This window comes from Hippoglossus hippoglossus, chromosome 11 (genome assembly GCF_009819705.1).
Source record: "Hippoglossus hippoglossus isolate fHipHip1 chromosome 11, fHipHip1.pri, whole genome shotgun sequence".
Taxonomy (NCBI): Eukaryota; Metazoa; Chordata; class Actinopteri; order Pleuronectiformes; family Pleuronectidae; genus Hippoglossus; species Hippoglossus hippoglossus.
In genome coordinates, this window is record NC_047161.1 from 17,130,373 (window position 1) to 17,201,741 (window position 71,369).

General features: G+C 40.5%; 4 protein-coding genes across 6 annotated transcripts in view; 1 reads left to right on the forward strand and 3 right to left on the reverse strand.

The window, feature by feature from the left end:
* The first annotated feature begins 637 nt into the window (after positions 1–637).
* adck5 (aarF domain containing kinase 5) lies at positions 638–7,872 on the forward strand. 2 transcript variants are annotated; one of them, XM_034599332.1, is made up of 15 exons: positions 638–754; positions 2,759–2,850; positions 2,923–3,072; positions 3,255–3,330; positions 4,148–4,348; positions 4,431–4,571; positions 4,776–4,889; positions 4,998–5,129; positions 5,217–5,300; positions 5,398–5,479; positions 5,921–5,999; positions 6,088–6,179; positions 6,321–6,573; positions 7,013–7,129; positions 7,217–7,872. In XM_034599332.1, exons 1-15 carry the CDS (start codon positions 731–733, stop codon positions 7,317–7,319), a joined length of 1,740 nt encoding a protein of 579 aa, XP_034455223.1. In that variant the 5' UTR covers positions 638–730; the 3' UTR covers positions 7,320–7,872. The 2 variants fall into 2 exon arrangements, with proteins under 2 accessions (XP_034455223.1, XP_034455222.1); XM_034599331.1 differs by lacking the exon at positions 638–754 and adding an exon at positions 1,759–2,356 and having other exon boundaries at positions 2,686–2,850; positions 7,217–7,870.
* A 1,148-nt stretch (positions 7,873–9,020) lies between these two features.
* Positions 9,021–24,690, reverse strand: cpsf1 (cleavage and polyadenylation specific factor 1). Of its 2 annotated transcripts, none has more exons than XM_034599327.1 (38): positions 24,544–24,690; positions 23,097–23,260; positions 22,975–23,002; positions 22,736–22,869; positions 22,565–22,645; positions 22,297–22,448; positions 21,992–22,138; positions 21,727–21,866; positions 21,479–21,589; positions 21,282–21,375; positions 21,110–21,197; positions 20,131–20,280; positions 19,867–19,918; positions 19,695–19,768; positions 19,539–19,613; positions 19,363–19,443; positions 18,977–19,072; positions 18,685–18,867; positions 18,350–18,491; positions 18,078–18,256; positions 17,728–17,867; positions 16,422–16,602; positions 16,103–16,309; positions 15,882–15,971; positions 15,643–15,789; positions 15,385–15,537; positions 14,261–14,377; positions 13,887–13,977; positions 12,913–12,997; positions 12,163–12,304; positions 11,888–12,040; positions 11,029–11,205; positions 10,625–10,691; positions 10,485–10,532; positions 10,238–10,393; positions 9,484–9,613; positions 9,246–9,384; positions 9,021–9,169 (listed from the first exon to the last, which is right to left on the reverse strand). In XM_034599327.1, the coding sequence occupies exons 2-38, from the start codon at positions 23,238–23,240 to the stop codon at positions 9,122–9,124; spliced, it is 4,422 nt and encodes a 1,473-aa protein (XP_034455218.1). In that variant the 5' UTR covers positions 23,241–23,260; positions 24,544–24,690; the 3' UTR covers positions 9,021–9,121. The 2 variants fall into 2 exon arrangements, with proteins under 2 accessions (XP_034455218.1, XP_034455219.1); XM_034599328.1 differs by having other exon boundaries at positions 23,097–23,262; positions 24,189–24,680.
* A 1,528-nt stretch (positions 24,691–26,218) lies between these two features.
* Positions 26,219–39,098, reverse strand: parp10 (poly(ADP-ribose) polymerase family member 10). Its single transcript, XM_034599329.1, has 11 exons — positions 38,954–39,098; positions 36,344–36,519; positions 35,137–35,379; positions 34,800–35,030; positions 33,728–34,719; positions 31,959–32,171; positions 30,059–30,179; positions 28,992–29,984; positions 27,899–28,032; positions 27,644–27,818; positions 26,219–27,552 (listed from the first exon to the last, which is right to left on the reverse strand). Exons 2-11 carry the CDS (start codon positions 36,516–36,518, stop codon positions 27,254–27,256), a joined length of 3,576 nt encoding a protein of 1,191 aa, XP_034455220.1. The 5' UTR covers position 36,519; positions 38,954–39,098; the 3' UTR covers positions 26,219–27,253.
* A 7,818-nt stretch (positions 39,099–46,916) lies between these two features.
* The window catches only part of LOC117770782 (CMP-N-acetylneuraminate-beta-galactosamide-alpha-2,3-sialyltransferase 1-like), a 25,407-nt gene continuing 954 nt past the window's right edge, over positions 46,917–71,369 (reverse strand). The window contains exons 2-6 of the mRNA XM_034600490.1: positions 67,865–68,058; positions 52,534–52,713; positions 50,338–50,383; positions 48,096–48,215; positions 46,917–47,808 (exon numbers count right to left, since the gene is read on the reverse strand). Of these exons, the coding sequence (XP_034456381.1) occupies positions 47,653–47,808; positions 48,096–48,215; positions 50,338–50,383; positions 52,534–52,713; positions 67,865–68,058 (696 nt within the window). The 3' untranslated portion in view covers positions 46,917–47,652. The remainder of the gene's footprint in view (positions 47,809–48,095; positions 48,216–50,337; positions 50,384–52,533; positions 52,714–67,864; positions 68,059–71,369) is intronic.

Below are 71,369 nucleotides of genomic sequence, written 5' to 3' on the forward strand. Positions count from 1 at the left end.
TTACACTGCCTCCCATGTTTTAGAATTGATTTTAAGATTTTACTGATTACTTTAAAGCTCTATGTAGCCTTTCTCCCAGCTACATATCAGACCTTTTAGTGTTTTCCAAGTCGTCACATACATTGACATCCTCGGGCAGAGGTCTTCTGTGTGTTCCAAATACCAGATAAAACACACAAGGGCACAGAGGGATTGCTGTGAGGGCCCCAAAACTCTGGAATGATCTGCCTGGTGAAAATCAGGTCAGCTGAGTGATTGATCTCTTTTAAATCCCTTGTTAAAACATACTCTTATCGGAGAGTAAATCATTTAAATGAAGATTAGATTTTAGATTTCTTTTCCCTAACCCTGTTCTCAGGATTTCATGACCTGTCTGTTTTATTTTTGCTGCCCTTGTAAAGCACTTTGGAACTTAGATTTTGATAAATGCTCCAAAAATACAGTTATTACTATCACTGTTATCAATTATTATAACGGCACACTCCAGGCTTAATATCTGCATAAAGTGTATGGGCAGATAAAATGAACATATGTACAAAGATAAAGTTCTAAAAAAAAAACATAAACAAGTTTTCAAGCGAACACGGAAGTCCCACACTGGCTTGATCTTTGCCTGCTACTCTTCGGCTAGCCAATAGCGGACATGCTAGCAGGAGGAGGCGGCGCTACTTCCTGCAGCGCTGGACCTTCACCGCTGAGTGAGAGGAGCTTCTGTTATTGACTCGGCGACATGACAGCGGAGGCTTCCAGAGTGGTGACTATATAACAACCAGATCTCTAACTCGTTTTGTAACTCGGTCTGACCGTAGCATCACCTAATGTCAGCTAGTTGACCGAGAGCGAACTGCTTTTTAGCTTAGCACTGCTAGCCGGTCTTGTTAGCAACACATAGTAAAAGGCTGCTGCTGAGGAGCTAAAGGTTTTTTTTTTTTTTATAGAAACTGTTACACACGAGTGAAGTTATTTAAACTTTTAACGCTACGTGTCATATTTCCCATCCCAGTCGGCAGCTGTAGCTCAGAGATGACTGTGACATGTGTCTGTAAATACAACTTTAAGGTCCAGTGTGGAAGTTTTAGGTGAAAGGGATCTATTGGCAGAAATTGAATATACAATTATTTTCGTGATGTTTTCAGTCGTGTGTTTCCTCTACACGGAGGCCGCCATGTTTTTCACAGTTGTCCAAACTGGACAAACTAAACACCTTTTTGAGGTTTTATGACAACTGAAGGCTACCACAGGTTCTCTTTCATGTTTGGAAAGGGAGGGTGAGGTGAGGGGTGTTCAGCTGCAACACGCAACTTTACCACTAGATGTCATTAAATTCTACACACTGAACCTTTAACTATTCGTCAGAGTCATACAGTTACCAGTGCAGCGAACTGCCCCTCCCGTCAGTCTGTGCTCTGATGGTTCTGCTCGCGGTGTTTTAGGGACACAGTGTTTGTTTGATACGTCAGTGCTCAGGTCCCTGACATCGCTGCTATCTGTGCATCAATTTGTCAACTGTGGAGACATTTTGTCCCTCAGATGCTGACGGGCAACAACAACAACAACAAAGTGGTATCCTGGCTGGACATGTTGGCCTTGATCTAAATTCATCCTCGTCTCTCACACACACCGGACAAAACACACAAATCTCTCTCTCTCTCTCTGGCTCTCTCTCTCGCGCGCTGTCTCTGTCTCTCTCGCGGGCTGGCGCTCTCTCTCTCTCTCTCTCTCTCGTGTCTCCACTTCAGAGGACACTCGGTTAAACGAAACTTTAACCGAAACCAAACCTGAAAACGTATCTTCACCTAAAAATATATTGATTTACATATGGCGACTTGCTTTTTGTCCCCAAGTCTTCTTAATGTGACTATGTACACAGATGTAGATCCCCACAGCATGAGTAATACCTGGACCACACACACCCATATTGGATGGTATTGGTTGGACCTTGGGTGATCTCGGGCTCTCCAGTCAGTCATCAGTTATTCAATCACCAACTATTGTAACTAACAATATGTTGGTGAATGTTTTATTGCAGCTTGCTCATTATAGCACAGCTTGCATGCTTTCCATTAATACAAATATGCTTCAACTTTATCACCCCTGTCTGTTTGTTTGTCTGTTTACGCAAAAGCTACTGGACGGATTACCACAAAACTTGGTGGAAGGATGTGGTATGATCAGGGAAGAATCAAATATGTGCAATAGATAATGGATCAGTAATACATTGATTTAGGATTGTAGATCCAAATACATTTTAGTGATTCAAATATTTGTCAAAGTTGTAGGGAAGCTCTGGTGAAACAAAGTCCTTTATTTTAGTGATCATCATCATGATCAAAATCTTTCTAGCTCCACCAAGGAGGTTATGTTTTCATTCCTATCCAGGCGTTTGTTGGTTTGTTTGGTTGTTTTTTGTTTGTTTGTTTGTTTTCTAGAGTGGTGCAGTATAAACCAAAGAGGAACCAATTACATATTGAGTGTCTGGACCTAGTAAATTTAAATGTGGTTTAGTAAGGGAACTGTTGGAACTATGCACTCAGCTGAGTGCCAATCTACGTTGTAAAAATGTTTAGTATCTTGTCCCAGAGCTGCACTGACACCATCTGTTTATCTAGTGTTAATTTAACATTAGTGTTTCTGCTCTAATTGTTGTGTGACAAGAGTCTTTCAAAGCCAGAGTGGTCTTATGAGTGTTAATGCAACAGTTACTGATAACTGCAAGTTTTTTAAAGTTGGTTCTCATGCAGTGCTTTGTTCTCTTCAGTTCAAGTTGTGTCTGCATCACACGGCTCTGCTCCGACGATACTCACATCCAGGCTCATCGCTCCAAGCAACCAGATTCTTCAGTTCCCACAGGTACCGATCTGCCAACTTCCATCCATGATCGTGTTGCTGTCTTGGTGACATGTGATGGTTTTGTCCCTTTAGGGAAGGGAAGCGCAGAGGGCTGCTATGGAAGACACTTGTTGGGGTCTCTGTGGGCGTACCTGTGGCCCTGGGGGTCCAGTACGCTCTGTCAGAGCCCAGAGAGAGGAGGAAGATGAGGATTGTGATTGAAGGACTTGGTCGCTTCTGCAGGTTTGTCTTTTTTTTTTTACTATATATGTAACACAGGACTATAAGTACCGCCTACTTAGCATCTTACATCAAATGTTGCCAAACTGCCAGACTGCTTATATCGACTGACGCAGTCTGTTCGTGTCACGTAACAAGTCAAATCCAAACCTCCCACTGTGCTTCTTGTGTGTGTGTCTCTCCAGATCTCTTTCTGTGGGACTGCTTATCTCTGTGGATTACTGGTGGACCTCCAACGTGGCTCTGCGTGGCCTGGACGAGGTAAGTTCCATGGAATGAGAAACAGTCACAGTAAGTTTGGTCAGTTTGTCCGTGGTGGTAAAACGTCTGTATGCGACTGCCGATCTGATTTAGAATAAAATGAGGACTCTCTTTACTGTTAGGCCTTACATGTATTTCAATATCTTTTGATAATTACATTGGATATTTAAGTCACTTATGAAGCCAAATAAACAAACAGTTTCTGGCTCCTTGCTGCTTGTCCCTGTTTTATAAAGTTGTGGAATTAATCTTTTTGATTTGTTTCGTTGATAAAAAGACAATTTAATGGCTCATAAAAGACAATTTATCAAAACATGGACAATATTTAGTAGCAATTTTCAAATTGCCACCAAAGTTTTTTTGGTCACACATCATATTAGTTACCTACTACATAAATTGAGTGTAAATTACATAACACAAAAGAAAGTTTTAATAATTAACACAGGTAGTGATGGCGTGTCCCAGTATCTTTAGGGTCTAAAGCTGCTTTCAGACATGTACTAAACTCTGGAGATCCTCCGCAGTTTCTCCGGAGGAAGTGTATATGTGAACGCAAATGTCCGAGTGAAAGTTTCTGCAGACTTTCTCCTCCTGGCCCCCTAGGATGAAGTCTGCAGAAAGAGGGACCCGTGGTACTTATCGTGCCCCTCTCTCATCTCACATTTCCTTTCCGCCCCCCTTGTAGCCTCAGAAAAAGAGTAAAAAGAAATGTCTAAAAAATGGTTTCATCATGAATTGGTGGTCAATGGCTTGTTGTTGCTTTAAATTTTTTGCGACTGCTGGACAATCACGTCTTCCGTCTGTCCTCCCCTGCTAGAGCAGCCCATCTTACTTGGCTGAGATGTCCGCCTGCCACCAGAGGGCGGCAGACAACATGGTGGAAGGCGCCGTCAGGAACGGAGGAATATACATCAAGCTCGGCCAAGGTCTGTGTTCCTTCAACCACCTCCTGCCCCCCGAGTACATCCGCACCCTGCAAATACTGGAAGACAAGGCCTTGAACAGGAGGTACAAAGAGGTGAGAGCAGCACCACAAACAAAGGCTCACAGTTCAGTGGACGAGGACGGCGTGCAGTTTCTCAGAATTGTGTCTGTTACAGGTCGACGCTCTCTTCCAAGAAGACTTCAACAAAACCCCAGAGCAGCTGTTTAAAACGTTTGACCCTGAACCTATGGCTGCTGCCAGCCTGGCACAGGTTCATAAAGCAGAACTGTTTGATGGGACTCGGGTCGCTGTGAAGGTGAGCACTGATTCCTCATCTTTTGAAAATCAAGCCACTTCTTAAGTGTCAAGAAAACCGGATTTTTCATTCTCAGTACGGAGATAGATAAAGAGGTTGTAGTCATGATTCATTCAAGGTTTTTTTTTGGGGGGGGGGGTCAGTGAAAAATGTGCTGCATTATCCTTCCAAATGTAATTAAATTAAAATTCTGCTCCTCCACAGGTACAATACATTGACCTCAGGGACCGATTTGATGGTGACATCAGAGCGCTGGAGATCCTGCTGGATATTATTAAACTCATGCACCCGACATTTGGGTTCAGCTGGGTTCTTAAGGTCAGGATGCATCTATTTTTTATTTATTTATTTTTTTACTGCGTATAACTAGGAGAACGATGTTTGGCCTTTTATTGATATCGTCGATATAATTCTAAACACTCACAGGACTTGAAGGGCACATTGGCCCAAGAGCTGGACTTTGAGAACGAGGCCAGGAACTCCGAGAGGTGTGCGAAAGAGCTGACACACTTCAAATTTGTCTATGTGCCCAAAGTCTTCTGGGAGCAAACTAGTAAGGTGAGGTCTCAAGTTATGGTTCTGAAACAACTGGATGATTCTGTGATGCTTCTTTTCAACATTTGTCTTTCTGTCTCTGATTCGAAGAGGGTGCTGACAGCAGAGTTTTGCAACGGTTGCAAAATTAACAACGTGGAGGATATTAAGAGACAAGGGTTGAGTTTGAAAGATGTGAGTTTATGGTCTCTGGACAAAAGGATGATATTAAAGAGACAAGTATCATCACCGAGTCACTGGCTGAAATATTTTATAATTGAATATCTTTCAGACTGCAGATAAACTGATTCGAACGTTTGCTGAGCAAATATTCTATACTGGTTTCATCCACGCTGACCCTCACCCTGGAAATGGTGGGTACATCCCCTTTAGCTTCCCACTGTTAAATTCTACTTATGTTTTTTCTTTATTTGGTAAATAACAATTTCCGTGTAAGAACTTCACTAGAAATGGATTATTTTTTAGCAGGGTGATCTTACTACTAAATATCACGAGTATCCACCAGGGGGAACTCACAAGTAGATTTATCTGAAAACAGAATCAAATAACAGATTTTTTTGATTTATGTGAATGTTGTACTTGTATGTTAAAAAATTCATATTGGCCGATATACCAGGAAACCATATATATCGAGGATATATCAGAAACTGCAGAAGAAGTTATGCCTCTATCAAAAATACTGAAATAAACCCGATTTGTCATTTGAATTATTTTTATTTATTTAATATTATTTGTTAAAAATGTGTTTTTTCCTTGTTTTAATTATCACACTGTTTTCTTGTCTGTGTCGGCAGTTCTAGTGAGACGAGGGCCCGATAACAAGGCAGAGTTGGTGCTGTTGGACCACGGACTGTATGAATTCCTCAGTCAACAGTAAGAGTTGGATAATTCAGTTAAAAAACATATATATACATATGTATATACACACGTTTGCTGGTCTAACTGTGACCTTTGACCTCAGTGATAGAGTGGCCCTTTGTAAACTGTGGAGATCCGTTGTCCTGCGAGATGAGGCGGCAATGGAGAAGTACTCGAATGCACTTGGGGTCAAAGGTGAGGAAACTTAAAGTCATGTATGTTGCGTGTAAACATAGTGCTAAAATCCAGTATCAAAGAATTTGCTTAATGTAGAAGATTTGTGTGGAAATCTACTTAGAATCAGTGATTTGTTCCCTCCTCTCATCTGCTCTGCAGAGTACCTCCTCTTCTGTGAGATGCTGCTGCAGCGACCCATCAACATGCGGGAGTTCGGACTGTCCAACATCCTGAGCCGAGAGGAGACGACCTACATGCGCGACATGGCCGTGAACCGCTTCGGGAGCATCATGCAGGTGCTGAAGTCGATGCCGAGGCCCATGCTGCTGGTGTTCAGGAACATCAACACAGTGCGAAGCATCAACATCACGCTGGGAGCGCCGGTGGACCGCTACTGTGTCATGGCAAAGAGGTATCACATGGAACTCTTTAAACGAGAAATGCAGTTAGATTACAACATACCTGACTCACAATTGGTCGAGCCTGTGTAGAAGGTAGGACCTCGTTACCACGGCTCCATCCCTCGATCGCCACTATGGAAAGACAGTTGCTCCAAATTATGTCTTCGGCACAAGAGGGCAGCGTTCATACCCGGCATATTTTTTGGCTTCATTTCTGGATAGTGGGGGAAGTGGAGACGCATCATCCGTTAGTATACAGTCGATGATCGTCACTCATGTATAGTGTGGCACATTTGTATACTTTATGTTCAAAAGTAAGGAGCAGAATACAATGTGTACCATATGTAATTACCATTAATATAATTATGTAAATTTCCAGTGATAACAAATAAATCTCATCTCACCCTTTTGCCTTAAGAATGTTGCTTCATACACGTAACGTTGTTTCAGTGCGGTCCGAGGCTGGGGGAAGATCCAGGCAGAGAAGGCAGGGATCCTGCCCCGGCTCTGGGTGTTCCGCTGGGTCAGGACAACGTGGGAGAGCCTCAGGTTTGAGCTGGCGTTGAGGTAAGAGCTCAGTTGAGTCACAATTGCAGTAAATATTTTAATTTTTGTGACTGAGCATCAGGAATTAATGATACGACTCCCGTACAGGTCAGAGATGGCGATGATGAGTCTGACGCGCTCGCTCCTCAGCGTGCTGTCATACTTTGGTCTTGTATCTCTGGAGGCCGACGTGTACGAGTACCTGAGGTAGTGCACGGCTACGCCACTTTGAGGCCACAGAGGACAAGGACCGTTTTCCAAGCACAACTTAATGCAATCCAACAAGGAGCCTTTTCTCACTTTCTCACTGAGTGCCGCCAGTGACGGTGCTGCTCGAGTGTTCCTCACAACAAATCACATTTGGACCTGATGTCTTCACAACAGGGGGGGAACATATTGAACTTCAGTGTGACAGTGAAGCGTCAAACCTCTCTCCAGAGTTCCACATTATGAAAAAGCCTATTTTAATGATTTTTTTAATTAAAGAAATTAAACTTTTAATATTCAGCTTGTTTTTTAGCGTAATCATAGTAACATTCAATTTAAAGGTCAAATATCTTTAAGTACATTTCATGTTGTTTTTTAGCAGCATTCTGGCTATGCAACACATCAACCAGTATTCCCTCAGTAATGACAGAGTATACTTATCCCCATTGGAGTAAGACACTTTGATTTCAAAAAGGTTAAATATTTAATGTAATGTTCAACTATTACTATACTGTGCAGGTTTAACATTTTTTAAATAATGACAGCCTCGATTGTGTGACTGCTTTTGAGTTCATCGTGTGAGTCTATAGCCGTTTTCAGACCTTCCGGTAAAATCCTGTGAGTTGGCTACGGAGTTAACCCAGAGTTTGCTTTTCACACATTCACAACACAGCGGGAGGTTTTCGGCACAGACGCGTTCACAACAGCAACAAAACCGTTTGCATTATTCAGGCAAGAGGTGGAGCAGCCAAGTGAAGCAGGCAGAGACAGGAAGTGACGTATCTACTCCGCTGCTGAGATCATGTGATTTTGTTTACAGCACCCAGACACTTTGTATGTGTCTTCTACGTGTATGACTTCGCCTTTTCACCAGGAGATATTTGTTTTTCTTTTTTGCGTCTGTAGCGCGTTTGAAACGTCATCAACCCCCTCCCAGAGTCTGGTGCATGTCTGAAAGCAGCTTAAGTGAGTGTGTTGCATCATCGATGGGTGTGGGCCGAACCCATGAGTGCTGATGTAACTAGAAGTGAACTCAGAGAGCATGTACCTCCGCCAAAGCAAACGCCCTGTTTTGCTATGTTAAAGGCAGGGTTGGTGGTCCCCTGGAGGTGGGTTGATGACATTTTTAACACACGACATGAAACTGAAAAAAATCAAAAATACAAATTCATTCCTATCAAATTAATTGATTCGCTGGTGTACCTTTCTGTCACTAACCCTTGCTCTCACTGTGTACGACTACTGTCTTAAGTCAGAGAGACATACATCGCTGAAGCAGAGACGATGACCAGAAGTTAGCGAGTCACAGAAAAGTCGTCTTCTAGCAGTTGTCAATGCACGTACGTGTTTTGGAGCGAAGCTTTGACGAAGGGGGCCGATGGGGCTTCAAAAGATTTCATAGAAATCAGTTCAGTTCTTTAGTTCTTGAGTGATCCTGCTGACAGACGAACAAACCATCTCCTTGGCAGAGGCAATAATGTTGTAATGCATACTGACTGCTCATTGGTTGCAATGTCAACATGTGACCTCACCAAATGATCTGTTTTAACCTTTAATAAAATCTTCTACCTCCTGTTTGAGAAGTACTTGTGTCTTAAATCGCTCGACGTGAACACATTACAAACAACCAGCCTTGTGTCATGATTTCACCGATTTTTTTTTTTATACAAAATATTCTAAGAAAACACAACTGCCATCTGTTTTTGTTCAACAAGTAAGAAAAACAAACAAGGATTTCACAGAGATGATCATAACAAAACATGGTTTCCACTTGACATGAGGGTGGACGAGACGTGGGAATGTGGCTCAGAAATGAGCTGTTACTCTGTCGATCTCCAGAAGGTCGTCCAGGATCTGGAGAGAGAAGATGAAATGAGGAAACAAGCCTGAATGCATTCTCTGTTGTGTTAGCAGTGAGTGTGGTTCGTACTATGTCCTGAGTGGTTCCGATCTTTTTGGCCAGCTCACTGCGCTCCATGGTGCTGAGGTACAGGTACTTGTTGAGGAGTTCTCCGTCCAGGATGTTCCTCACAGTGTTCTGCAGGCACCGTCTGTCACTGTGCAGCATTCTAAACCAAAAAATACACAAGTCGATTAAAAGATCAAACTTACACGTGTGTGTTAATCTAAATATGTGACCAGTAGAACACTGATGAGCAGATGTGAACCTGAAGGCCTTTGGGTTTAGACCAGCGTGATGAGGCAGCATTGTGTTGAGAGCATTCTGTAACATCAGCAGTCGTCTGTACGTCTTCTCCTGCATGGGCAGCAGCAAACCAACTCCTCCGTCTAAGGTTGCTGTGGGAACACACATGATAAACATGAGTATATGAAGAGGATTTCAGTGCCACAATTTCATGTGATGTACAAAAGTTGAATGAAACAGTTTTTCTCAACTTATATATATATATAATTTTTTTTTTATTAGATCGAACAATGCCCAACAAATGTCTGACAAAAACAGTTTCATAAAAAAATGATCATGTGCAGCGCGCTTTGCCTCACTGTTGCTGTCACTCCCTCCTACAGCATCGGTGGTCCCTCAAAACATGCATGAGGTTCTACCGTCCTGGACAGACAGGTAGAATTTGACCTAACATGGGTATGTACGGTACTGTACTGTGTGTGAGGTCACAAAGCAATCAGAGGAATCAACCCTGCGTTCAGACCTCTAATGGAAGGCGTCCTAATCAGATGCCCGAACCACATCTACAGGCTCCTTTCGTTGCGAAAGCAGCAGACCCATTCTGAGCTCCATCCAAATGTCTGAACTCCCAATCACCCAATCTCTAAGAGTGAACCCAGACACCTTATGGAAAGCATATTTTGGCCACTTGTGTCCGCAATCCAACCCGACCCTGCTAACCTCACTGGACAGGGGCTACCCCTCCTCACATACCCTACCCGGCAGACATTTCTTACCAAACCATGTGATGTGCTTGTTGTCCCAGGTCAGAGACTTCTTGCTGCCGGCGTCTAGCGCTCCTCTGCACGGCATCCGCCAGAAAGTGTTAATGTTAGCTCCAGCGTTGAAGTCCGCTCGCCTCAGCAAACGCATTCCTCCGAAGCTCTCTTTAGCTGCAAACACATTCAGCAAATTGCATGACTGGATGTGTATTTGTTACTGGGTTACATGAGGTGTAAGTATGTAGCCCCATCCTCTCGTTACCTTCTGGTAAATACATATATACATAGAGGTTCTGGTAGCGATCAGACACTGAAAGAATAAGAGAAGAAAAATGAATTAGAAAGGGAGGATTTGATATGATGTTTGAACTGAATTCTCTTCCAAAGGGCATCACAAATTACCCAGGAATCCGAGCTGGTTGTTATCCACAATGAATTCAATGCTGTAAACCTCCAGGGGCTTTGCATCCTGGTGCCGGAACAAGAAGAAAACAGTGAAATTTAAACGAGGGCAGCTCCAGTCCCAGAATTGTCTCCTGCTGCCAGAACTGCTCTCGTCAAGATGAACTCCACTGGAGATTAACACCCACAGGAGACACGCCGTCAATACCCACTTGTACAGCTTAATCAATGAACACTCCACTGCTTGTACAACAGCCCACAGGGTAGTTGATCTGCCTCTGCTCCTGAATGGAACACTTAGACCTGCTTGTTTGTAAACTCACCCAACGTCAATCCTGTGGCTCTGAATTCAATCGACAGGGTGTTTTATCAGTTTGTCTGCATCAACAGTGTAAGTCACTCACCCTGCTGACGAGCGACAGTGTCTTGCTCTCCTCCTGGTAGCGCAGCAGCGAGATGCTCTTCATCAGGTCGGCGGCCAGGATGAAGTTCTTGATGCTGAACATCTGGTGGATGTGGAGCTGAGTGTCGATGAAGGCCATGCCTGTCAGGTCGTTGTCCTTCAGGACCCATAGGAAGATCTGCAGGGACACAGAGGCCATTGACCTCGGAGTCATTTTTGATTCTGACCGGTCTTTTGATGCTCAAGTGAGCAAAGTGATGCGGCAAAATTAAATTCGGCAGAAAATCAGCAAAAAAAAAAAACATACAAAGATTACACAACTTATACAAATCACTGCTGGCAGGATTTTAACACAGACTTAAAACTAGTGACCATGTTACACGAATCCTTGCTGCACTTCACTGGTTACCAGCATGTTGTAGAACTGAACGATCAGGCTTCTGCCTACATCTGAGATCTGCTAACCCCTAATTAGCCTGATTTCCTATAAGAACTGGTCTGAAATCATGACCGGGCTCCTCAGCTGCCTGGAGATCTCAGGCAGGTAAACTCAGAACTTTCTTTTAAATCTCTTCTTTTATTGTATAGTTGAAACTATGATTGATATTTTTGGACTTAAAGCGCTATGTAACTTTAAAACATTAAAATGAAGCTATATAAAGAAAGTTATTAACACTTTTTTTTCAATATTATGTTAGGTCATCACAAGTTCTGGCCAAACATCTACACACCTATTTGTAGGTATACTTTTAGCATTTCAATTCCAGTTTTAGTATTGGTCTGTAGTTGGACACAATGTGAGACAGCAGTGTTTTTATGGTTTCCAGATAAGTGAAGTGCAGATGCTGTGATGGTGAGACCTTCTGTCCGATGGCTGAGACCAGGTATCCGTTGCAGTGACACAGAGCCGTCACCGGCCCCTTCTGTTCCTTCTCATACAGCACTTTGAACTTGTTCTTGGTGAGGGGCTGGCCTGGCTCCGGCACAACTTCAATCACGTCCATGATAAAAATCTGAACACAAGAAACAAAAGAGAATTTGAGTCAGTATAGCTTAAAAAAGCACTTCAATGTCGTATTTTCGTCAGATGTGGCCTCTGTGAATCCCTTTTACAGAAACCCTATGTGCTGCTCACCCGGCCCCTGCAGGTGACCTCCTCCCCCTGCATCAGGCAGGTCCCTGCGGCCACGTAGCCCTTCAGGCCAGACACTGTCTCCTGACTCCTCAGGGCCACCGTCTTCATACAGGTCACATGCTCCCACTCCTCCAGGTCGATCCTAATGTAGACACAGAGGAGTAGTCACTCATACACCGGCTTCCATCGAACAGTTTACGTGTTCCTGTGTTGGTTCTTCTGACATGTTGCCATTATTTGATAGGAGGCAGATACAGGGAAAGACACCATTGAGAAAACAGCATGTGATCAGTTACATTTCAGTTCTCAAAGTCCAATACACACACCTGAGGTCATTTGTATATGCTTGAAGAAAACCATCTACATTTGTTTTCATTTTAAAATACTAGAATATCTGTAATTGGATCCAGACAGTGACAATTATGAGCCCAGTAGTTTAGTTGGGAAAAATTCAGCTTGCAGTGTTAAAAACTGTTTGTCACAAACCACAACCACTTGATGATAGTTAGCAAAAATCTAAATACTCAACATATTCATATAACAATAAAGAAACATAAAATATGAATCCATTTGTCAGTAATCTTCTAACCATATGAAAAACTCCCAGCTCAAAGTGTGCAGGACAACCTGCTCCAGAGAACCTGCTCCTCTTTATCAATAGGTCCCTAATGTCTATTAAAACCAGGCAACACTGTAGATTTTCTCTTGTTTTTCAAAAGGGTAACGATGTATAAAGAAAACAGCTTTTACCGTGTGTTGGGAATGGTCTCCCAGCTGACTGGAGAGATGAGCTGGATGGAGAACCTCTCCTGCTGAGGATTAATGTAACGTTCATCTGCAGGACGACAGTACAGAAGTGTCAGTAAGATATTGCAGATAAAAGGGAAATAACAGTTTCAGAAATTCATGCAATGCTGATCTTCAGTGAATGTATTGTCACATCAGCAGTCATATCAGTAATCTACAGATGGTTAGACGTGATCACAAAAGTCTAAACATGGGGTTGAAAATGGTTGATGGTTGAACTAGTTAACAGAAACTAATTTAAAAGTTGGGATAGAAAAGCATTAATGTTTGAAACAGTAGCTAAATCTCAATAAATATGTTTTACAAACAACTGAAATTGTTTACTGAAAAGCTTTAAAGAAATGTACAAGTTGAAATAGTTAGCTAATAATAGTTTACATATTTTTCAAATAGCTAAATGGATAAATACCTGAAATAATTATTGATACATTTTTTCAAATAGCTTACAGTGAATAGTTAATGTAGTTAATATTAATAGTTAGCTAAAAGTAATTAACAAACTTGTCAAAGAGCGAAATAGTTGAAATAGCTAAAAAATATGAATTAACTTCAAAATCATTGAAATGGTTAGGTAAAAGTAATGTACAAACTTTTCAAATGGTTAGCTAATACAAATAGTTCGCTAAAAGTAATTTACTAACTATTGAACTTCTTTGCTAAAATAAACACCAGACAAAGACACTATAATTATCTAAAAGTACCTTAAAATGTTGAAACAGTTTGCTGATATCAAATCAAGTAGTAGCAGTATCAATCCATATTTTGCATGATGAAAAAATAATAATTATAAACAATGAACATCAATCCATTCAGATCACTGCATCGGTAACATGGAGGGTGGTGTTGACGAAGTACTTAAATTCATCTGATAGGATTGTGGGGACATGTCAGACCAACAGGGTGTGTGAACGTCTGACCTCGATCTATGGTTTCGAACTCCTTTTCCTCTCCAGTCATCCTGGGGATGCGAGTGCAGGGCTCTTTTATGCTGGTACACACAGCATACACCTAAGAGGGGGGAAAATCCACAGTCACATACAAAAACTTCAGATCAAAGACTAATCCTTTCAAAGTCACCCTCACTGGGTTTTTTCTCTCTCTCTCTCCCTCGCAGTAAGAAAAGTTTGAGGCCAGAGGGATTTCTCTTTCAACTTTTCAAAGAAGTCCGATCGATGCGCTTTTATTTTGCATCAGGTTATGCAAGTGGAGGTGTGTGAATCCAGGGAGTGTGTTTCAGCTTGAATTTGTGTCACGTCGCTGCTTTGAAGCCACTGAGTGAGCGGAGCCTTGCCTTAGATTCGACGTGGTAGGAGACGTAGTGGACGGTGCACCTCAGTGGGATTTTTCTGACTGGCCACGGGGCATCGTAGGACAGATATGTGGGCAGCACGCTGATCCTCAGTTCCCCCTGTGGGAAGACACACACACACACACACAATGAAAACTGTTTGAGGAAGTAGAAACTAGATGAAAAAATGTACGATTTCAGAAGGTTTAAATGATTATGATGAGCACCAAGGACATTTATGGAGACAATTAAGAGCTGGAAAAAATGCCAAATGTGCCAAATGGTGGTCAAATACAATGCATATTCCAAAAATATACAAAAGGAAAAAACAACACATCATCCAGATAAACTAACAGATCCAAAACAAACCCGCTGAAAAAGGCATTTGTGTTGAAGTTCCCCTCGTGACCCAAAAATATCTGAGTCGATTGTAACTTTCATATCCAAAAATAAATGCCTGTACAGTATTGTTGACACTAGACACAAGCTACATTTTACTGAAACACAATTATTTCAGGGAAGTGCATGCAGATGTGAAACAAAGCATCAAACACACCTTTGGTTGTTTCTCTCCTGATACATACTTTCTTTTTGAACTCTGTATTCAAACCAATGCAAAAAAACTTTGTTTGACAATAACAGCAGAGCATTTGTTTACCTTAGGTATGTCTTATTTACAATAATGCAATTCTGCTTCACGAAACCAGATTTTACTACCATATGGCAGCTCCTGGAAGTAGGCATCATGGCTCTTTTTGTACCATTGTGATTAAATCTCTTTCAATGTTTTAATGGTTAAATAATACGTGCATTTATCAACTGAGGGAGGGAGTGGAAAGAAACATTTAGTATTTTGAGACGCGTTGTGTTTCAGAATCTGTTTAACAGTTAACAGCCTCTGAAGACAAAAATATTAAGTCCAAGATAATAATGATGACATCACAACTACTGAAATCATTCATAGTTCTCATCATTCATACCTGTGTGGAACCTTTATGAATTAATGTTTAATGTGTTTTTGTTTTATGTCTGAGTGTTTAATATCAGGTTTTCCAGACCTGATAAAGAAGAGAAGGCTCTGACAGCAACACATTAACATGACAAAGTGAGAAGGTGTGTCTGTGTACCTGCTTGTTGAAATACAGGAAGCCTTTGGGGCAGTTAATGTTGTGGAAGGGGGAGAAAGACTCGATGGCGCCATCAATGGTCATGGGGTGCAGCCTCATTGCTCCCCGAGACGTGACCAGCATCCAATGTGGAGATGGACCACAGATGAACACCTGTGTCAACAAGGAAAATAATTCACTAATCCAACATACGACATGGACCCTGGAAGCTTGTGATGGAATCCTGAAATAAGTGTTCTTAAAAAATGCCCTCCTTACCCCTGAGTATCCGGAAATGTCCTCAAAGTATCTGAACCTTGCAATGCGACTTTTCACGGCTGAACTCTCCTCGGCGGCGCCGCTCTCGGCCTTCTTATCTTTCTTCAGCTTTGTTTTCTTTTCTCTAAAGTTAATATTGTGGGGCACCTGTGCGGAGTAGAGTGACATTGTTAAGATTTGCTTCATCCAAAGCTCAGTTGATTTCCTCCACCTGTATCACCTCATACTGTATCTTGTACCTTTTTAAAGCGGACCTTCAGGTTGTTTTGTGGCTGCTGTTGATCGTATGGGAAAGCTTCATAGATCAGAAGCTCCTGTTCCACATGAACCTAGACAACAAGAAATAGTTTTGTAATGCTCTCTTTTTTTTTTTAATCTAATTAAGTTTTTTCTTTTTATGAAGCACTTAAATCAACTGAAACACAAACAAACATAGGGGAAAATGAAAGTAGAAACTCACCAGTAAATACGGTCTGCTGTGGTTGTTGCCAAGGGAAATCAAAGACACCTCTTTGACTAACGGGATCTCTCCCTGTCGTGTTACTTCTTCCTTTTTGCCCTCCCCCTGTGCTGCTGATTGGCCAGAGGAACTGTCAACCAGCACCCTCTGACCAACTGGGAAGTTCTTCACCAGGAAGACCAAGCTCCAGTCCGGCAGCTGGTAAATCTGAAAGCACAAAGAAAGGATCATGAAAAAAATGTGTGTTTTTAGCAAAGATGTTATCGTGTCACTAATAATACTTTATATACTCTTAAGATATTACATATATACACCATACCTCCATGACACCATTCTCTCTGATGATTATGCACCAGTGTGTGGGCTCTGCTTTCATCGATCCCCCCTCACTTCCAAAATGTGTGTGTGCCATGTAGCTGCGGCCCATTTCATCCTTTGTATTCTCTGCGTTGGCATTGGAGTCTCCATACAGCATTTCCTCCTCGTCATCCACCACGTTACTGCAACGACAACCAGTCCTCACATGAATACAACATCTAACAACTAGTCGTGAGATTGATCAACCTATGTAGACTGGATGAGACCTGTGTGTATATAACTTAAAGACTGGGTGCAAGGTCCCTTTCGGGCCAGATGAGACGTGTTCAACTCATCCACAATGTCATCATTTTTAATACATGTGACTGATGAAAAGCATTGTGATTCGCTGACATGTGGGAAATGTGAATTGCATTATGGGAAATGTAGTTTGTTTGTTAGCCCTCTTAGCCTGCAAAAATGTTTTGATAGTAGACGAGGGCAGGCGATCCAAGTGAAAGTAACAATATTGAAGCAGTGTTTCATTGACGAAAAACAACAATGAAAATAATGAAGAAGATTAAGACACGCACAACGCAGCCGCAAGATTTTCTGACGCGTTCACAATAGCAACAAATTCTCTGCAGAATTCAGGTGAGCGGTGGCGCAGCAGGCAAAGACTGAATGTAACGTATTAATTCCGCTGCAGAGATCACGTGATTTTGTATAGAGCACATCGACACAAGCGTCTGCTTTTATCACTAAAAACTCTTTGTCTTTTACGTGTATGGCCATGCTTTTTCATCCTTTGTTTCCTTTTCTTTTTTGCGTGTTAGAAGCGCCATCAACCCCCTTCCTCGCTCGCTGTGAATTCTGCAGTGGTTCTCCTGCTGTGTTCTCAGATTGTCTACTCCGGACTTTCTACTAGGAGGCCAGGCGGAGAAACCCCAGAGGCTCTCACTCGGACATTTGTGTTCACACATACACCTCCCCTGAGTTCAGTGCATGTCTGAAAACATCTTTAGAGACACGAGGAGGAAGAAAAGGTGGGGTCTCGGCAGGTTTTGCTGGCTTTATTGATTTTTCCAAGTTTAGAAAAATGACTATGACTAACAATGAAAGCCAACTCTTTAAGTTAATGTTTTTTATTTCATGTCTCTAATCTGCTTCAGATGCAGAGGAGAAATTTAAGTTTTTGTAAACAGTGGCCATTCTGTTAGCTGGTCAGCAAATCCTCAGATTTTAGATGGTTGTTTTCAAACAGTGTTTTAGAGTTTGTTTTTTGTTTTTAGGTCTTAATTGGTTAAGGAGGTGATGCAAATTCTTACCTGAGGTCCTGGATGATGGTCTCTGTCTCAGACTGACTCCTGATGACGGTGTCTTCTTTGACGGAGCAGTTCACTTTGTTTTCCGTGGTGAACATGCCGCTTATGTCTCGGTAGGCACACAGTGTGATCACACGTGATTGCTGAGGAACGAGAAGCAGTTTTAGACAAGTTAAAAAAAAGCATTTTAGAAGACCAGTTTCCAGATATGTGAGTTTACTACTGTGCTTCATTTGGATATTGATACTGCAGAAATCTAATTAGTGACAATATTGAAACTACTTTTGCCAGCCGGGGGGCGTGTTTGGTCAATAAAACCCTGTTGTAAAGACTGATGAGCATGATCTACTCACAGTGGGGATATGTGGTTTCTGCAGAGCCAGCCGATGTGTCTTCCCCATGTACGAGTCGATCTTCAGCACGAACATGGTGACTACTCCATCTGCTGTCATGATTACCACAAAAGGGTCGGCCACAGAGCAGTGCACTATGGGAGAGCCCAGGTCCACTGGGATAAAGTGGAGCTGTGTGACTGAAATCAGATTGGAAAAGAAGCATGAGAGTGAAACACATATGTAAAATCCAATTATTTCTGACTTATGCCAATTGTTTTTCCTCATTTTACCTCCTTCCAGCAGTCTAATACCCATGGGTGACACTTGGATGATGTACTTGTTGTCACCTATGTTTCCAGCGAACACGGTGGGTCCCTGGGTGGCAAAACCGCTGGTGTCCAGCTCCATGATCTCCTGACCAGTTTGTAGGATCTGCACAAAAACGCAGCCAAGATACATTAGACACTGTCCAGAGTATGAAAAAGACAGGTTTTAGTTTCCCGACAATTCAGCATAAAACTTCTTTTCAAAACTTTATTTTTTCTATTTCATATTAAAATGTATTCATTTAAATTCTCGTTCTAATATAGATTATAATCGGTTGTGTCATGATGGAAGTTTTTACCATAGTCGAATCTTCTCTGCTTAGAATGAGGAAGCCGTGCTTCTTCTTATCGTCCTCCATGGGGGGCTCCGTCTTCTCCTCCTCGTCTTTCTCCTTCTCCTCCTTCTCTTTTTCTCCCTCTTCACCATCCTCACTGTTCTCCGTCTCTCCTCCCTCCTCTGACTCATCAGCTGACTTTACAGCCTGGGAAAGGACCAGGAAACATCTTACAGCAAAACAAAAGTGCCACTACACATTTTTGAACATTGTGATCATTGATTAGTGAAAACCTTAAACTATTAATACTCAGTACTTTTTTGTCTTCCTTGACCTCACTTGAGATGACCGTCCACATGTCATGGCAACCTGGCAGCTCGAATGTAGTGACGACCTGGGGTCGGATGCTTCTCTGAAAACAGAATGGAAACACATTAAACGCATTGGAAAGAAAGAGAAATAATGATAAAACACAAACAAGACTGTGTGCTGTGTTTTATTGAAGTGTCTCAACTTGTATCTGCGTTTTTTACAGGCTACTCCGTCGATCTCTGAGGCAGCCCTGGTAGACCCAGACTTTCTATAGCACCGCGGTCCTCACGACTGCAGGTTTTAGGACGGTGCAGAAACAACAATCATGCATACACTAATCTAAGCGCACATGCATAAAAACAACAGCCCGGCTAAATGGGGAGGGTTTACCTGAAGTACAGACAGTGCACCATTCTTGCCGTTACCAGAGCAAACTACAACCTCCAGGTCAGGCTCAGGGTTGTTCTGGAACTGTGGGTAGGAGAGAATCAAAGTCAGTGATATCCAGTACAATTCTCTGCTGGCACATCAGCAGCACCACAGAGAACTTTTACAAATGTCTGTACCTCTTCTGACAAGAAAGCAGGTTCCCCCATGGAGGCATTCGAACAAGGTCCAATGTTGAGTATGCTGTCACAAACCTGTAACCACAGACAAACCCATCACATTCCACACAGATCTGCAATTACATACAAAGCAGTAAAAAGCTTTGGATTTACTACCTCAAAGGAGTAGGTGGCCAGCTGAGTGCCTGACTGGGCCTCGCTTCCATACACTTCAATCTCATCCACCTCATCTGTCAAAACAAAGATATTATCAAACAATATACAAACATGGAGAGATTGGCAGATCACACACATATTTCTGGCACATATAAATCAAACTTGAACGTACCTGTCCAGTTGGTGGAAGATTCGACTCGCTTCTTTTTGCTCGGTGGCTCCTCCTGGAATTCATTAGCAATAATTTAGAACAAAGAATGTGTCGATGAAAAGCTGTCAAACAAAACAGGAATCCTTCAAAGTACAAAGTGTTAATTGGAAAACTGACACATGCCTTAACCAAACTAACTGCTGTGATAGAAAAGCATAAAGCAAATGAAAATAAAGTGAACCCCAAAATGTATAAAAGGTCACATTTTCCATATCACTGAGTTACCTGTTTGTCTTTATCCATCTCTGTTTCCTGGTCCTGATTTTCGCTGCCCTCCTCTGGTGGCGTCTCCTGAAGTTTCTCTGTGTATTTCAGGAGCAGAGAGTTTCCGAGGCGGGAACCGAGGAAAAGGTAGCCTGGCTCCATGGTCACCATCTAGAGGAGTCAAGCCCACAGCATGAGGCATCAGTTCTACAGACTGTCTACGTACAGTATCTTAATCCTCTAGAGGCGGATTACTATAGTATACAGTATATTCAATTTTGATTTTATATCCTCAAATGTCACACATAATAACCTATCTATTGGGTTTGGGTAAAGCCTGAAGAGTTTTTATTCAACTTTCTTTGTTTATCTCACTGCTCTGCTAACTCTTTGGTGTATAAGTGGTAAATTCTATAATATTAAAGTACCGGTACCTTCAAACCAGCTGTCACTAAACTCCAATGGCTAATTTATTCTCATTGTTAGAGAGGGAAACAGACTGAGCCATCTGTCCGTACTTTGTGTTCCTTTTCTGTCTTCTAAGAGCGTATGAATATTGACAAACAGACGAAATGGAGCAGTACCACTGGAAATCATTGGGGGCAGTGTAGCCAACCGTTCAAACAAAACAACAATAAGACACAAGGAAGAAATTTCAACAGTGGCAGAACTTTTTGTGGAGAGACTCTGTGAGTTGATAAGTTGGAGCACCAAAGTTTACAATCAATATTTTCACAACCTCCTTCACCGTTAGCATGCTTGTTGTTTTCAACCCTAAACTCTGCGTCGCCCTCTAGTGGATGTTTTGCTTAACAACCACACCAATGTAAAGGATGCACGGACGTATGTGGAAAGTGATGGTTCCATCGTTTCATACAGACGTATCTTTTTGTACTTAAACGCAGCATAAATGAGCCTCAATACCTCCTGACTTTCGTGTTTGTATGACTGTGTCTGCATCATCCGACCGTGTTTGCTCACAGCTACAAGCAGAACTTACACAAGTTGTCAGGACGCTGGCAGCGGCTTTGTCGAAGTGGAACGCCCGCACACTCCTCATGCCATCAGTAATAAGGGTTAACACATAACTGCAAGACAACAAGAGAATAGTCAGAGAAGAATCATAAACTATCAACGTTGTTCCTGTTATATTTGTAATGACAAATACTCACATTTCTCCTCCTTTCAAAGAGATGACCATCTTATCATAGGCAATAAAATCTGACTGGGAACAGTCCAGTGTGATCCTCACTTCATCCTGTAAACCTGCAAAACCAAAACGCATGGATGTCAACAAATATCAAACAGTGTATGTATGTGGCCAAGGTGAATATAGTACATGCGAGTGTGTTCAGGTCCTAATGCTTACGCAGTGGGAAGGCTGTGGTCCCCGCTGTTTGAGTATTGAGAGAAACTCCATATGGTGGAACACTCTGGTTCAAATACAGCAATGAATTCACAGCAAACACCACCACACCACCTACAAAGATTTCAGAAGTGATCAGCACACATTAACAACACAACACACTCCCTCATATAGTGTCAACTTAGATCTCACACTGTCTAACAGAAATTATCTTTATGGCAAAGTGGGAACTTTTAATTCCCTCCACTCACCGATGGGTTTGGGAACAGCCATAACTTGCGTACAGTCAAAGGGCAGATTACTGAGAGACCAAATGACAGGATGAACCTTTTGCATGATGTTGAGGGAGATGGCGACGATGCTGCAAGTGTCCTGACGCACAGCAACACGTCTGGCAAAGTGACACACAGAGAAGTTAAACGCTGAACAAAAACAGAAGCTCACTCTTGTTAGCGGCTCAGAATGTCAAATAAAAACAAAACGTTTGCATCCTATCTGGTGGTGTGTTGGACTGACCCAGGCCATGTCTGGTTGGGCTCAAACAGGGTGAGCAGCGTAGGCTCATAGTAGCCATGCAGAAACTTCATGTCAATGATGTTTAGTAGCTTCTCGTCTAGCTCACGGACATCAATGATGTAGCTGGGTAGGAAGCTGGATTTAGGTCTGGAGGTGAGATACAGAGACAGTGTTGTATTCAGCATGGCCAGACGACTTTATCGCAGGATTAAAAGTGGAAAAGGTTAGTTTTAAAAGGCACAGATGCCGCTCAGATACTTAAAAACACCAATAACCACAACGTATAGGAGAGGATGCAGGCGTACCCTTCTCCGACTCCACCCTCCTGCTCATCAGTTAGAGTGTCCTTTCTGAACGGCAACACCACAAGTTGGGTGCCATACACAAGCATGACAGCACAGCGATTCTCTGGATCTACGCGAACCATGGGTATGTGTACATTTTGTACAAAACCATCCTGAAAATTTAACAAGAGACCCAATTAGTAATAAATAATTCACTTTCTGCACATAAACATTTAGCTTAACTCAGAAAGATACATCAAATGTTATCTGTGTTCATGTTGCTACATACTCTGAGTTCTGGTTCCTCAAAGTAATGAAGAGACAGCGTCTTGAGGTCATGTGTCCCAGGGTCATACTCCACGACAGACAACTAGTGAAACAACAAACAAATCCGGAAGTCAGTTACGAACTATTTTAGCAATTTTAACATTCAGTCAGTGGACAGCTCAGACGGCCATACCTTGGCATCTTTGAAACTGAGGAGGAGTGCATCTCTGTTGGAGCCCGAGAGCTGCACACTGGCCATGGACATAACATTTCCAAAGAGAGAAAAGGACGCCACCTGCTCCAGCTTCTCCTTACGAGATTTAGAATCTGTAGGAGGACAGATTTAAGTTGGATTGCAAAAACACTCATGCAAGTTTATGTAACATATTAGTAGTTCATTATGCTCGCTTTAAGCTTGATGCCCAGACTTACCTGCAGATTTGTCAGCCTTTGATGTACTCTGAAATGATGAAATGACATTTAACACACAAAACAATTACAGCGTATATTTCAAAACTTAAATAGAGAAACAAACCAAGAGGAGACACATTTACCTCAACATCGTGGATGATCCTGTAGACAAAGAGTTGAGATGTTCCTGCAACGACCAAGTTCTTCTCCTTACTGGATATAAAGTTGCAGTAGACAGAAAACTCCACTGCAGTGGGGGTGTGGGCTTGCCTGTACACGGCATACATCCTGGACGATCGCTCTCAGCCTCTGACATGGGGAGAATATTCAAGTCAAGACCTCAACACTTTTGCCACTGTTCAGTATAAACAATTATGATTTACCAAATATTTATTCTTTTCTCCATGTCTGTCATTATTTGAATGTATCTTAGTTTTTTTAACTTATCATCAAAGCATTTGTGTTTTTTCTTTTCTAAAGATTTTGTCTCTATCTTTTTATCCATCGTTGTGTTGCTTTTGTTAGTCATGATTGTACAGAACTTTTTGTTTGTTTACTTTTTGCTACGATAATTGTTAATCCTTAATCCTTGTCCATTGCACAATTACAGCACTTTGCCTCAACTCTTGTGGTTTTTAAATACTCTTCATAAACAAATTCACGTCACTTGAATCAGAGTGGTTGGTGGTAACTGGCAAGTAATGTGAAACCATGCTGGAATGAAATTAAGTTCATTGGTGAATCGTGAGATGAATGAATTGCAAGTTCATGACTCAAACATTCATGAAACGTTTAGATTCTGTTAAATGCTCGTGCTTTAACATCATCAATCCAGTAAACGTCTTAATGTCTACTGCTCTCAGACTGCTGTACAAAATTATACTTCATTACATGCTACATTATAGCCGAGGTTCAAAGTGGGAGGCGGGTCTCCCACAGGAGCGACTCAGTTAATGGGAAAAGTTTAACATTAGTTAATGCATTTCATAGGGAGATCATATTATTTCCGCTTAAACAGAGTCGGAAACTAATAAAAGCCTGTGGACATAAACATTCAAGTTTTTGGCGCTGTAAACTAAACATGTAAACAAGTGAAACTAAGCAAGTAAACTAGCAAAACAAATCAAGTAAACAAAACACATTAAGGTGGGATGAAAGGGCGCATTTTCCAACCTCTGACAGAGGGGAGGCCCCGGTCTCACACTTTGAAAGCCCCTGTATCAAACTATTCTTACCTGTGACTCTTTGAGAATAAATGGCACTGTGGTAAAGATGCCCCCGTGATACATAAACGCTAGCTAGCTTATAATGTTCTAAATGTAGCGTTGACGTTAGTCTGCTAAATGAGATAATCAGCCCACATTCTGATGGATAATTTAAACTTATGGAACATGCAACCAGCAACACAGAAATGTTGTCATGACCAATGTGTGCCTGCAGCACAGCTAACAGTTAGCATCGGATAACGAATGTATGGATATGCCGGGTAACGTTAGCGATGTTAGCGAGGTGCTACTGTAGCTAGCAAAACGTCTGCACCCGAGCTTTTATAATTTATTTGCAAAACATGACTTAAACGTGTTAACGTACCTATATCAAACACGTTATAAGAGTCTGAAGCTTTATTGTTCCTTCCTCTGTTCACATTTAGGATATCATACTTTGATGTAGCCTGCTAAGCTAGCAGTTAGCTGTCGTGCAGTGTTGTGGCTACGCGAGGGTGCTGCTTTTTCTTCTTCTTACGCTTTTCCATTTCCGGTAGATTAGCTCCTCCGATACGCGTTGCTGCCACCACAGTTTGAAATAATTTTTTGTTGTTGAGAAAAACTGGAAAATATTCAGTTATTCATTGTCTTGAATATCAGGGTAGATGGAGACAGCCGTATAGAAATGTTCATGTTTTAAGTTATCAGCTTTATTTCATTAATTAAAGATAGCAACCCAGATTTATTAAAAACAAAGACTCCAAGAGGCTGCAGATCCACCATGGATCCCGATGCAAAGCGAGGGGTAGTTGAATTTCAGACTATTTGCTGCAATTTAGCATAAGGAAAAAATAAACAGTTTTTTTTTTTCAATTATGAAATTCAAAGTCTTTGTTCTTGCAACCCATAGAAGCATCTGATCAACTCTATTCATTAATAGAAAATGCGGTGTAATGAAATTTAATAAGCTGAACATTGATTGGACTGGGACTTGATTGTCAGGGAACACATGACAGATGAAGCGTCTCTTTCCTCCTCTTCATCACATTAGTGTCTCATCAATACAAGTTACAGACTTGACTTCTTCCCTACAAATATTTGATTAAAAACAATGGTGTGCTTAAATTACACTCTGTTTAAGAAAACATAAGCTTTTAAAGTAAAGCTGAATTATACTTATTGAGTACAAGGGTGCCACTTAGGTTGGTAGTTACGACTATAACAGAGGTTCTCATTTTTTTTTCTCGGCCAAGGATGACCCTTAATGATGGAACATATTCCTGGGAGCCCCTCATGCGTGTTCCTTGGGATAATTTGACATAACCTATTTTTGGCATAGTTTTTTACACTTCCACTTAGTTACGTGAAAGAACGCCACAAAAGATATAAGACGTGTATTAAAAATATCTTCACCATGTCAACACAGGATACCCATTTATCATGATCATTTAAATTGGTGAATCTGGAAACTTATCTGGCATTGTGCCTATTGGACTACAATATATTATTAGTTACTTCTTTCCTTACTGTGATTAAAAACATTTCACAACAGACTCCTGAGAAAACATTAATACAGTAGCACGGACATGTTCAGAAAAATTTACTGAAGGTAAAATAGACGAACCCTGAGTTGAATTTTATAGCACACCAGTGTTTGATTCCACAGAACACTTCCATGAAACTCCTCATTGTTTCTTATTGTAAGAGGCAAAGGTGGAGGGGAACAGGAATGTGCCAATGAAGCATCATCTCATTGTGCACATTACAGAAAGGGTTAATTTAGATGATTTTGTTGTATTAAAACAACAATCCGCATTCCTTACAGAGTGCACAGCAGGCGTGAGAGGTGCGCAAGACCTAAAATCTACAGTAACTGCGCGGGATGAAACTAAAAAAATAAAACATGAATAATTAATCCAAGGGACATTTAGGATGACTTTACGAGGATTACCTTCGTGGTTATAAAGGCCTAATTTTCCTTTTTTTGTTAACATCGAAACATTTCATGGTCATGGTAGAGCCTAGATCTTGGTCTGCTGCGTTTCTAACACCCCAAGTATTTACTGTAACTATGTTTAAGAGCCATCCTCAGCACTTATTTAACTATTCTCATGGTCGGAGGAGGAAACTCAGAACTGGGACACTAGTTACTGCAACTGAATCTTGAAGCAATTATAGACGGAGTCAGATTAAGACCATCACAAACTAATCAGTCAAAAAAGTTCACATTAATCTTTCGTAGAAAGAGTTTGACAGCAGCATTTCCAAATCAAAACTGTCAGTTATATTTACATTCATACAATTTCTTGTATTGATAATAAAACACAGAAATAACAGATTATTTATGGTTGATTTTAAAACCACATATACAAAAGAGTAAATGTTGTGTATGATTACTGACTACAGGTACAAAATTGACAATTAAAGTCAGACCCATTTTAAAGGTTCAGTGTGTAAAATTTAATGACATCTAGTGGTGAAGTTGCATGTTGCAGCCGAATACCCCTCACAGCACCCTCCCCTTCCAAACATAAAAGAGAACATGTGGCAGCCTTCAGTTGTCATAAAAACTCAAAGGTGTTTAGTTTGTCCAGTTTGGCCTCCGTAGAGTAGCATGTAAACATAAAGTATTTAAATATAATGGCCCCATTCTAGGGTAAAGAAAACAACAATTCGTACAATTTAGGTGAAACACACTGGTGAAAACATCACCAGGTATATTTCGTATTCAATTTCTGCTAACTAAATCTTACACACTGAACCTTTAAGTCCTTGCTCCTTAATGTGAAAAAACTGAACGCTTTAAGTTGCTAAATTAAAATGTTATATTTTTGGAGTTACGCGGTTTGTGTTTCTCCTGATCAGACGTGACTAAACTGAAATAACTGAAAGAACTGAAAGTAGATCAACTGAGGCAACAGTCAGCATAGTTAATCACACATTTGCATAATCAAAAAATAAACTGTACACTATAGCACATTAGCCCTTAATGAAGCATTCACACTTTTTTAATCAAGGCAAAACATGAAAATGAAAACAAAAAGCAGTCCTTTCTTCACATCTTTTGCTTGTTATCAAACAGCTGATGTGTTTCCTCAGTGGCGGATGCTCTGGCACGTAATGAGGTATTCCGGAAAAGCCTGCGTATCGTTGAAGATGACAAACATCGTCGGCTTGGTGAGGTTGTCGGTCACACTGTCGTATCTGAGGGGAATATTGTCGCTCTCCTTCAACGGGGCGGTCTTCATTGAATGGCAACCTTTAGTGTAGTCCCCCGTTAGAACCCTCGACACGAAAATAAACTTGTGTCCGTCTGCGTTTGGGGGTGAATACCGATCCTCAACTGACAGGGAAGACTCAACAGCAAAATACACCCCCTGACCGTAGACGGTGGCTGTGAGAAGAAACCAGGATGTCAGAGGTTAATAAAATACATCAGACAAACTGTGTCAGAAAGCAGAACAGAGTTAATAAAAAAAACATACCATTCTTTCCACAGAAGCTTCTGTTGAATCCTTGAACACATATCTCCTTCACACTGTTCTCACTTGTGCCGTGGTAAAGAGTCCGTTCTACTTCTGGGTAGGTGGCCCGCTGCTCTATGCTCGCCTTCTTTAACTTGAACTGATTGTACAGCAGTCGATTCATGAGCTTCTCCACCTGGAGGAAAAAAAAAAACGTGCATGTTATTAGTGACACGCCACCTCATTTGTTGAAACACGTGTGGGGTATTTTCTCACCTGTATGATTCTGATCTTGCTATGGAATCCGTGGATGGTCTCGTAGAAGTTCTTCACCACATTCTGAAATTCGTCCGATTCCTCATCGACTTTGGTGGATTCAGGCATGTGTGACAGCAGAGAATATTCCTCTTCTGTAACAAAGGAATCCATTTATACAGTAGATTTAGTTTATTTTACCCCCTTATATCATTTATAGACACAGACAAGATTATCAGACAGTATGCAAGTATGTCAACGAATAGTACTGCTATGTAAATAAGTAATAAGCACAAACATACTGTAAATTAAAAGTAGCTGACATCTTATAGCCAGCAAACTAAAGCAATGAAATTACATTATATAGGCTACCAAAAGCTAATGTAGTAATTTCAACTTTTCAATAATCCAATGTGTCCTGAACCTGTGGAACAGCCACGGTTCTGCAGCGGAGCTGCCACTGCTATTTTTTAACATAGTGAGTGTGTGTGGGAGACACAGAGACACACACACACAGAGAGAGAGAGAGAGAGAGAGAGAGAGAGAGAGAGAGAGAGAGAGAGAGAGAGAGAGAGAGAGAGAGAGAGAGAGAGAGAGAGAGAGAGAGAGAGAGAGAGACTATTGCCCATCAGCGGAAGTTCATTACATTTAATATGACTACAGTACTTTCTTGTATAAAAGTAGTCATCAGTACTATACAGTATGAAGCTGTGCATATTCTGCTCCTGCAAATATTTCACAATAAAAACCTTTTAAAAACAAATGAATGGATTCAGTTTGGAATTTGTTCTGACTATTTTGCTGTGAACTGTGTGCAGAACGGGAAAAAAATTCAGCTAGACTTCGTATGTTTAGAAGAGCAGCGCGGCTGATATCTATGATTGTGTGAAATCTGGTGCAGCTTGATTGAATTTAAGGAGACTGATAGGATTTGGTGGAGGTATGCCCTCTACTGAGTGACATTGTAGTCACGCCTGTAAAGTATGTTATGAAGGTAGAAGCATGGTATCAGTGTTAGCTAGCTATGCTACATGTTGTCACTTGTGGGGCTCCATTCAGAGAAGCATCATTTTGCAAAATACTGAAAGCACGAGACAACTTAAGTTCCATTTACCTGGTATTCCCTCTGGCAAAGCCCCCGAAATGAGCAGCTTCCTGGAGATTTTCACAGTTTTCTTTGAAGCTATGTTGCATTCCGTCATCTTTTCAAAGTTGATAACGTGGGGCTGATTGTCCAGTAAGATGTCAAGTTGTTTCAGCTTCATCCTCCAGGCGTTCTCGATGAATACTGTGGCATCATCTGAGTATGGAGTTGTGTCTGAGGAGGCTTGATCATGTACCACCCACTGCACAGTCCTCAGGATTTCCTGCCCGGGTACAGAATTGTTGACTTTCTCCAGAAGCAGCTTCACATCACACACCCCAGCAGGCTGAAAGTGCTTGAATCCAGAAACGGTGATTATGGTCCCCTGAACTTGGATCTCGACTGAATGCTTCCTCTTGATCATCTCCAAACACGTCCTGTGGTACTCAGACATGTCCCTCATGCTCTTGCACTCGAGTTTCTCCTCCATCTGTTTCTGAGAGACCTTCTTCCCAAAGGCGATTTCCACTCGAGTCAGATCAGAGACATAACCTGCAAACACAACTAACTGGATGGTGTTGGCTGCCTTGATGGTTTCCTGTAAAGCAACATTGATGTCCTTCTTCTGCTGATTCAATTTGGGTTGGGGGCTCCTTTCAGCACCACTAGAAGAGGCTTCATGGTCCATCATGTTCATGGACAGCTCCAAGGCTTTTTGCAGCTGTTCCTCCTCATCATCCAGGTACCACTGACTTGACTCCATTGAGTACTGTATGGCTAAAGACAGCTGGGCTTCCTCTTTCAGATCACGAGAAAGACCCTGGGCTAACCCACTCGCATAGTTTCCTTCTGCTGAGGACTGGGAACCATCTCCGGCCATCACATCAGAGTTCAAGTCCTGCAGGCTGGTCGGCTCCTCTGCTGTGTACAGGTCTACGTCATCCATGTCATTGACTCGGTCTGAATTCTCTTCAACTCTTCCATCAATGGCGGAGACGATTTTCTTTGCCTCCTCTAAAAGGTCTACAAAGAAGCAACCAGATTGTTTGAAACTGCACAGGAATATGAGAAGTTATATGATAAAAGACAGACGTTACCTTTGTCTCGAGCTCCATCAGTTTGCATTGAATGTGCTTGTAACTCCTGTGCAGGACCATCCACAGACACTCTCCGAAAGTTTCTGTGCGACATCATCTGCCAGGCAGCATCAAAAATGTCCTGGAATAAAAAATAATGATGTGAATACTGCAGAACAACCTGAATTACCTAAATGTTTATGCTGAATTTCTGATTCTGATTTAATGTTGCACTAATTATACATGTAATAAATATATCTGTGAATATGCTAAATGTAGGCAATTAACTATTTATTGAAAATACTTTTGCTGAACGTTTCTTATTAGTTTTCTTTCATAAGGGGAACAAAAGGAAGGAAACACATTATGTGCTACATTTTGGACTCATGGAGAGTAATTAAACTGAATAATGGAAGGATTTGGTATTGTGCAAAAGGTCATCTGCTCAGAAAATCTTTGGTGAAACAAGGTGTTGCTGAAACAGAGACAGAATAAACTTGTTTTGTTAATTTCTTGTAAAAACTTTTCATGCATCCACACAAATGATGGAGTTCAAGAGTTACTATACGGATCAGAATTAGATATGGCTTTATATAGCAACACAGTGTCACTAAAGGATTACATCGAAATTTTAAGAAATGCATATTGGCTCGCTGAATTTGTAGTACATAGGGCTGGGCAATAAAACAACATTAATAAGTTGATATATTATTATTTTAATCTAAAGCGATATAACAAATGTTGTTTTACTGAACCTAAAAACATTTTTCATGTATCTGTATTTCACTCAAGTGGATTTATATTCAGGTACTTTTCACTTTTACTCCACTACATATATCAGCAAGTATCTGTACTTTCTACATTTTTTACAATGCACTGTTTTACTTGTTTACATTGTTTTTATACATTTTTTAAAAGTAATCATTAATGAGAGGAGAGTTGGTCCACTGATCCAATCAGATCGGACATGTAACACCAGACCTCCTGCAGCAGCAGCACTCACTGGTGAAGAAACACCACCAAGACTCATAGGCCATAGTGATGTAATAGACCATTGCATTATGGAATAGGATACACTCAGTAATTACTTCTACTTTTAAAACTTTAAGGTTTATTTAAAAGCAACTAATTACGTTTACTTAAGAAGAAAAGTTTATGTGAGTACTTTACTTTTGCTTTAGTACTTTTACTTGAGTGTATTTGTCTATTTATTTGTACTATTACTAAAGTACAACTTTTGAGTACTTCCTGCATCACTGACATTGATACATTGCTTATGCATTGTTCAAGCACAGTGAGGATGCATTGATTCAGACCAGGAGAAAAATCCTGTTTGTTGCATTTAAATAGAGCTTTTGGGGGCCTATGTTGATTTCAGGGGGTAAAACACTACAGGGATTATATACTGATATATTCTGTTTATTCAGTTAATTTAGAAACTTTGGTCCATTAGTAATATGTGTTTAGTTGTTTCCATTGTTTAGAGACTATAATTGGAAATAAGCTGGTAGCTACATTTGGTAGAAACTAGGGTTGGGTAGTAGAACAATATCAATAATAATCGTAATATAATATTAATCAAAAGCTTTACAATATAATACAGTATATACGAAAGTATTGATGTATTGCTTATGCACTGTACAAGCACAGTGATGAGGTTTAACAAATCTATGATCTACCTCAGATTTATATACTTTTTTGCTGTTTATCAAATATTTGCCTTTCTCGGCTAATACAGACAAGTTTAAAAACACGATTCAGGAAGAAAAAAATCTGTCTTTAAACTTTAAAGAAATAATAATGTGATATTTATTGTGATAACTAGGGAATGTGAAAGAATAGAGCTGCATTTCATAGCTTCAAAAACACAGGAGAACGCAGAGGCTGACAAAACTTTAGCTCTGTTGCATCATTATATTACCTGGACAGGCATGGGCACCCAGGGCGTGAACCGTGGGCTGATGTACACCTCAAACTTCGACTCCATTTCCTTCAGAAGGCTCTGACAATCTGCTTCATGTAAAAACCTGGCCACTCCTGGAGCGTTTATTGGGATGGCTTTGGTACAGACGGAGGAGACCATGCCTTGCAACACCTCCTCAGCCATTTGGCAAGTGGCAGGATGGCCATGAATCTGTCAGGTATGAAACAGAAACTGCTTTACAAATGAAAGAAGCTTAAGAGGATTCAAAGCAAATAAATATTCAATCACCAATGATATTAACACCACTGCCGGTAAAAATCTCTGCTGATACATGGTAGGGTTGTATGGAATCTGCGATTGGCGATTGATAATGGCTTAGCCAATATCAGGAGTATATATTTTGCTCGTTTTCCCATTCTGAATTATTAGTATTGCCTAGAATTTAATACATTTTTTGTTTAATTTGCCCCTCCTTTCACTTGAGGCACCAACAGGCGCGCAGCACACATTCACATGCCCACCAATTGACTGGCATAAGCAAAGAACTGTGCTGTAAATAAGCACACACTGTCTGCACTGACACTGATTGAGGCCACACTGTGGTGGAAATGTTTGCAATTAATAGACAATAAAAAATATTGCACCCAGCACACTGTGCAAAGCGTGATTAAATGTCCAGTGCGCAGGGAGCCTGACTGTGCGCATTTGGTAGTATTCAAGTGACAGGATGCACCTGGCGCATCTGGAGACGGGGAGAGATTGATTGATTCGAGTCGAATATGAACGTCGGGGCTTGAGGACACTTGGGTGACAGCCCAAGAGCAGTATGGAGACATGTTGTGTTTTTTTTCTGTTGTTTTATTACGTCTTAAGAAGGGGTCCCATTTACTTCAATTGTATTGGATTTGTCTTCAATGCTGTTCACCCCTGTTTTGTGGACTCAAACACTACTATTTTTCCTGTGGTGCGATTAATACAAAGTCAATGCAAAGATGTGAATGACGCCAATAGACAAAGTTTAAAATGTTTAAACTTGAGCAAAAAATGTGCATGACGGTGTCACAAAAACCCATTAGAGATCATATTCTCTTGATGTCACAGAGAATTTAGAAATGTAGGAAAAACTCTTTGTCACACAGATGATTATACAATACCACTTCTAAACGGAAGTAACAAAAAAGGGAAGGGCTTGGAGAAAAGTCAACAAGACAACAGGATTTCCAGGTCTGTTCTATAAAGAAAAGCTGCTTTTAGACATGCACTGAACTCCGCAGAATCTCTGGAGGAGCCGTATGTGAGAATGCAAATGTCCGAGTGAGAGCCTCTGGACTTTCTCTGGAGTTTCTCCCACTGATCCCCAAGTAAAAACTCTGGATAAAAATGGGTGTTTCTAACAAGCGACTGACGCAAAACTGAAGAAAGAGAATACAAGAGAATCAATACAATACGTCAAGAGAGTTTTCGGTGTTAAGAGCTGATGCCAGTGTCTGAGTGCTGTTAACAAAAACACTTCATGTGCACAGCAGAAGTAATACGTTATGTCCTCACTCCAGAGATTCCTCGACGTGAACATGTCGTAGCGGAGAATCTCCTGCTGCGTTGGTCATGTGTAAAAGACAAACCCAGAGAGAAAGTCCAGACCTAAAAACAGCTTTACTGTACACTTCTTTACCTGATCTCCTACATTTTTGTTGAACAGATTTAGCACTTAATATTTACTACTAAGTAAGCAAATGTTAATGTTATTATCCTGATGAACAACATACCTTTAAACCACAGACGTCTTCTCCCTCTAGCGGATAGATAGAAACTTGGTCCATGTCAGCCAACAGATGATGACAATGGTTCTGGATGTATTTCAGTGCGCCTGGCTCCATAGTGATCACTGTCTCCCTCTCAATGGGTGTAGAAAGAAATTGCAGGATTGCAGTTTGCTTCTCGCTCTCCATTCCTTTCAGTGTCAACACATCAATATTCCCTCCTCGCTCCTTAACAGAGGAGAAATCCAGGGCCTGCAGGAACTCCAACCACTCTCTGCAGTATAACATGCATTCATATTCCGTGTCCAACGGCATGCTGAAGTGACACATCTGGGATGTTAAAAAGCTACACGCCTGGTGAGCCGAGTTCTGGGACAGCGATGTTACCACGACTTCAGAATCTGATACAGAGTAAATAGTGGGTGACATGGTTTGATTGATGGTTTGTAGCAGTCGCTCTTTTACTTCTTTTCTTGCAAGGAACTGAGCCTGTTCTGGCTCGAGGGTGAAATTAGTTTGTGCCATATTGCCGAGAAAGTCCATAATGGTTTGTTTTATCTGCTCCAACTTTTGATTGTCACTTCCTTCAATGAGAATGCCGTCGTCTTTTACCTCGATGGTGAAATCAGGGTGAGCATTGACAATGTCCTGTGAAAGGGGGCTAAGTTTAAACAAAGCTAATTTCACTGGATCATCAAAAGCAACATGGCTCGATAGTGTAACCACATCCTCAGGTTTGTCATCTATAGTTTCCTCTGCTGTTTCCTGTACCACCGCAGGAAGAAGCTCAGAGGTTGTCGGAGAAGAAGACTGACTGTCCTCGTTGGTCTGCATCTGAATATCACCCAGATCCTCAGAGTTTCCCTCAGTCATATGTTCGCTTCCACTTCCAGAGTTCTGTGATGTTGCTTCTGTCGGTTGAAGAAAGTCGAAGTACGGCTTCACTACGAGTTCAGCACCCTCCAGTTTGTGTTGTTGATCCAGGACAGGACCTAAAGCTGTGACAAGAAAGACAGTTTGTTTGATTGTTCGTTGAGGAAACTGCAACAGCATGCGCTTCAACCGCCCAAACACTTACATTGGTGGTTGACAAAAGACACCTTTGCTGTCCCCTCCGATAGCATGGTGACCTCCCTCACCCTCTGATCGCCACCTCGCTTGCTCTCAAAGTAAAGCATGAGCAGGTCTTGCGTGGTGCCAGGGTGCAGTTTCTCCACTAAAACAGAGTCCGTTTGCTCAACCTGTTCGAGTGTTACCGTAGCCCCATCCAGTGTCCTCTTGGAGACCCTCACAGAGAGGGTTTGGAAATCTGTGCAATAAAAACATATACATGAAAATGACAATTTGAACATTTGGACAGATGTCAAAATCATGATTTTGAAGAAAAGAAAAGAAACTATGGACGTTTTATAGACCTTTATACAAGGGTTGGTTGAGGTGAAGGAGGATAAAATCTCTCCCCGATGAGGGATACAGTTGGTAGTCATTCGCATGCAACCCCAACATGTTCTCCACATAGAGCTCGATCATCTCAGTGTCGGTGTTGGGGTTTATCCCCTGCAGCAACAGTCTGCATTGGTCCTTTGCGGCAGGCTTTCTCACCCTCAGCTCAACATTATGCAGAACGTGGTTCCCTTTAGACAGCACTTGGGCTGCAGCTGTCAACATGATCAGAGCAGAAATAAGGGAATTAGCATTCGGCATATAAATAACACACTAGAATAGCACTCAGTCTGAGAGTCCCCTTAAATTCAATCGAGCTGCACCAAATTTTAAAAAACTCATACATGTACATACAACTCCCCAATATATACTATTGTTTTTCATTAAGATCTCTGCATGTTACGTTGTGCCCCTCCTTCCTACTCACAATGGATTGGACACATGAATTTAGAGAAAATCAGCTTCACTACCCTGGATCAGAGAAACAATTTTACAAGGTGTGGCGCCCTTTCCTGACATTTGAAAAACCCCTACAGTCATTTTTAAAGTAGCTACCTTTTCTCTTTTTCACTTTATTCCTTGTCTTGTTTATTTGTTCATTGTTATTTTATTCTCATTATTTCCTGACTAATCCTTTTTATGTTGCCATTAAAAGGTATAATAAATACATTTTCTCTGCTTTGTTGTCTAAAACTTTAACTTGTTTATCCAAAGTCTAGGTTGTTGTGGTTATTTGAATGTGTGCTTGTTCTCAGTTTAACTTTAGGACATACTCTGAGTGTTGTTCATTAAAAAAAAGCATTTTCCCTGAACAGTTATACACTGTTGACAATCAATTAAAAAGGATCTTGAGAAAGTCATAAAAATGTGAAAAAAATGCCCCGTCTTGTCCTTAGCCCATACCTCACCCTTCCTCCAAGTTTCAACAAAATGTATTCAGTAGTTTTTGTGTGATCCGGCTGACAGACAAACGACAATGAAAACATAACCTCCTCATGCAGGATAATTTCTGCAGTGTCTCCATTCATACATTTGCTGTTCCTGCAGCTATTACTTCATATGTGATTTTGTTTCCAAGAGATTTGGATAAAGAACGTGAACATTTTGACAGCAGGTCATTTCAAAGGCAAACAAATCACAAATATACACGTCATTGATGAATATACGTTTTCTACTCGCCTTCTGCGTCTTCAAACACCAATGTGGCACGGTTGCCCTTTTTTTCAACGGAGACGAGCGGGCCTCCCCCAGAGCGGCGCCTATTCTCAAAGTACAGAAACAGCAGCTCCTCGTCCACTCCTTCAGGCAGCAGCGGCACCTCCACCGTCCTCTCCTCCAGGCTTTCAACTTGCATCCTGAAAAACACACAAACGTACACCTCGCTCTTAATCAGTCAGTGTTCCAGTTCATTGTTTTCTAAATGTGAAACCTGACCTTAATGTTTTTTACACAAGATGTTGCTTTGCTTTTCGAGGATTATTCTATAATGTAAATTAATCAGTTGTTCATATAACAATATGTGTCAAAAACATTCGAAACAAGAAAATTTGAGGATTTCTGTTGGGTAAAACATGAAAAAAAATGTTTTCTTAATAATATAATCACAGGCTTTCCTTTTTCAATGTCATTTTGAATACTTTAAATATAAGTATACTTTTTGTGCAACTAAATGTTAACATACAAACATACACACAAAAAAAAAACAACTATCTGCAAGCAATTTAACAGAAAACTGCCATGGATTGATTTAATCGGAATTTAAGCTGATTTATTCTAACAACCCATTAAACTTAAACATATGGGCAAAAAGCCCATTATGTTCTCTTGTTAAGAAACAGTCCAGGTCTGAGTCTATCAGTGTTTTTACATGAGTTTCCTGGTTTTGAGTTTTATCCTGGGTCCTGTACTATGAAGCAAGTTCTTGGCTGACCTAGATAACCTGTTGCATGAAGTAAATGGTCTGTATTTATATAGCCCTTGTTTAGTTTTGATGACCCCTCAAAATGCTTTACAGTTTTTGCCAATCAACCATTTACACATACATTCTTTCAGTGCATCTATGTGCAGGACATTCTCTCTGAGAAGGGGCAATTTTTTGAAGGACACTTCAGCATGTGAAATGGGCTAGACTGGGAATCGAACCGCTGACCTTCAGGTTGGTGGACGTTTGCCCTGTGATGGACTGGTGACCTGTCCAGGAAGTACCCAGCCTCTAACTCATGGAGTGTTTTTTGTCTGATGACAAAGCTATTATGTCCATGTGATACAAACAACAATAGTAAAGTAATGTCAGACTGTTTGTGCGGGAGAGGAGAGAAGAGAAGTAGTTGATGTCTGATGAGGTCAACATCCCGGAGATGTTCATTAAACATCATGGGAAATAATTAAGAGTGTGTATGGATCATTTTTTCTAATGGAGGACATCAAAGGGTTTGGTTATTTCCAATTATCATCACTGAGTCTCCTCATTTCTAAAATGCTGTGATCAAATATGAGAGTAAAAACATCACTGCTAGAAAATCCTGTTGGGAATCAAAGAAGGATTGTTGAATTCAAATGAGGCTGTAATAATAATAATAATAATAATAATAATAGGCTTCACGCTTGGGATGTGTATTGCCCGAGGAAGTGCACTGTCGAGTTTGTTGGGATTTGGACAAACTATACGTTGACTATTAATACAATTTGAATAAACTGGCCACCAGCACTCTGGAGCAGTCGGTGGGGGTGGGACAGGGTGTGTCCTGTTTGGCAGTTTGTCCTCAAAGTAAAAGCACAACGTTCATTGTGTGGCAGCAATGCTTAATATGACTGAATTAGACAAATTTCACTTTGAAAAATTGTGAACTTTGGTCTGAAGACTGTGTCCGTTGCTTAAAAGACCTCTGAAAAAGCTGACATGCGATGTATACAAAAATAACAGAACTTTGAAGTAAATCGATCAAACTTATCTATTCAAGCCACACATGTGAACAGTAATAAGATTGACAGATTGCAGATAAAAGAGGTAGGATGAACGCAAAGTTTTCTAACTTCACTCTGCACCATTGACTGTTGACTGCACACAATGTCCAGCACACGAACAATAAAAATGTGACAGTAAATCAATAAGTAGCTCCAGAGCATTAACACAGGACAAGAAAACAATACAACACTGCACTAGCTAATAAATAAAAACTGGCTAATGTGAACTAATACAAAACTTTGATCGCACACCAAGGTGTTGAGGTATTCTTGGGTCTTCAGGTATGTGTCCAGGATATGACGTTTACTTACATGCAACAAAAAAAACACACAACCTGCATACTCCCCAAACCTGATCACAGCCAGGATACTTGCTTTTAAGGTTTTGATGACACTTACTGTACTTAATACTTTTACTGAGTAAATCTTATAGTGGTAATATGCTGCTCATGTAAACTTTAAGCCACACATGGGGTACAGTGTTTTCCTCACATGTGAGTGGGGACAGCAAAGTGTGCTCGTCGTGATTATGGCCTACACAGCAGTGTAGTAGTGTTGCTACCTTACAGGAAGCTCGGCTACCGTGTGTCTGGAACCACATTCACTTCCGGTTAACATTGACGCTAACAGGTTTGACTGCGGCCCTGGTTTGTTGTTATCTCTACTGCGCAGTTCCACACAAGTTCTCGTCGGTCTCAGCTCTGTCAGCTCAAGTAGAAAGTGAAACCAAGAGCCCCAGTTGCCGTCAAGACACCGGAAGCGGAGACATTGGTTTATTTCTTGTCGATAGAAGCAGGAGAATAGAGGAGAAGTGTCTGAACTCACCTGTGCTACAAAGAACACATCAGCTCGTGAACTCACTTCGGAAGGTTCGCCCGCAGACACACGACTTCCTGGTTGTGCTGCGCGTTCACTGCTGTGATGAGTTCTGCCTGCGCGCCGAGAAGCGGGAGCGCGCACAGCTTCAACGGAATGACGCCCCTAGACGTAAAGGGAGCGTCATTCATCTCTTTTATCTCACAATCATCTCTTTGGCAACGTACTGCTTAAAAACTATATGATCTCGTTTGTTTGTGTTTATTAATTATGATAAATGATAAGATGCCTGTTGTTCAGGAATGTTTAGAGTCATCAATGATTTATTAGACTGATGAAGAAGCATTTCGTTGTGATTGGTCTGATCAGTCAATATTTGTTGGTGTTAAAATGTAAAGCGTGAGCTGAAACACATGTTTTCTTATCACACTTGGATTTAAGTGTCGTTATTTAGTGTTGAAGAGCTGAATGTGTGACTCCATCTGCAGCTCTGCTGCCATGTACTGCTGCCCAGTTCAACCTGACATTTATACAGTCCAGTCAAACGTCTCGGGTTATATACCTCTAGAAATAGAGTTGCATTGTGAATGCATTATTTGCATCCAATCATTTCAGACTTACTGTTGGTCATAAAGATGCTGCATGAATAACCGGATGAGGAAAATGAGGAGGCAATTCTTGGTCTTGATTCTGAGTCTGAAATCTCTGATACTGAGGACCTAGACTATGTTCTACACAGGATCAAAAACAATAAGCCCTATTTCTGAAATAAAAACACTGTGAGAATCCCAAGACTTTGCCGAACGCACAGATATCTTTTTATTGGTGAGGGTTAAGAAATGTGGCCGCGGGAGCGTGTTAGAAATGTTTGACTGAATTGCTCCTATCAGAAATTTCCTCTCAAAATTAACATTAGACCCAATGGAGAGAGGCAACGAAGAAAAATTGATACAGCCAAAAGTTTAGCTTTGATAGATTTCATAGTGACATTTCTGCGAAGCTAACAAGTTTTGATCTAAAGATCATATATGACAACCTCCATTTGTGACTTTGAGAGCAGTTTAAGCACAGAAATGGCTGAAAATCAAGCATTTTCTCATTCATTCCTTTGATGAATGCTACCATTGACTCCCATTCAATATTTTCCCGCTGTTTTTTCCGTTCTGATGTATTTTTTGTGCAAGTGCGACAAAAACTGCGGGAGTAGCGCGACGAAATTTGAAAGTATGGGGAATAATAATATATGTGCATGCATTGCATTACTGCACACATAACAAAACAATATGGCGAATAATAATATGTGTGCAAGTGGTAAATATACCAAATGCACACATTATTACTCATAAACCATACATTTCCTCATTTATGTGCAATGCAGAGCTTTACTTTACTGGAGTAAATCATCAAATGCTTTTCAACCTTGTATGTGCAACTGGAACAGGACTCCTGCACCTTCAGATCTATTGATATCTCATAACTATACATGTTTTAATTTAAGTGGTATATGATTCATGAGCATGGCATAATAATTCTTATAGAGATCATTATTACCTGCTCAGATGCAGCTAATCAATGTGCAATATACTAAGCATTTTTAAAATATGACCAGAGTGTGTCCCTCTTCACTGGCTGGTGTATAAATAAAGCAGTGGCTACACAGGGTCCATACAGTTCAGTGCATTCTACATATCATAACCTTTCTATGCCCATTACCATGATCTTATACATAGATAATCAGCAAGCCAGCCTAAAATTTTAATGTGACATGAAGAGTACATGAAGAGCACATTAAGTCTGAACTCTAAATACAGTGGGAGTGAACAGCACTCCATTGTCTAAATGGTATTCTTTATCTTATAAAATCTCATTCTTCTCCCTACTAATTCCACAAACATCTGTCTGTCGTTTTGTCTGTATGTGAAAGGGATATTTCGTGAACCGTTCAGTTCATCAGCTTCACACTTGTCATGGGTATTCCCAGTGGCCCAGGGAAGTGCAGTGTCAAATTTTGTCCAATTTGGACACGCGATATATTCAAAATGAATGAAATTTGAATAAACAGGCGTGCTATGTATAGCAGTAAGTGGGGCCTGGGCAATGTGCGGGAGTTGAACATGTCTTCTTTTACGTCCTCGGATAAACTGCAGCAGTGGTTGAGAACTGGGTCAAACCGTTGGTCAAAATCGCCACCAGACCATATTGATTATTTGAACATTTTGTTTTCACTTATCGGACTGATACAGACACACAGCACAGGCGCTGATCTCCGTCATGGTGGCAACATCATGAGAATCCCTTCTTGTTTGGCAATTTGTCTTCAAAGTAAAACCACAGTTTGTTTTGGTATAATGCTTTATAATGAGTTAAATTGCAGAGCTTTTATTTTGAAAGGTTGTGGATTTCGGTCTGAAGATGGTGTTGATTTACCTCTGAAATAGCTGGCATGCAATGTATTAAAAACAGCAGTTCAGTAAATCATTCAAACGTTACACTTGAGCAGTAATAAAGCAAATTAAGTTTCATTTTATGTAAAACATTGACTATAAAATGTTGAACCAGGTAGGATGAACACAAAGTTTTCAAACTTCACTCTGGACCAAAGACTGGTCACAGAGTCCAGCACACAAACAATAAAAAAATTGTAGAACCGTTTGAGGAGGACTCACTAATGACAAGGAATAATTCTGATGTAGCTCCGGAGCATGAACACAGGACAAGAGAACAGTCCATTCCAAACAGGCAGGTTTAGAACGGGCACTCCACTGGTTTAAGTTTGTACTTTGAACGGTCTAGGGTATTAAAAAAAAGGTTTAAAAGTTTAAATGCTATTATTACAGAATGTGAGTGCTGACTCAGCAACCACACTAATTACAATCATTGGTGAAAAGGAACGAGTTTCGCCCACAGCAGCCACAGAACGGCTGTACTGTGAAGCCGAGTTGTGACAAGCGAAAATAATGTGTAGAAGCATGAAGGGCCAGTTCTTCAGGGATAACAACTGTAGCTTGGATAATCTCATCTAATCTTCAGTAGGCTACACAATTTTTAAAAAAACATCATCCTGTCGAAACACACTCAACCATTTATTATTTATACCATATGCTAGATCCCAATGGCATGTGGTTAGGATGTGATACCATCAGTATGATTCTTTATGCAAAACACTGACTTTTTTTAATTAAATGAAAAACTGCTGGTATTCACACACTTTCATAACATCTATTCATTTTAGGCTGTAATGGTACAATGAACACACTTGATACTGACAACCACAAAGAGAAGAGGACTCACTAATTCAATCTGATTGACCATGTTCCTGATTTCATCATTTAATAAAAAAACATCTGAAATAATAGAAATGAACCAAGTACCTGTGAGGAGAAACAGAAAATTCCCAGTAGTGAAAAGCAGAAATAAGTTCAAGGTTAATGCCATAAAGCACGGCTATGGATATTTTTCAGAAACAGGTATCTACCACATTTCTCTTCAAATGAGGCACATATTTAAATTTAATTCTTATTTTGGATTTGTTCAGTGTAATAAAGATGAATTAATTTACTCTTTCACCAATTTGTAATATCCTTTATGTGAAACAGATTGGGGGGGAAAGCATTTTTTACTTTGCTCAGTATTAGAGCAACTATGCATCTAAATTACACCCTGCCTCTGAAGGATTTGCAAGAATTTTGCGAAATGTATTATTAATGATTTATTGAGCTCCTTGTCATTTCCACACATTTCAGCTGATGAGCTGAAAATTGTATTTTACAGTATTGTGCAAATCCACGGTTAACTGAATTACTGAATAATGCAAGGTTTTCATTATCTATCTCTCCGACACGAGACAGAACCAAGGAGCAAGCCAGTGACCTGAACAAAGAAAATCAAAATGTGGCATGGGGTTTATATAACAATTAAGACCAACCTCAGCTGGAAAGAAAAGCAGGTCAAATGCAATAGGCTTTGTAATTATGTTTAATCATTAAACAATGAATACAGTTTTTAAAGTGTTAATATTAAGTCATCACATCATCTCTCAAAGGACAAATCAAGTGACGTTAATGCTGATGCATGTTCCTGTCCACTAGGTGACAGTGTCCCCTGCAGAACAAACTGTTAATACAGACAGCGTGGCTGAACGATTTGAACTCGACAAACAGTGTGGTTTCTATTCTTATCAACCTGCTCTCACAGGGAGAGGGAAAAAGAACATGAAGACACTGACTGGGCTCAAGTCCCATTATGAAACAAGGCACATGGAGCAAATCATAGTCTATTAGGCCTGATGGATCTGAAACAATATGTACGATATTTCAGATCAAAATGATTACAGGAGGGCAGGATAAGTGCTTTTGTGTTTTCTGAAGCAATGAGTCACACATTTACAAGTAATTTCAAGCTTTGAACAAAGAAAAGAAGAGATATCCTGTTCAAACCCCTTCAGCAACTGACAATGATCAAATTGATCAAATCAAATTAAGAGATTTTGGGAAAAATATTTAAAAAACCAAACTGAAATTTTTACTTAAATTAGATCTATAACATAACAAAGAGTGCAAACAGTGAATGGGTCTGATACTTTCTGAAGCCACTGCAGCCTCATCAAACCTGCAAAAATATTGATGCCTTACAGTATTTTGCTTAGTGGCACAAACAAGAATCTCTAAAATGGCTATGTAGTATGTATCATGCATATCATTTAAAAAATTTACACAAGAATAACATAATGCAAACTTGTAAAGTTTACTAACTATTTTAGAAATAACAAAGAAAGTTACAACCCAGTACAATGCGAGTGAAAAAAAACAACTCCCATCAAAGGCACTTCGCGCCTACTTTTCATTAAAAATGCACGTCACAGTGTACATAAAAAATGTACAGTACATCACTGATATAATGATAAGGCACCCCAGTGTAGGCTGTATCAGTTGTCCATCACTAATGCCTGCGTACAACCAGATAAAGAACTGCGTGTGAAACCTCAAGAATTTAAAAACCTTTACACCAATTTTTCATCTGGGCTAAAAATCGCATTGATTCCTTATCTATAGCTCTACGCTGAATCCACACCTCAGTGTAGGTCTGCAGTCATGAGATCAAGACAAGACACCTACAAGATCAACTCCAAAACTGTGTTATCACTGACAGCTCACTCCGTAATGAGCCATGTAGTTCAAATAAAACTGATATTTACCTCCGCAGAGGAGGTTATGTTTTCACCCCCGCCCGTTTGTTTGTTTGTGAGCAGGATTACACAAAAATGACGTGACAGATTACCAAGAATCTGGTGAGAGAATGCAGTATTAGTAAGGGAAGAACCAATCAAATGTTTGTGTAGATCTGGTTCAGGGTGCGAATCCAGAAGCCGTTGTGAGATAGGATGTTTTTTGTTGTTGATTTCTCAGAGAATAATGCATGGATCTTGATGAAAACAATCAGGCAGGTTTAGGGGACTGATATGTATGAGTGAGGGAAATGTGGTGCAGATCCAAATAAAAACACGGATCTAGTGTATTTAGATGGAGTTTCATGAGGGGACTGTTGGGCCTTGTTTGTCTATTAGTTTGCAGGATTATGCAAAGCTACCAGATGTTGGAAGGCTGTGGTCTGGGAAGAACCCTTTAAATTTAGGTCCGAATTAGGGGGCGGATTTTTCACTTTCTTGCACAATATGAGACTCATGGATCTTGATGAAAAAAATCCCAGACATATTGGGGGACTGATGTCTATGAGTGTGTGCAATTTGGTGCTTGATTGTTTAAGAGGACTGTTTGGCCTTGGCCTCTGTGATGGTTTTACTTTAGGCAAATTAATAACAATCAATAATGATTTGAATGCCACAGACTATCTGAGCATGTTCATCTCTTTACAGCCACAGTTTAATTTCTTTATATATGTAACACCATAGTAATGGTTACTTCTTGCAGGATATTGCTCCACGTTGCAAAGCAAGTCTTCTCAAACTGGTTTTCGTGAACATGGCAATAAGTTAAGTGACCTCTTCAGTCACCTGATGTCAATCCAGTAGAACTGAATTTTGGCAGCTTGATTGTGCAACTGACGAATCTGTGCAAATGATGTGATGAAAGTCATGTCAACATCAAGAACGGAGGATGTTTGGACAGATTTCTCGGTATTATCCTGCTGCTCCTGCTCCTTATTTTGGACTTGAAGTGTCCCTTGGCATCGTTGAGCTGTATTTTACAGCTGCAATCAGACACAAGTAGCTCTGCAGTGCAAGTAGTTTATGAGATTCACAATCAGACAGAGTGACATCTTCACTGCCATATGGTGGAATTTATTATGATATTTACAGTGTAATCAGTGTTTTTTTTATTGTTAAGCTAATTAAAATGCCTTTTTTGTCCCCTGTCATTTTGTATTTAAAAAGCCTCAGATATGGATATTTCGATCAGCAGTGAATGACGATGATGTTTGACTGGGGATTGAAGAATTTGATGAGGGCTGTCACATCCCACAACCCTAAAGTCTGGCATTTAATTTATAAATTTTGTTTTAGTTGTCTGGTGTCGCACTGAAATACAGAAGTGAACTGCTGTTTAGAATTTGAAATCGTATCTATTCGCATGACCCTTTCAAACGAGGCTGAGGGTGTGTCAATTCGGAGGCTGCATTTAAAGACTGAATACGTCAAAGTGGCCCGAGTGTCCATTTTCGATAGCTCCTTCAAATGCGACCAACAAACGTGTCCTTTCATCTCAGAGAAACTAAGGCTCCAACGGGTGGATCCTTCCTTCCCGGGCCAATCTATCCCAGGATTCAATGTGCTTCGGCGATGAACCATTTTTCAAAGTCATGAAGCGATGCGACATCTGATCATTCAAGTTATCACATGTTGAAAAACCAAGAGCCATTACAACCTTCTTGTGGTGTCCATCTGCAGCGCTGTTGCTAAGCGACAGTTATAGGGGCGGGACAAGCTGATGGCACTGTCAGGGTTTAAGTTAAAGCAGGAGGACCCAAGCTGCAGAGACAAAAACTTGAACTGAAAGTGTCCTTTAATGAGGCAAAAAATCCACAAACCAAAAAGCACCTGGAAACAAGAGGCAGGGCTGACAAAAGTCCTCAAACAGAAAAGCACAAAAAAACTAAAAGTTCATGAACAAAAAAACACTGGTCAATTAAAGTTCTCAGAAACACAAAAAGGGCAAAAACAGAAAAGTCAAGGGAACACTAGGAGACACAAGGAACTTACAAGAAGGATAGAGGTGGGTGACGTGAGACGGCATGAAGACGATGGCGAACTGACAAAGACAAAGGGAAGCACAGAGACTGGGGGCAGGGGTAATTGGGCACAGGTGAAACACATGAGGAACTGGTGCAGACAATCTCAAGGGCGGGAAACAGGACAAAGACAGGAAGTAAAGGTGGAGAGCAGAAACTACTAAATAAAACAGGAAACAGGACTCAGGGAGAAAACATGAATCCAAACACAAAAATAAACACAAGGAGACATCGGAAAAGGCAAAAATAAACAAGGAATCAATAATCAAAATGAAAACACTTCATTTCAGAAGGCAAATAATATAGAGTCCATAATCAATGAGTTCAAAGACATAAAAAGACACCGATCACGGAAATCCCCTGTAGGCCAGACCGTCACATTTCGGTTCGGCCTTCCTGATCTACGTGGCCCACGCTGACTGCCTCCTTAACGCCCCGAAGGATGCAGACCCTGAATTGGGACAGAGTTAATGTCTCTCAAGTCCAATAAAGAAATTAAATGGTTGTCCTGTAATTTGGGTACATGAAAAAAAATAGGCTACAATCAAAACTAAACACATATGAAGTATGTGCCACTTCTCAAAAAAAAAGTCTGAAGACAGACAATAATGTTGCATTCCTGATGACACAATTGCAGGTGTACTCCTCTTTGTGTTTATTGGCACAACCATAGACCATATAAAGGTGGACGACGCGTATCCACTTCCTCCCTCTACTGAAAAATGTATCCGAAATATCCCGGATACAAACGCTGCCATTTTGCACATTTGGAACCAGAGTCTGCGCAGTAGCTTGACCAATTGTGAGTCAGTCTCAGCTGTCAATCATGACATCGCAAACCTGTTTATATATGTCATCAAATAACAATAAAAAAAAATTGCACTTGAACAAACAATCAGTGTGATAATAACTACATAAACCATCACGTTTACTTTGGCTTTTTAGATTGGCCCATGTCTCATCCAGTAACATGGAGGAGGCAGGATTTATGACCAATACTGCAGCCAGCCATCAGGTGGCGATCACGATGCTTTGGCTTCACTTTAGAGGGGCTTTCATGACTTCCCTTTTTAAATACAGTCTATGGTTGGAATGGAACACAAACCAACCAGCTGCATAACACAACCCGCTGTATCAGAGTGTGCAGATGTGCGTGTGTAGTCGGGGATAGAATAACACTACTTATGTGAAAGCTGAGTGGCAGGCGGAGAGGGGGAGGACAATCCCACTGAGGCATGTTGCAAAGCGATTGTACGTAATATGAAAACGCCCTGAAACAAGTGGCAGTGTTGCTTTAGTCTTGTCTTGACGGTGTGTCAGGGTCTTTTTCTGGGAACAAAGAGAAACCGTGGGTTTGTCAATAGGAGTGACATTTCTCAAACAGTAGGGAAAATCATCATTTAAAGGCTGTCTGTGAGTGTGTGAGGTTCGTCCCACTGCACATAACAGGGTTGGTATCATCTTCAGTGAAACATTTTGATTTTGTGCTTCTCCTCCAGCAGCAAGGTGACGTTGTGTTCGTAACTTCCGTCGTGGATCCCCGTGTGTTGGAAGTGGTTATCCTCCCAATAGTGGTGCCAGTTTCCGTACTGGTCGGCCCCAAATCCAAACACACTGACCTGGAGGAGGCAAGAAACAAAATCCCAGTGTCAAAGCCACGGCAACACGTCATCAGCACAAGCTTGAATTTTATTTATTCATGTGTGGAGTCTGTCCAATTTTCACATCAGTACAGATCCACATGTTTTTGATCTCTTATTTTCTAAAAACACAACTCATTATTATTCTGAAACAGCAATCTCATAAAACATGAAGGAAGTTGTCCTTGTATAGTTATTCCACTTCACTGAGGAACTCTTGTTTGTCAAGGTGATGTTATGTATGTACTTCACACTGTAGTTGTTACCTCATCACATATGTGGAGAGCGAGCAGTAAGCTGAGGAAGCCGGTTGAAGGGTAACGTCCGTGACCCTCGAGCCAAGAATCGTAGGCGTATTTGAAAAATGTGGGATTGTAAATTAACACCTGCAAAAGAGTTATAGGAATTTCAGGTATGGTAATTAACAGAGAGAGAAAGACTCATGTTCGTATTCGGAATTTCTTCCATCATTTTACAGTCACATAAATAAATAACTAATGAACTCTCCATATGAAATAAAAAATACAGTGTACTTTTGAGATAAAGGCTTGGACTGCACCAGCAGCACCATGACTGAAAGGTGGTTGATAGAATGACACTCTTGTTAAGGTGGCATTGGCTTATAAGACTTTTTTTTCTTCAATAATTCTTCATGGTGAGTCACTTTTGACATGTTTTATGTTGCTGGTTTTACTGGCTGACCACTTCTCACTCCTGTATGATGATTCTTATTAACATGCTGCTGCTGTGGTACCAGTACGCCTAATAGAGCACTGTTTGTCAACTCACATAAATATATATGTTGAATTAAACAGATATTATGCCATATTCAAGTTTTGGGATGCTTGTAAGCAGTACACAAGAAGTAAGATGTAGTTATAGCTACAAATGCTAGTGTAGCAAAGCAAAGATGTAATAGCAAAGTGTTTACCTCACAAATATAGCTGCATTCAGATTAAACCAGCATTATACCAGATTATATTTGTCATTGTCTTGTCTGCTTGATTTTCATTTTGAAATAATCTTTTATTTCTATTCATAATTATATTTACATGTTTAGCTGCCCACAAAATAATATATTTACTGTAATTATGAATTAAACACTTAAACACAATTTTTTATGATATTGGAATTGATTTAATCTCTATTAAAAGTTTGAACAGAATAAGAAAATCTCATGATTTTGGCCCATGTGTTTTCTCTTTTGAGACGGCCCCTAACTTCAGCTCCTCAGTAAAGCTTCAATATCTGAACACGAGGCAGAGATAACACCAGTGGAACATCAGTCAAACGTTGTTCCATACTGCACAGCTAATGTGGTGAAAAGTAATGAAAGGTTATTGAGGATGAGTGTCCCTGAATATGTGAAAATTTAACACCAGTTTTACATCTGCAGCCTGCATCATGAAGGTGCTGCCTTGGTTACTGGCAGCTCCTTATTTTCATACAGACAAATCATCACCTGGATTCATCTGGTTCTGATGAAAAAAATCCAGAATATGATGATTATGAGAAAATATTTATTGAATGTGAGTTCTAAACCGATATATGGATGTCTCTTCTTAACCAGTTGGTGGTGAGCGGTGAATATATCACTGCATAAATCATTATTTATTCATACTCAGAAACACAATTTTTCACTCCTAGAGAAGTAGAGTGTTCAACACGTCAGTAACAACTTCCAGTTTTACACACTACATGCTGGCAGCAACATACTGTACCCTAATCAGCAGTGGCATATACAACTACAGAACTGTCCTACGCTGCCAGGAGTGTGTCAGTCTCAAATAGTGACATATCCATTTTGATGTGCCAACAACATACCCCTTGTGAAAAGCCACTGGTGAAAGAAGAACTCAAATCTTTATCTAGGTAAGAAGTAGAAATAGCAAAGTCTACAACTCCATTGAAAGTAAAATTCCAGCACTCAAAATGTTATTATAAATGAAATTAGTATCTGCAAAATGTACGTAAGTGGCAAAAGTATAAATAGAAATTTTCAGATAATATAAATTAATATTGTAACTTATCATTTTAGTAACTTTGTACACTATTGGTCAGTTTAGATGTTAAGCACCAAATCATGTTATATAAGTGCATTTAAAATGTCATTTAAAATAAATTGAGTGCAGTTGACAAAATACCCACAACTACCTCAAAAAGGTGCAACGTACAGTATATTATACAGTATACACATTGGGTGGACAAAGACAAAGACAAACAACCATTCATACCCATATTCACACCTAAAGTCAATATAGAGTCTCCAATAAACCTAATCCCAATCTGCATTTCCTTGGACTGTGGGAGGAGCCTGGAGAAAACCCATGCAAACACAGGGAGAACATGCAAACTGATGCTAAGGTGCCACTGTGCCACCCAGTATATCATGTTTTAATGTAATTGATGGAAATAAAAAATAGTATCCAAACAAAATGAATGTTATGTTCAATTAAAAACATTTAATATATATATAGATATGTGTGTGTGTGCCTTTGCAAAACCTACCTTATCTCTGTTTGCTTTTATCCTGGAAACAACAGGTGCATAGGTGCTGTAACACAAAAAAACACCAGGGACTCAAAATCTTGGCTTTAACTACTTTAAAAAAATCTCTGAAATATTGAGCTGAACACAGATCTGCTTGTTGTATCTCCTGTTACTGGTACCACATCTACAGTGGACGTACTGAGGACATGTCTAAACATAAGTGTCCAGTGTCAGGAACATAAGGAAAGCTGATTGCATCATGGGCAGTCTTGAGGGCACAGCACAGGAGCCGGATACAGAGGAAGCACTACATGCTACATGCTTGTGTGTTTACCGTGACAATTTAAAGATTTAACAAATCTCATTCATCTGAAAAAGTATAAATTCAAACATGCAAATATCCACAGGATGCCTGTGCACAATTAATTGACTAAAGTAAAAGGATAGCATACTAATGAGTGAGATGAAAAAGACTGATTGCATAGTTAGACACAATCCCGACAAATGCTTCCAATTAAAGCAAGGGTTTATCGAGGCTATTGCCTCTGCAGCAATGTGTCTAATTTAAATTCAGAGATTTTTCAGACTGGTCTAACACTGATTGGAATTCTGCGCTGTGCGATCCAACCAGTTCCTTGGAGATTTGTGTAAGATGACATGAAAAGTACGTGTGTAGCTAGCATCTGGTATGTTGCAGAACACATCATCGACCCCAATGTTAAAAAAACTACACCCTACAACTCACACAGGCTTGATGCTCTCACAGGAGAGAACTAAAATTCCAGGAGTGTTGCTATTTAAAGTCGGAGGTGTGAATTTGTGTTGAATACAGCTCCTCTTGTGTCCTTTCACATAGAGCCCCATTCTATTCAACAAGACTATAAAATAAAAATACAGAACAATACAGTGAAGATCTAATGGCTGCCGCGGCGGTGCTGACAGCACCACCAGTAAAGGGAAATTTAATGACGCAGAATGATTGCTTTGGCAGGGTTGAAAGGCAACTGCACATTTACAGGAAACATTTGTTTGGATTTACTCGTCCTTCCACCACCAAACATGGGGTGTTTGAGTTATTGGCAGCTGCGTTCATTGGCGGAGGCTTCATCTTTTCCCCCTGGTTGTCCAGTAATCAAGCTAATGTTTACGGGTCATTGAGAATGAAGCGGCTGAAGGTGAAATTTACCGGAAGATTAAAACTGAGTGATTATCCTTGTTATGGCAATCTGACAAATAGGAAGAGTGAGCGAGTGTGATTGTTGCCGCAGTCTGGTTTTTTAAAAAATGTAAATGAATGTGGGAGGGCAAACACATGCACAATGCATCATAATATATTCACAACTTTTACATTTCGAGGACACTTAAAGCTTTTGAACCCTGGTTTCATTGATAAACGGGCTGGGAAATGAAGCGTCTCAGCTCCACACAATGAGAGCACGTTTATAACTTTTAGTTTTTCTCAATAATGATATTCAAGGGAGAAATAATTACAGAGAAATAAAACACAAGAGATCCTCTTCGAATGTCGAGTTTTTAGTATTATGGTCACGACGGGGCAGTGCTGTTTTAAACACAACATTGAAATGTTATCTCCTTATTATGTTCACATTATAAATTAGCTGCTAAATGTTTTGCTATGTTCACCAGCCAACCTAACTCAGCCCTTCCTATTACTGCTATTATACCAAATTCACCTAAAGTGAAATTGGGGGAAATGAAGTGGAAATACCAGCTAAAGGAGGAACAAGAGGAGGATTGTTTTAAACATACAATTTCTTTTACTCCATAAACGTTACATTTCGGGGCTAACGACTCCTCAGGCAATAGGTCAAGCTGGCAGTGATCGCCCACTGCTGGATCAGGACACGAACGACAGTCTGATGTACCTCTAGACTGAATATTTGAATTCAAATTGGTCACTACAAGTTGAATATGACCGCCCCCCCCCCCCCCACGTTCAAATTAATGTTTGAATTTCAAATAAAAAGTGTGAGGCCTGCCCGTCAAACAACCTGGAGGGGACGTTCTCCCTATATAAGAAATTCTCTGCTCACATACAGTGGCTTTATCAGAATGTTCTGTTTTTATAAAGGTTAAAACAGCTGTTTTCTGTGGAGATTCCTGCTACAAGCAACAGCTTCTCCACTACACATAGTCATTGTGAACATAAAATATTGATTGTAGCAGCTTCTGACATTTGATAAGTACACTCACTGTTTAATGGTGCCTGTGGTGAGGGCACTAATGATCCACTGAAGATCCAGAGTCTTGAAAGGGATCAGAACTAGTCTGGTGTTGTTGTCCAGGTCTATGGCGCTCTCTGGATACATGACATGATGAGTTGTTCTGGTTCCCACATCCTCCTCAAAGCCACTGGTGGGAGCCTGGTTCATTCTGCAAGGAGAGTTTTGTTTCTGAGTTATTTTCCTCCCATCTTTACTCTTCTACCTGTACAATTTTCAGGGCAGCTCAAATTCACCCACATGTAACAAAGATGGGAAATCACTGGATTTTGTATGATAATCACCATAGTGTTTAATTTTATACTTTTGTGATACAGAAATGCAAAATAAGCATCGTCACTATATTGAGAGACAAAAATGAAAGAAAGTCTGAAAAAAAAGCACATCCCCAATTTTACCACATTTCACACATCCAAACAGCAAACAAGCTGCGTCAATTCAAAGCCCAGGAGTTCCCGTTTGGCAAGCCAGATGAGCGGGCCCCCGTTATTATGTCCAAAAACACTCAATCTGCAGCGGTAATTGGTGGGAACATGGCAGTTGGTTTCCTGAGTGGAGGGAGGTGACATAGAGAGGAGACATCATGAAGCTGATCCCCCCCCCCCTCCCCGATGTATCACCTGGTTGGGCGCTCGGGTCTGAGCAATATTGTCTTCCTCATTACTGACTCTGAGATGACGGCTATATAACAACTTGACGTTTCCAGCCTGAGCCTGCCAGGACTCATAACGGCCTCCTGCAAGAACTATTTTATTTCTAGGCCTTATTTTACAGTTACAGTTTTTTTTAATTTTCGTATCTCAACGCTTAAATCTATAAATCACAGCCTCTTGTGTTTAAAGACATTACTATGAAGTTGCACATTGGGAAATAACTTTGAAAGCCTGGAAGTTGGCACAGTTAAATGAAACATAAAAAGATATAATGATCAACTTTCCCCACCGTCTCTCCTTTGTGCAACTTATATATGTTTAACTACAGCTTTAGTTATTTTATTGATATTAATATGAAATGTATTGTTTTTTTATCACTTATGTCAATTTTAATATCATGTAAAGTTCAATTAGTAATTTACTATTATAACATTTTGTACATACATTTGATTGAAAACATAATAATTCACATTTTGTTTTTAAAACTTTAACAAAACCTGCATTAACATATGCAGGTTTACTAAACACCTGGCTCTAGAGATAGAGATAGAATGTGTGGCTCACAGCTCCCAAGTTGTAGACAACGTGCTAAGCAGCTGGTGCAGAAAAGAGTATTTAATATTGTCCAGGCTCACTTGTGGTCATTTGTGGTTGGTTGGCAGGTAAGAACAGACAGAGGTAATCCAAAACTAAAAATTCAGGCAGCAAAACAGGCAAAAAGGAAGTGAAGGAACTGAGCAGGAATAGAGGCGAACAACAGAGAACCGAGGAAAACAGAAGTGACAAAGTAGACTGTGAGCGAAGGGACACACAAGGGAGGCAGGGATAATTGGGCACAAGTGAAACATATAAGGGCGGGACAGACATTCACTTAAGTGGGAAACCGGACAAAGACAGGATGTAAAGCCAAACTAAGTTCAAGCAACAGCGTTTCAGAAAGTCCACAAAGTCTTTCCAGAGTCCCTTTAATGGCAGATCCTAACATAGATGCTCTTTTGTGTTCACCTATTTGCTCCTAACTGCTGCTCCTGGGAACAAATTAGATCGGAGCAGTGATAGTGAAACTAAATGGTAAAGCTGAGTGCTAAACCAAAGAGCTGGAAGTTGGTAAAACGCTCTGCGGAGAGCAGGCAAATTGTATATTGGTCTTTCATTGACCTTTCATAGTCAAATCCTAAAGACCTAATAAAAGCTAGAATTACCACCCTGGGGTTGCATGCTTCGCCAACCAGTGCAGTTTCAGTCTACATACAAGCTTTTTCAGACTCATATGATGTCACCTCGACCTTTGACTTTTGAAATCTAATCAGTCCAAGTGATTACTGGTCAAAATGTGACGAAATTCCCTTAAGGACGACTTGAGATATCATCTTCAAGTCCACTGTGACCTTTGACCGAACAAATCATGGCTCCGACTGAGTGTCTGGGAGAAGAACGTATTGGCAAGAGGTTTTTTATGGTGCAGTATCTCAGCGGAAAAGAATAGATTTTGACAGGCCTACATTGGGGGGGGGGTCCTCCCTTAATGGCAGCTACATCATCTGGGGGTTAAAGAATTGCTGGGCAAATGGATCCTCGCCATCCACAGCAAATGAAAAAGTATGGCAGCGAGGGCAGAGGAACGTCATGCCACCTATCAAACAGTGCGATGTGAGGAGTTTGTCACCACCACAGCACATTTAGAGGGACTTGACTTGAGAGTTCATCTTCAAGAGGCCAAAAACATGTTTGTGAGGCCACTGTGACCTTTGACCACCCAAATCTTAACAGTTAATCCAGTGAGTCTACATGAACATTGGAGCCAAATTTGATAGGATTCTCTCGAGGCATTCTTAAGATAAAGTATCCACGAGGCACAGTGGCTTGGACCTTTGTCCTCCAAATTCTAATCCGGTCATCCTTTCAAATGAACATTTCTACCAAATTTGCAGCAATTGTGATTTGTAAGGTCACAGTGACCTTTGATCTATGACATTTGATCACACGTTTCTAATCAGTTCCTTCGTGAATCCGAGTGAATGCTTGTACTAAATTGGAAGGAACTCTGTCACGGTGTTCTTGAGATATCAAGTTGACAAGTAAAAAAAAAAATTTAACTGAAGGTTGAATTGATAATAAATAATTCCAATAACACGAGTAAAGGAATGATTCACCGCTGTACTGCAACAATTAACAACAGCAATGCTACAGCACTGAAATGGATGGAAGGCCTGTTAGTCCCAGAGCAAACAAATGCTGTGCCACAAGTAGTAAAGCTGCTGCATCAGATGTGTCTGTGGTTGTTATGGTCACAACACTGATTGTTATGATACTGGATCATCAGTGGTAGCATTGTGTGAGAGCAGGAAGTGCTTTACAGAATAGAATATATTGTGTATCTCATATTGGCACATCTACAGCACACTTCACAGCAGACGTGGAGAGAAGGAGGAGAAAGAGCAATTGTTCTTGCCGTTTAAGTACTTTAAGTACTAAGAACTGCTTCTTCTGTCAACTTTCCAGGGAAGTGCAGCCAGCTTTTTGTTACTGCTGCATGCCGCTTTGCAAGATGAGCACGCTCGTCGAAGCCACACAGATTCATGGCTCCGACCGAGCTGAAAGTGCAATGTCTGGGAGAAGAAAATATTGGCAAGAGGTTTTTTATGGTGCAGTATCTCAGCAGAAAAGAACAGATTTTGACAGGCCTACATTGGGGGGGGGGTTTCCTCCCTTAATGGCAGCTACATCATCTGGGGGTTTAAGAATTGCTGGGCAAATGGATCCTCGCCATCCACAGCAAATGAAAAAGTATGGCAGCGAGGGCAGAGGAACGTCATGCCACCTATCAAACAGTGCGATGTGAGGAGTTTGTCACCACTGCAGCACATTCAGAGACACTGATTTACTGTAACAGCACATTACCGCTGCTATTACACATATATTATAACAATCCTTGCCCCACAAGGCACTCCCCTACATCCTCATTCATAACAGGCATATGTCAGTGATCAAATTCCACAGTTATGTAAGTGTACAACTACAGGAATTTTTGACAGCACATAATGTTCTCCTCAACATACAACAACAGCCTTATTGTCTTCTTCTATTCACATATTTCTGTTTTCCACAAATGAGGTTGTGGAGAGCAGAACTTACTTCTTGTTTTTTTGATACTCACTTCCTCGGAAGTTCTTCTCTAAGTTATATAAGAGTGTATGGTTGGCTCTTGCCATCAACCCACTGCAGGGGGTAATGCTACAATAAGGCAAGTCTGTAAGGGCACTCGAGAAGTTAAGTTGTTAAGTGGATTCTGTGAGCCGCGCATTCACTTAATCTTGTGGGGGCGTGTGGTGTCAACCGCCCTAAGGAGGCGACTATTTCAGATTGGTCTAATCAATATTCAGCTTCTGCTCCAGCTACCCCCCCCTTGGCAATGGAAATTTGTACCAGATGGACTTGAAACAAACTGGAGCAGATGTACTGAGCGCTTGAAAAGCCCATTTCTCCGAACCACAATGCTCTGCCCTGGGCTTTTTACCAGGAGTACACAAAACGACTCAGGTAACATAGGTGCCATGTGAAAGTTAATGAGAGATTTAAGTGGAATAATTAGAACCAATATTTTGTCAAATGTCACATAGAGATTTAGCTGTGATTCTCTGTGATACTAGATTTGCAGAATCCTATTAGAGGGAGACAAGAACAAGTCTGTAACCCTCCCTCTCTCTGGAGAAAGCATGAAGAAAGATGACTCACTTTCAGTGGAAGAGTGAAATTCAGGGTGCAGGCCTTTTTGCACATGACAGATATCATGACGAGTGATTTTCAGCAGAATTTTATGGGCCCTGCAAGTATTAAGTGCCAGCACTTTAAGCATCAATCAACTTCATTCAATGTAAGTGACTCTTAAAGCTCAAATATACAAGTCAGGTTCAAATGTGCTACAGCGCATTAGACTCCTGTAAATGTTTTTAACATTTTTTTAGAGTTTTTAATTTTTTTAGAGTTTCACTGCAAGCAGGAGAATTCTTATGTCTGTATTTTCAGATGCAGTTCGATCACAGGTGCACTTTTGACCTCAGTGTATGAAAAGAACCTGCATCAGATCAGATGGACTGCACTAATAAAAAAAACAACATCAGTGACTTCACCTCAGACAGAAAACAAGAAACACCCATCAATGAAACATCACTGCTGCAGATGTTTCAACATTTCATTAGATTTTACATGAATTTATGACTCTTCTGTTTCCTGTCATTCTTGTGCGAGCTGCTGTAAAGATCAGAATCAATTGTGTCAGATATCGATTATTTAGTCTTTGTGTCAAATGTTCTTTTTTTTACCTTCAACATGAAGGTTATGTTTTCATTGCTGTTTACCTGTGAGCAGGATTATGCAAAGACTACGAAACCAATTTTATTGAAACTTGGTGGAAAGGTGTGGGAGAACCCAAGGGAGAACCCAATACATTTTGGATCAGATTCGATAAATGATTTCTTTTTTCACTCTTAAACATTGCGAGACAGGGCGTTTTTTTCAAAATTTTTGTGATTTTCTCAAGATGTAATCCAGGGATCTTCATCGACAAATCAGACATGTTTATAAACTGATATCCTTGAGTGCGTACAATTTGGTGCAGCTTGATCCAATTAGAGGGGATTGTGGCGTAGAGATAATATTTTCAGATGGGCCTGCAACTTAAGAAAAGCAGTGATAGTTTTACTTTGCAACAATCTGCAAAACATTGCCTATACAACAGAGCTCCAGTCTCTTAAGGCTGCACACTGCGGTTTAGACAACACACCATTTTCTGCCCTGCAGAACCAGCTGCAGATCAGCCGCAAAGTGCAAATCACTGTATAGTAATAATTTTTACCCTGCACACACAGTATGTATTGATGCTCATCAAATTGCACAGTTGCAAAGTGGTAACTAAACATAAACCCTACCAGCAGAGAAGATGTTAACAACAATAATACGTAAGCAGAGGTTCTGTATGTGGGAACCATAGCAACATGTTTTTTTTCCCATTGGCTTTCTATAGCTTGTTTTAATAGCTAACATAGGTTTTATATTGAATTATTTTCTTGTGTAGTTTTTGATGATAAAAGGTATTTAGATCAAAGTTGGCTTGGTGGGCCAGTGAGTAATGTGGGCCGGTTCAGTCTCATCTCAGTCAAAAGAAACTGCATTTATTTAATTAAAACTGAAGATATTTTAGTCTTTTGAAAATGAAAGAAATGGGAGATATTGTCTTCTTACATAGATCAAAATGAACTGAGTAACAAAAGGTGATGATCGCTGTGAAAAGCTGTTCCTATCGGTGGAAACATTACACACAAACACACACATGCACACACACATGCGCACACGCACACGCACACACACACACAGGAAATCAGCTACCATGAACGCTAAATGTCAAGCTGAATAATTGACGTCAAAACAAATGGCAATGCAGTCTGATTATCCGACTATTGATCAGTGGGTCCAGGTTGTAAGATTCTGTCAGCGTTGGTTAACCATTTGACAAGAAAACTAGACAACTAGTGTTTATGTCTTTATATTGTTTGTCAGTTTTGCCATTAAAACATTAACTTGATCAGAATGGGACTTAGGCCAACATTTCTGATACAGTCGGGTTTGCTCTATTATTTCATACCTGTGAAGTTTTCTCTCTTGGAATGACGTCTTTTGTCCCCCTTCCTCTTCAAACGGGAGGAAAGTGAAACTGTTATACTCCTAAATGATTAATGTCATCTTTAATGTCAGGGCTGTTTGCCTACCAGAACGCTGTTGGATATTGTTGGTCTACTTATTATTCATTTGTCCTCAAAAGACTGCGAGCCAAGAACCACGACATTCCATAACACGGCCCCGTGCTTCAAGGTGCATCCAGATCATGCAGCATGTAACAACCAACTAACACTTTAAAGGTCAGAGGTATTTCAGTCCTGTCTCATGCCTTCACATTCTCACCAGTTCTCTGCTGCTACCACTTCCTTTGTAAGCTTGAATGTGTTTCTCCAAATGCCTATGCTGACTGTTTCTGGCTGATGATGAGGAATTTACAGTGGATACATTTTTATCAGGGTTCAGGATGAGGAGGATGACCACATGAGATGAAGGCATGGAGTCTCAGGTTTGGTTCTTTGATATTAACAGGACTAGTGCAATGCCTGTTGTAAACCTTTGGTCTGTGTTAATGCTCCGGAGCTACTTCAGAATTGTTCCTTGTCATTAGTGAGTCCTCTTCGAGCAGTTCTACAATATACTGTCAACTCTTAGTGTTTGTGTGCTGGACGTTGTGTGCAGAGCTTTTCATAAACAGTTTATGTTGCAGAGTGAAGTTAGAAAAATCTGCGTTCATCCTACCTGGTTTAACTGCAATGAAGATTTTATATTCAATGTTTTTCATAAAATGAAACTGAATTTGCTTTATTACTGTCCATGTGTTTGGCTTGTATATAAGGATGAAAGACAGATTTTTTGATTCATTACATGTTGGCTAATTCAGAGGTCTGTTAAGCAATCGACACACATCATCAGACCCAAGTTCACAACTTTTCAAAATAAAAGCTCTGTAATTCAGCTCAATACTCGCTTTACTTTGGAGACAAATGCTAAACAGAAAATGATTCAGTGTGATGTATCCATGATGGAGATCAACACCTGTGCTGTGTGTCAGGTAAAATAAAAATAATGAATTTATCAAAATTGACACGACACTTCCGAGGAGCACTAATGAATATACCAAGTGTCAAATCGAAAAAATGAATGGTTAGATGCATTCAACATACAGACAAAGAAAGACAGAGGTTTGTGGAATTAGTAGGTAGATGAATAATAAAGTGGGTGAGTGTGCTGAGTGTTGTTGTGGTACTCTGTAAGGTAGATCCGTTGTCCTAGAACCACAGCTTTCATTACCCACCCTCTATGGATGTGGACAGATGTAATACCAACAGCAGAATTAGAGAAAGGTTGTTTCATACACTGTAAGCCTTGTACAGCAGGATGTTTCAATCGATTCTTGATCTAATTGGTATCCAGTGAAGAGTTGGAGGAGTAAACTCAGTGCAGGTTAAGCCAACAACAGTGAATCCTTCTTGCTGACCGGCTGATTCCTTCTAATTAAGCTCACTAGTGCAAACCTCACATATGCCTTAAAGGAGCCCTCATCTGGTGTGTTTTGGGAAAATATAAGGAGGGCTCACACTCATTAAAAGAGCACTAACGAGTGCTTGCTCATCACTCATTAGGCATTCACTTATAAAGTAGAGTTGTGGTTAGGAATGGACACAGTTTTCGTTGACATTTTGGGTGCACTCACCTTTGGGTTTCGCTTTCAATCTAGAATTACCGCCTGTGTTTGTAACTCTCTGCCTACAAGTGCAGTTTCAGTCCCATTAGGTGTTCCTGAAATGTTGCATTTACAATAAAATGAGGTCACCATTAATCTTTAAGTCCAAATGACAACTGATCTAAATTCAAAGAAATTCCCTAAAGGCAGATTTGAGGCCCAATTTGACCACCTCAATCTGATCAGTTATTCAGTGAGTCGAAGTTAACATTCAGAAACATAACAAGTCAATCCATCAAGGTGCTCCTGAGACCAGAAACGTTCTTGCTAAGGTCACATTGACCTTGACATTGAACCTTTCACCACAAATTCTATTCCTCCATGAGAACAATTGAACATTCTGCTAACTGTGAAAGGATTCCCTCGAGGTGCTGCTTGAATATCGTGTCCACAAGGCAAAATTTGTGTTTTCAGAGGTCACAGCGACCTCTGACTTTTGACCACCAAAATAAAATTAGTTCATCTTTGAGTTCGACTGAATGTTTGTACCAAAACAGATTCACTTAAGGTGTTCTTGAGATATCGTGTTCACTAGAATGGGATAGATGCCACCGCTGCAGAGGCATAAACAGTAATTTATTCAATATGGCTAAACTGGGGTTTCCTTCTGACAGTTTGTGCTTTTTGTAGGGATGTCTCGATCAACTTTTCTGGTCCCAGTTTGAGACATTGGGTGTTTGCAGATACTGAGTCTGATCTGATGATGGGATTTACTCAAATCTTGATTAATTATGTATCTGACACACTGAAACAACAGCTGTAGCACAGTTAGTCTGATGCACCTACTTTATCCAAATTCTCGACTGGTTCAAAATGATTTTGTTTAGGAGGTTTAATTGATAAATAAATAAAAAATATTTGCGTGAGTACAGACACCAGCTGCTGAGGACTTTTACCAGACAACAGACTCATGAAATTGACAATAATTAGCCATACGATCTGCTGCGGGCAAAGCTTGTCATTATAATCCAGTGGAAGTGACGACCAGAGGTGGCTGAAAATACTAAACAGCTGCTTACCTATATGAGTGTTTTGTACACTGCTATTTGCCAATGGCGATTAGTGTCGGATTTTGCTAAATCCATGTATTTTGCCAACCTCAGTGTGTTAGGTGTGGGTCACCCCTTACATACACTGATTTTTACTTGTTTATGCAGCAGGATGCAGCACCGTGGAGCCCGACTGTTGTAAAGGAGAGCCGTGCTGCAACACTAACAGGCTGCAGGTGGACAAAACACAGCAGAGCAGTCAGGAAAGAAGTCGTTACCGTTCCATTAAAAAATGCCTGGAGTGACCCAGATTCTGATCCCTATCTTCATTATTTTGCCATGTTGAGCTGACTTGTTGCTAGGGAGCTGTGTCGCCTGTAAAAGCAGGGATTATTGCCAAAACTACTCAAAAAGCCATATGGCCCAGTTTAATTATATTTTTCATGAACAAAGAGTGGATTTTTAAAATTCTGTGCTAACTAAAAATCCATCAGGCTAATGATGCAAATCGGCCAAAATTACTAATGCCAGCAGTTTAAGCTAAAGTTAGATTCATAGTTGTGCATTAGTGGCGTAGATACAGACACTGACGCTGGAGCGGCTTTTCATAAATGTAACTTTGTGTTAGAGCTGGGGCAGCTACAGAGATATAACATGGATACGGCAAAAACTGAGATTTGCCTGTTTGGGCTTCTTGTGTTGTTTCCTTTTTTTCAAACCCTGTTGGAAATTCTTGATAGTAAAGGCCCAGTTTCCTCCTTCTCCAGCAAAGGCATTTCTACTGCAAACTGCACCCATCCCTCTAACAAAACATATACAGCGACTGCACGACAGCACAGAATAGTACCCTCCTGTCACAAAGAAAACATGAGAATGTCAATTCAGTTCCTGTGGGGAATGATATTATAGCACGATATACTGTCTGATCATGTATGATACAGCCGCTCAGTGATACTGTGGTACGATCAACAGGGGACCTCGAACTGAGCTATGAATCAAAACCTTCACTGTAGGTACAGTATATATCCATACCTCTTAGGTTTTGGTTTACACCACCTCTTCTAGGGATACACCTGACGTCTATACTACTCCAAAGGTTTAGAGCCGCTACAACTAAAAGTTTGGAAACACTGCTGGCCCCATTTCAGTTTGAAAACTGTGGGGCTGCGTTTCAGTCTGGAAAGGGCAGAAACTGGGATGTAGACACTCTAGTATTAGCTTCTTCAACCAGTTTAGAACACAACATGAATATCAAATACAAGCGTTGCTGACCCTGTTGTTTTTGCTGTTATCGCTGCTGCACTTAACTTATCAAAGCCAATTTAATTTCCTGCAAAATGAGACACTCACTGACTCTGATGTTCGGGTTTCTATTATGTATTTCTGTTTCAGTCCATGTAGCTTGAAAAAAAAAAAACAATAATTTGAATTCATAGCAGAAAATGAACATTTGATGGATGGTCTTTGTTTCCTACGGTGCCCCGGTGCCACATTTGTAGTGTAGGTAGCCCGAGAGGCAATCAAGCTCCTGAACTCCATTGCTCTTTGTGGCACAATAACAAATAGGTTCACTGAGCAAAGGGCAGGTATGATTGCGGAATGGACTGGAAACAAAAGAAAATAACGTCTTATTAAGAAACTCTTATGTTTAGTTGAAAGTCCCGCTCCCACTGTGCTTTTCTAATGATAAAAATTAAGAATGATGCTTTCAAGATTTGAGTGTTTAAGCTTTAGGGCAGGGATTACGAATGCAGCCCATTGGTCCTCAGTCAGAGGCTGGAGATGGGTAAGAGGCTCTTGTGAGGTGCATTGTTGTCCCTCATGGGCCCCAAAGGAACACATCAATATGGTAATAACACTCTTTGAGAGAAAGGAAAAGGTTCCTTCTCTGAATCGTATAAACAGGTTGGTAAACACTTGTTGCGATTCAGAAACTTTGCATATTAGACGTGAGGAAATTCCTGTTTAAAAAGCCAATTCCACACAGGGATTTTTTCTTTTGAGTTACCAATGTGATGTGCCTACCTATTACATGTGCTGCCTTTAAGATCCATCCTAACGAGGTTATTTGCAAGGGCTTACATCATTGTGTAGAATATAAGCTTGACTGATCCTCAGTTCAGCAGAGTAAATATGAATGATCACACAATCACACATCCAAGACAGCCTACTTCTTTTCAAATAAAATACGCCGGTGTGCCCACAGAGCATACACACAGACTGGGGGAAAGTAATTGCATATGATCAAATATTCTGTATTCAAAAGACATGTGAGTGATTCCATTTTCTGACAAACACATTCTGGACAGAGAGCTGCCCTCAAATAAGAGGGAAATATGATATGAAATATGGATCTTCACACCTCGGTGTTAAACCGATTGTTCCCGGGCGACCATTTGGCTCAGCACCATGCCTTCCAATCAAGCATGACTACGAATATAAAGCTCATTCTTGAAGAAACGAAAAAATAAATCAGCCTATTTGCATAGCAGGCTTCTGCAGGAAAAAAAAGAATTCTGCTAATAGCAAAGTAATAAGTCTTGTCTCGGTGGCGTCATTGTCATCTGATAATTGAATTGGTAGACAGAGCCACGCCGCTGTCACAGTGGGGACTGGCAAAGAAGATAAGTGCTGTAATGTGGCTGTGTACAGAGGCAACATGTCACGGCAGCTTGACAAAGTCATGCTGTGGTAAATTAGGAGCCATGTAAGAGCACTGCTGGAAATATGCTTTTGCATATTTCAAGCGGTGACTTTGGTAACTCTGATAAGATCTTTGCGTCAGCCACATCATCATGGAACCCATATGCCATCAATCTTAACATTCTCTTCCTTTCACACAGAAGATCAGTTTGGCCAATCAAATGATCCAGTCCAGGCCTCATGTGGCCAGAGTGTGTAGGCAGGATGACCCTCTCGTTCCCCTGATGTAAATCCAGTTGAGCACCTATGGGACATAGACCACAGACTGTGCAGGAGCTCACTGATCCAGGTCTGGGAGGAGATCCCCCAGGACACCATCCGCCGACTCATCAGGAGCAGGCCCAGACGTTGTCCGGAGTACATACAGGCACGAGGAGGCCATTCACACTACTGAGTCACATTATGAGTCGTCGTGATGAAATTCACGCAAGTTGGATCAGCCTGTGATTTCAGTTTTTCTCTTAGATTTTCGGTGTAGTTTTGAATCCAGCCCTCAATGGGTTGATGATTTCGGTTTCCATTTGACCGTTGTTACATCATTTTGTTCTCAACAAATTATAAAATGTGCATCAGTAAAGATTTTCAACTTGAACAATTTGTTCATCAAGATCTGATGTGTGATTTTAAGTGTTCCCTTAATTTGTTTTGAGCAGTTATATCATACATATTTCACCTTACACATAAGGCGGGCAGATATAGTCACTTATATAAAATGTAATTTATTGGATAAGTAACATTATTTGTTACAATTGCCCCCAAACACTGCTATAATTTACCTCTTGATGGGGGCAATTGTTACACTCTTCCTGCATGAAATTTAATATTATTTTCTTCTCCTTATGACGACAAAAGATAAGTGTATTTTAAGTAGTTTTTGAGTTATAAAAGAAATTATAAAACATGTTTGCTCCCGGTCTCACTTATTTGAATCAGTGGGCACAGTGACTCAACTGCTATTTCTCTTTTGTTGTTACCCTCTCCACTGTGTTGCACTTATTGAATCTCATTTACTGTCTCTATAACAGTTAATTGATAATCATTTGAGACATGCATCTCCCGGGCCAGTTCTGCTGTTGTTCTCCTTCATCTCCTCCCTGTACAGGAGAGAGGAGCTGTGATTCCACTATCTCTGTACCTTTTACGCCATAAAATAGCTACATTTTCACATTGACCAAAGAAAAGCATAGACTTTATGTCTAAAATGTCCTTTTTAAAATCTGCAGTCAGATACAAACTGGAAACAGGGGATGGTGCATTTAAAGAGATGTCAGGAAAGGTTTAGTATGCATCAATTAATTTAGAAGAAGTAAATACATAATTAAAATCCAATTTGAATAGCTATGATGACTTAGCAGTGCATCAAACAACATCCTTTGCAACATTTCGTTATTCAGAAGCCACAGAGCTTACTTTTGTCCGTCAGAAGCAAATGCAAAGGCTCGTATTCTGACTCAAATCTATTTCACCACAGCAATCTGCTGAGCAAACAAGAGGCTTTAGCCGATAAGCCAATGCTGTTCAATATTCATAATAGTCTATAAAGAAGGCTTTAGTGGATCTGAGAGAATTGCATTGTGGATATCTGAAAGGCACTGGTTTTAAGTTTCTGCTCACAGCGACTGGACTGAGTCCCTCTTTAGGAATTCTGATATTCTGCTCATGCAGCTCAATTTGCAGATCATTATTTATTCTGCATCTTAAAAAAACATGCAATCTCAGATTTCTCCAGGAGATACAGGACTGCACGAGCACTGAGGTCTGAAGTCAGAGAAACAATGCTTGTTTACCCTTCGATATCTGAATTAGCTTCGTTCTCACATGTCACCAAAAGTTCTGCAGCGGAAAACACGTCCACAACTCCTCAGAGAAAATCTCCTCTTTGTGTTTTACATCTTTTCCATTCTCTGCAGAGCTGTGATTGGCACGACAGATCACAGGCAGCCACAAACTCAAATTATCTTGTTTCCTGCCGCCCTCAGTAACGGGATGAACATGTGAATACTCATATTCCATTGTTTCCATCTGCTGCTTTGTGAAGATAATTTTATCTAACGTTAATCGAGCGCAGAACCAGGATGTGGGAAGTCAACGACAACCTCACCTCTGAGCTGAGTGCAGGCTTGGAGATGAGAAAACTACACATGATGCAAAATGAAAGCTTTGTGTAGTGTTTGTCTGCCACCGAATTAACTACTTATAAAGAATAAATGTTGTGGGCATATAATATGATGGATATGATGCAGGGCTAGAGTGGGTAGACAAAATTAAAAAAACGAATGAGTAAACAGGACAAAATAACTCCAACATTAGTATATGTATTTGATATAACAGACTATATAATAATGGACAGCATCTCCACTTCCTCTCACTATCGAACGCTGCCATCAAGCGACGCTGACGTCATTGGAACACAGGGCCCATGTCCCATCCAGTATCATGGAGGAGGTGGGGTTTCTATTCTGATCAAGACCCTTTGGCTTCACTTTTGGGGAGTAGTAATGTCACTCATCTTTATGTGCAATATGTTCGACATACATCATCAACGACACATTCTATAAATTCTGTGCATTCCTTTAACTATGATTTCTTCTCGCATGCTGGTAACAAATATTAACCAAGTCCTGTATTAAAGTTCCTCAACTGAGGCCTTGTCTACACTGCCACTACACTGTGGGAAAAGTTTATTTAGTAAATTATCCACATTAGTGTGAACAAGGCATGAGAGTCATGATAAAAAAACTCCATCAAAACCTGATGAAAGAGCTCAAAACATACACGTGTTTATTTGTTGGTTTTCACAATCTCCTACTGATTAGCCCATAAATTAACTTTGTTTTGACAGACCATGGGTAATGGGGATTTTTCCACTACACACCTGACATTTGATAATTAATGGCTAATGACAATAATCACGAGTTGAACATAATGGAGTTATTTTCACAGCAGCCGTTTTGACATGAAGTCTTCAGTAAACACAGGTGATGAGTCGCATCTGTACCTGAATACAGGTTGAATACAGCCGCCCGAATATTTCTGAGATTCTCTGCACAGACGCGTTCACAACAACAACATCACGGCCGTGACTGAGCCTCGCTGCTCACTCCCTCACGCAGGCAGTGTGGACGCTCCAATCTGATAACATGGGCACTAAAATGAAAAGCAAGACGTTCCTTGTCCCACAAAATCTTGCTACATTTTTTATATTAAAATTTGTTTATTTGAGAATTATATTTTATTTCTTTTTTACAATAAATTGTACAATTTAGAGATCTTATAGAAATATTAGAATCAGTAAAAAAGCGAAAAAACTATGTCTTACTACAAAATGTAAATGTAGAAAAAATACAGAATTACTTAAGTGAGTGTTATCAATATAGTACTATCAATATAGTATCCATCAAATACCTTCAAATGAAGTATGAAATCTATTTCAATTGTCATTTCCTGTGGTGGATAGAGTGTCATCATATTCATAACCAAACCTACAAAAATAGCATCCAGTGTGTGAAAATGGAAATGAAGAAAGGAAATGAAAGGAGAGTATTGTCTCATGATGAATGAATAAATACACTCACTGTACCTCACTAGAGATGGAGGTGTGAAGTTCTGTGAACTGACCTGAAGATGAACTTGCTGGAGTCGATGAGGCTGCCGTACTGGGACCCCTTCAGGTTCCCCGAGTTCCCCACCACAGCGCAGGTCCTGCAGCGCTCGGGGCTGGCGTCCATGTAGAGCACCTCATCAGGGATGACTTGGAACAGCTCCTCCACCACTTCGCTGTATTTGGCCGGCTGCTTCTCTATCTGCAACCACTGGAGACACAGACGCAGTTACATACTGTACTGTGGCGGCTGGAAACACGGAACAGATGCAGAATGTCCCGCTGCAGATCTCACATGAGTTTCAGTGACACATGGTCTAAATAATGCCATGAAGCTATTTCCACCATGGCCGTACAATTCTGGGGAAACAATTTAACATTTTTTGAATTTTATTTAACACTGAATACACACAAACAAAAGCTGGGTTGAAGAGTACCTCATCTGGGTAACACTGCTGGGCAACTACTGGACCAACCACACACTATAGGTTAATGCAACACAGCAAGATGGGTTGCTTGTTTAACCCAGAAACATGTGATTAATATTCATTAACTTGAACGTTGGATTCTACCTCATAAATAGGATATTATAATTTTCATGTTTAGTTACAATTAAATCTTTACTTTAAATGTATATTCACTCATTCTATCACTCACATAGACTGTATATATGTAGATGGACAACCTGTCTCCACTTTGTCCCACTATCCAGAAACAAAGCTAAACTATCCTGCGTACAAACACTGTCATCTTGCACATTTGGACCCAGAGTCTGTGAAGTAGCGATCGGGGGATGGAGCCACGTTAGTGAGATCCCATTGATACATATGTGCGACCAAGTCCGGCTTAGCTGTCAATCATGATGTTTCACCCATAGCATCCAATGATTAATGAAAACCAAACTTATCAGACACACAGACACTTGGAAAAACATCAGTGTGATAAGAACTGCTTTAAATAAAACAAACTTTGAGAAAAAATTCTTTTCCCTTTTACTTTGACTGTTTAGATTGGTCCACGTCCCATCCACTGACATGGAGGAGACAGGGTTTATGACCTATACTGCAGCCAGCCACCAAAGTGATCGAAATGCATTGGCTTCGATTCTGAGGAGCAGTCACGTCATCCATCTTTATATACAGTCTATAATCCCACATCAATCACAGAAAGGGCCAATCTGATGTTCAGCGTCTTGCCCAAGGACACCTCGGCATGCGGACTGGAGGTGGTAGGGATCAAACCACCGACCCTCTGGTTAATGGACAACCTTTTGAGTCAGTCACCCATAGACTACCCCTACAGTACACAACTGAACAGTTAAATCACTTCAATGTACTGATCCATCTAAAACAAATCCAGTATAATACTAAATATGCAATGAACAATGCAGTTTAAAACATTTTGGAAATGTTGAAAAAAGCCTTCAACTTATACAGAAGAGAACACCACAGAGTCAACAAAGTGGCTGGTCGCCTTTTTTCCTTTTTCTTGCTTTTCTTCTTATTTATTTCGGTGGTCAAGACACTGATGCTGCAACGTTATGATGCCCCTTGAACTCGCAGGCGTTGGTGCATAAATAGCCATAAACGCTTGTGTACTTATTGTTTGTTATACATCTTTGGAACAGTGTGCAACAGACATTGTTGTCTTCTTTACCATGCAAGATGCAACACTGGCAAGACAGCGAGGTGAGAGAGCCTCTCGGATTCTGGTGACGTTGAACATGACTCACTCGAGAAAAAAAGGTAAAAATTCCTCTGCTGGCAATGATAAAGGAGTATATTGTCTTATTTCAGGCAGTTTACCTGCTTATAAAAAACACATACCAGCTAATTTGAGTGTAAAGGAGGAATATGATGCGTTACGCAAACACCCAGCCCCCAATAAGTTACCCAGAAAAATGACCCCAACAGGTTCAACCCTTTTGTTTGTGTAGATTAAAAAAAAAAAAAGCATTTATCTGTGTGTGTAATACTTGTTGAAATACACCTTTTAATCACAAGACTAAAACACTACTTCAGTATCAGCTTTCAGAATTTCCATATCACTACCTTATACTACATATATCAGACATATTTCTATTCTCTATGTCTAATGAGTCTCTCTCCTTTACAGACATACGTAACATTTAGCCTTGGATCATGTAAGCTTTTGTAGTTCGAACAAAGAGTCCCTCTACACCTGGAGGTCACGCCCCTTTCCTCGCACCAATGCGGCGCGAACCATCTGGCCAGAGCTACCGTCGATTTGTGACACTTGCCCATTCAAGCCGCCTGTGAGAAGCATTTCCCGGAATGCGTAGTGACAGGAGGCAACCTTGCAGTAAGTTTTCTATTCTCGCCCCCTAATAGGACACGGTGTGAGGCGAATGTGGGAATACCTAAGGCGCTGGATGCCTTCCAGACTGAGGTGGGATAATTGTGTGACATAAATTTTGCTAATGGGCTTTTCTAATTTACGGAGCTGTTCTACAATAATGGGATGTAAAGAAATACAATATATTTGGGTTTGAATGAATCAAATTAAGGCTGGCACCTAATTAGCTGTAGCTGATGTGAATTCTAGTTTACAGCAAAGTGGGTTTACAGGAGTTATCGTAGGTAACATTTGTGGGTTCATTTTTATGTTTGGTGTGTTTTATGGTCCATGTGGATGCCTATTATACCCGGATGGATAGATATATTAGATATTTGTGCCTTGTCACACCAAATCTGAGCAGCCATTAAACACATAACAGAAGTGACAAAAAAAAGGGGGGGGAGGCAGACATAACAACTCTCCCTCCGACTGCAGTCAGGTCCTAGTTAAAACTGGAGTTAGTGGATCTTATTTAGTCAATATTCCTTTTCCTGCCTTCAGTAAATTGTAAAGTAAAAAGGTAGAAAAGGCATTCACACGTCAGCTCTAATTGGTAAGAAACAATTTCCAGTGTGTTTTGTGATGGAAATTACTTTTTCGCAGATACAATTCCATGGCATTAAATTTTGCTTTGCCCTTGCAGTCACTCTGCTCTCCGTAATGCTTCATGGTGGAAACCAGTAACATATAGAAATGCAACTGCCTCTACCATGTTTGCACCTGTTATCATTTGTGCAATAAATTTTAGTAGATCACCCGCAAAACGCCCACCAACCAAATGTGCAATCTGTTATAATGTACACGCAATTTAGCAATCTTTATTTGGGATCTTAGTAGATCACGCCCTATATTATTAGCCATTGTATATATTCTTTGATATTTTCATTTTACATTTTCAAACATTTAGATTACTTTCAGTGTCGATTTTGTTGATAAGGCTTTGCAGGACTTCTTATGAAGAATAAAGCTGCATTTCCTGTGTGAACTGTCCATTGCTGAATATATTCCTATGCTGCTTAGACATAGAGCAAGTTGGTCAAAGTCTCCTCTCCATTGTGTAAAATGTTCTAAAGATGGTGTAAAATGACTGAGTGTTGCACTGCTGCTCTGCATATAATACGATGTTATCATATAGATATTCTCTCAGCACCCCCCCAACTCTGG

Excerpts from the sequence above, each read along its gene's own strand:
- adck5 (XM_034599331.1), top strand. The coding sequence starts at position 2,325 with ATGATCAAAATCTTTCTAGCTCCACCAAGGAG. Across the intron at positions 2,851-2,922 it reads AGATTCTTCAGTTCCCACAG|GGAAGGGAAGCGCAGAGGGC; the intron begins GTACCGATCTGC and ends TTGTCCCTTTAG. Across the intron at positions 5,130-5,216 it reads TCTGGGAGCAAACTAGTAAG|AGGGTGCTGACAGCAGAGTT; the intron begins GTGAGGTCTCAA and ends TCTGATTCGAAG.
- parp10 (XM_034599329.1), bottom strand. The coding sequence starts at position 36,518 with ATGCAAGTTGAAAGCCTGGAGGAGAGGACGGTGGAGGTGCCGCTGCTG. Across the intron at positions 35,380-36,343 it reads GGTGTTTGAAGACGCAGAAG|CTGCAGCCCAAGTGCTGTCT; the intron begins GCGAGTAGAAAA and ends TCATGTTGACAG. Across the intron at positions 32,172-33,727 it reads AAGACGTCTGTGGTTTAAAG|ATTCATGGCCATCCTGCCAC; the intron begins GTATGTTGTTCA and ends CATACCTGACAG.
- cpsf1 (XM_034599327.1), bottom strand. The coding sequence starts at position 23,240 with ATGTATGCCGTGTACAGGCAAGCCCACACCCCCACTGCAGTGGAGTTT. Across the intron at positions 16,310-16,421 it reads GAGAGAATGGTGTCATGGAG|ATTTACCAGCTGCCGGACTG; the intron begins GTATGGTGTATA and ends TTGTGCTTTCAG. Across the intron at positions 12,305-12,912 it reads GAGACCATTCCCAACACACG|GATCGACCTGGAGGAGTGGG; the intron begins GTAAAAGCTGTT and ends TGTCTACATTAG.